Source organism: Choloepus didactylus, chromosome 19 (genome assembly GCF_015220235.1).
Source record: "Choloepus didactylus isolate mChoDid1 chromosome 19, mChoDid1.pri, whole genome shotgun sequence".
Lineage (NCBI taxonomy): Eukaryota > Metazoa > Chordata > Mammalia > Pilosa > Megalonychidae > Choloepus > Choloepus didactylus.
In genome coordinates, this window is record NC_051325.1 from 11,187,943 (window position 1) to 11,260,031 (window position 72,089).

Genomic DNA, 72,089 nt, shown 5'->3' on the forward strand with positions numbered 1-72,089 from the left:
TATCCTGGGCAAGGAGGGGCCATCTGTGTCAGCTTCCACACTAACAGCATGAGCTCAGCTCGCTGCTTGGCTGCCCAGGCCCAGCTCTGTGTTTGGGTGTGAGTGTGGTAGATGGGGTAGAGGGTGCTGCTCACCCTCCAGAGCTCCTGGTGGGGTCAGGCTAAAGCCGGCCTCCCACCAAGACCTTTGCTTGCTCAGCACCTTCCCTTGCCTGGCCATGCCACATCCTGGTTTAGCTTTCTATCCCTTCTCCATTCTCCTTTTATCTGCCTTTCTCATCCTGCAGCACTCCCTTAGCAAATCGCCCCAGCAAAAAACCCTGTTCCAGGCTCTGCTTCTAGGAATACAACCTCAAGTGCTGTCCCAACTGGAGCCAAGAGCAGGGCCTTCCCCAACCTGCCCATCCCCCTTGGGGTCCCCCCGAATTCCCCTCAGAGCCCTGCAATGCCACCCTGCTTCTGAAGATTCTTTAGTCCCTTCCTCTCTGACAGAGCCTGGTTATTTTCCTGGGCCTGACCCCTTCTCAGTTCCAGTGTTTTCTCTGCCTTCTCTATCCCCAGTGTAGCCCCTCTTCCAAAAGGGCACCGGCCAAGGCCCAGACTCCCTTTCCTTCTACCAGGAATCCCAGCTGGACTTCCCTGGGCAGTTCTTTCTCAGATTTTAGCCCTGGGGGTTCCTAACTTTTGGGAATGATGCTGAAAGGATTGCTTTCTCTGCCTGGAGCATATTACAATACACCGCCAGGATTTTGTTTTGCTCACTGTACCAGCCCAGTATCTGGCACATCAGTATCTGCTGTTCTGTGTATATTGTTGATGATTATATGAACGAAAGGAAAAAAAGAAAACAGTGCCTTCCTACAGGTGCGTGAGGGAGCCCAGAGCACAGAGCCTCAGGGTAAATGAGGAACAAATCACCCCCACCCCCCTCAACAGGGCAGCCAGATAAAATACAGGATACCCAGTTAAATCTGAATTTTCAGATAAACAGCAAATAATGTTTTAGGATAAGTTAGCCCCAAATACTGCATGGGGTATCCTCATACCAAAAAATTACTTGTTATTTATCTGAAATTTGAATTTAACTGGGCATCTTAGATTTTTATTTGCTAAATCTGACAACTCGGCCACTGAGATCCTTTCAGGTCAGTTTTGAATTGATGGAGAGCTTGAGAAAATGCTTGCAGAATCGAACTTCACCCTATTTATACTAATGGTTGTAGCAGTGGCAGCTACAGTAATGGTGGTAGAAGTCAATGCATATTTAGGGTTTATTGCATTCTGGAAGACACTCTGTGTGTGTTAATTGACTTATTTAATCAGAAAGGAGGGATGAGAAAACAGAGGTCCTGAGAGGTGAAATGACTTGTCCAAGGTAACAGGGCTTGTAAGTCGTGGGGCAGGCGGACTTCGAACTTGGACAATCCAGAGTCCGGGCATTTAACCACCACAACACTATGATAACTAGCAGACTCTTAGAAAATCACTGGATGGTACAAGATTTCCAGAAAAGTGGAATCATTTCCTGACCAAGGCCTAAGAAAACTTGTTTTTGGAACCAGTGGGCATAGATGGTGTAACTTGACCACTTTAAGCCTTTATTTCTTCTTCAATAAAATGGATATGGTTCTTCAAACATCACTCTCCTCCTGGGGCAGCTGCAAAGCCAAAAGGATAGGGTGTATTTGACATGATCAGCAAGGTTCCATGGAAGGCTCTGGAAGGGGCTTTCAGATTCTGGAAGGGAGTCCATATATGGAAGAAGTTACAGCTGCCCATTTTTGTTTCAGGCTTCTAGCCGAGGGCAGGTCTGCACCATTTTGGGTGCCTACAACTCCAATAGAAATTTCCCCAGCTTCCCGGCTTGAAGAGCCAGAGGTCAAAGTTCAGGGCAGCTGCAGCCACTGGAGTGAAAGGCAATCCTGAAAAGTACTCACGTTCTGGGTATAAACTCTGCCCACCGCTCTGACATTAGGATTAGCAGTCAAGGATTGTAAAGCATCCACTAAAATAACTATCCCCAACAATGTCAGGGAATACATGCTAATAAATGAAAAGACAGGCATCCTCTGAGACACTCAGAAATTCTAGAAAATGGAAATTTGGGAGCTGAACAAATACAATGTCTGAAATAAAGTGCTTCGCATAATGGCAGGCAGGCAATAAACAGGTAGATATTAAAGTGACTTCAAAGGAAAGAAGCTTCAATTTTATCAGAACTGAACTGTATAAGAATGTAGTACTCTTTTAAATGAAAATAAAAATTACTAAGATATCCTTGAATATAAAGGAGATGATCTTCTTTGTGGATTTTTGCATTCTTCCTGGATTATTTGTTGAAGGACATTCTTTTAGCGATTGGATCTTATTAAGCTGCTCTTGAAGCCTTCTGCCTTGCTAAACAGAGATTCCTGCTGGATGTAGTCAAAGTAGGGGGGTGAGGGTGGGGATGGGGTTATGATTTAGCTGAAAGTCCCTGGATTTTTGCGTTAGCATGGTAGAGGAAAAAGTCACTTCTTTACAGGGAGAGATGCTCGTTCCATTCTCAACTGTGCCTCTTACTAGCTCTGTAACTTGACCAGAACGTTTTGTACTTCCATGCCTGCATTTGTATCTGTCTCTATCATCTTTATCTATCTCTATCTCTGTCATCGTCTCTATCTCTATGTCCATCATCTCCAGCTCCATCATCATCTCTATCTCTATTTCTATCTTTATTTATATCTCTATCATAATCTCCAGCTCCATCTCTATCATCTCTATCTCTAATCTATCATCATCTATCTTTATCTTTATCATCTCTAGCATCTTTATCTCTATCTCTATATAAAATCTATATAAATTTATAGATTATAGATTTTATAGTTTTTGATAGATTATAAGTAGGTTATACATTTTATAATATCTGTAATTTAATAGATATTTTAAAAGCTGAGTGTATAGACTTGTTTTAAGGATTCAGTTGAACACATGACAGGTGCAAATCTGGCACATAATATTGCTCCACCAGTGTCTGTAAAATGGAATACAAGAGACTTTCCTGTCCCCCTCTGCTCCGCTGACACACTGAGGAGCTCATGGGATAGATGGGTTTTGGTCGCTATTTGCAAGAACTGCTTTGCTTGGGAAGCAGGACGGCCTGTCATGGGCAGTCTCAGCTTGAGGACCACACATCCGAGGCCTGGGGAGAGGGAGCCAAGAGGAGATTCTGTTGGCATGGGGGCTCCCTGTTTTGAGGGATGGACCCTGTCAGATGTAGGGGGAGGGCGAGCAGCACATCCTGCAGGCCTGGGTGCTAAAGCTTGCCCCTGAATGGGCCGTGGGCCTCCGCCAGCAGCCCAGGAGCCTCTGGCTCAGCACGTCTCCAGACGGCAGCGTCTGCCTGGCAGCTCCGGGTCTGCAGCCTCGGCAGCCGCTGCTGTGCTGAGGGCGCCCCATCAGCCATGGCTGCAGGGACGTGCTGCCCCCATGTGGCTGGTGGGGACAAGGACCTGCAAAGGGACCGCTCCACTTCTGTCTCCCTGCTGTTCTCCAGACACGGGGGTAATCTCAGCAAACTGGGGTTGCTGATGGATGCAAATCAAGCATTCTTTTAAAAATGATATTGACGAGAACTCTAGAAGAATCATAACTGAGGATTGAAAATGAAATATCCAGGGGGTAATATTTATACTTTAGCTCCATCCTACTCATTCTTCCATACTTTAAACTGAATTTTAAAAACAAAACAAAACAAAACAAAAACAGGTCTGGAAAGGCCACTTCTGTGCTCAGAGACCCCAGGATCTCCATGGCTTGGAGAAGCGCTTTATAACTCCTCATCTGGACCTGAAAGACCCTTGCTTGTCAGCCTCATCTCTTATCTCTGGAACCTTTGCTAGGTGTGTCAGCCTCACTGATACATTCCAGGTGCTTCCAAACAATCAAGCCCTTTCCCACCCCAGGGCCTTTGCATGTGCTGCTTCCTCCTCCTGCAGCTTCCTCCTCCTGGGGCATACCTGACCTCACTTCCAGGTGCCATCCCCAAGGCCCACCTTCCACCTGCCAATTCCTGCTGACTTGACGAGCATCTATAAGTCTTTCTTCCTCTGAGAAATTTTTCCTGACTTCCCATGTGAGGCAGCACTCATTTTTTGACCATTTTATCAGAATGGCTCAGCTCTACACAATTACCTATGTAACTGTGTTTACCCCTTGGCTCTGTGACAGCAAAAACCCCATCTACTCATTCACTGCCCTGTCACTGCGTGAGTAGAGAGTGGACAGTAAAATATGTGTTAAATGAGAGGACAAACACTAGCTTTTTCATATTCTATTTAAATCTATTCTAAGTTATTTTCTTAATTTCTCCCTCTTTCTTCAAAATCATTTCTAGTAAGAAGTTAATGATCCTAAATATATTAAATGCAGACAAAAGGAGTGTCGTTCAGCTAAATAATTTTGCAATTTGAACTAAACCTCCATTATATAAGTTTGCCAAATTTAGATTTTGTTTATATGTGGTTTTCTTATTTGGGGCCCACTTGTGCCCCAAGATCTGGAACTCTTGGCTAATTTGATATATACTTATGTAATTGTTGAAATATATTGCATTTCAAGAGCAGCATTGTGAAGTTAAAATAGGACCAACTGGAAATCAGCCATGCTGTGTGGCCTTGGCTGTGCCCCAGCTCTGCTTTGCTCCACCATTAAAGCACAGAGATAGCAGAACTTTTCCTGTGATGCTGAGATGGTATATATAGAAAACAGTGAGTAAACTTATAAGTGCAAGATACAAATGGACAAAATCTGAACTATTTAGCAATTTTCAGGATGTGGTTTATTCCCAGTTCTAGACATTCAAATCTAGTTATTCATAGGGTCTCCTGATACTCGCTGCTCCCTTTATGTCACCCAAATTTTTCTTCCCCAAATGTGATTTTTACTTATTTTCCTTCATCAAAAGTTCCAATTTGTCCATGGAAACCACTTCAGTGTACAGGCTGTGGCCCCTCTCCCCTGTCCACAAGTCAGGGAGCTACCTCCCACGCCTGCTCTCTGATTTCATCTCCTATGAGTTTGTCTCCCCAGAATAAGGTCTGACCTCCTCCTTCTCCTTCTCTGGTCTCCTTGCCTCTCCCAGGGCCAAGGAAGACATCTCCTCATTCCTGTTGGTTGACCAGCTCACCAGATGTTGTTCTTAATCTAGGAGAGCGTGTTTGTTGCTGTCTTCCAGCTACCGATGGCGTTGGTCCTCAAGTTCTCCCATGTCCAGTACATCAGCAGTGGGACCTGGGTTGGAACTTGTTTCGCTGTTTCTGCTGCTGACCCTGATTAAGTGTCCCCAAAGGGAGATGGAGAGAGGTGAATCCCCCACTGCACACCCACCAATGAAACAGCCCAGGCTAACAGCAGAACGTGGGCTATAAGTTCTGCTCTGTCCTCATTTATAGCATCATTATTCCACAGCTAAAGTGAAATACTCTAGGAATAGCTTCAAAGTAGCATGGTGACAAGCGATATATGAAGGTTTTCCATCAAATTTGTTTTTAACTTTAAAAAGTCTTAAACAAAGACTCTACTTATCTAACTTATGTACATGTAGGTGGTGGCTGTGAGAAAAAAATAAGCTTGGGCATTTATCTCAGTTATCCATTGCATGTAATAAACCATGCCAATATTGTGTGGCTTAAAGTAGTAAGGCTTTGTTATTTGTCGTGGCTCTGTGTGTTGACAGGGCTCAGCTGGATGGTTCTTCCAGTCCTCATGGCATGGTTTGGACTCACTCAGCTCTGTTCTCCTGGCTTCCAGGCTGGGCTGAGTTCCAGGAAGGCTTTGCACACAGGATTGGCATCTTGTGCCATGGAGATTCCTTGCAGGGTGGTGGCCTCCTGGTGAGTTTTCTTCCATGGTGACTGACTTTAAGAGCGAAGGTGGAAGTTGAAAGATCCTTTATAGCCTACTCCCAGGACTGGCACAGTGTCACTGCTGCCAATTCTTCTGGTCCAAGCAGTCACCCCTGCCCAGCCCCCCAGATTCAAGGGGACAGGCACAGACTCTACGCCTTGATGACAAAGCAGCATGTAAGGAGGGAGGGGATGTTTACCATCTTTGGAGACCATCTCCTACAGCCTCAGACAGATTTTAATTCCAACAATGGCCCAGCTCATGGGCATCTGCACAGCCAAGGGTCTGGTCTTCAACCTCTGCAAGCTGCCATTTTCTCATCCATCAAACAGGGAAAAAACTAACCACAAAGATTTGCTGAAGGAAGTATAAGGTAATATACTCAGGGTACGTGTAGGAGGCACTCAGCTACATTAGAAAAAAAGGCACTTGGTCCTTAGTAGATTCTTACTTCTTAGTAATAAGTGGGGTCTGTCCAGCCCACATTCCCTTGACCTTCTGCAGAGGTCATTTGCAGATACTGACCAGGGGAGTCAGGACAGGCCAGAAAGTCAAGGCAATCGATGAGGATGGGGCCCTCCTTCCTTACCCTCACTGGAACAACTCTGAGATAGGCCTGCACAACTGCTCAGAGATCATCTGGTTGTACTCCAGTCACTCCCAGCCTGTTCATGACCTCGCCTTAACCAGCTTTTGTCCTTTCCCTGCTCTGCTTCCCCAACACTCTGTGTGCTTCCTGGGGTCACCTCCCACATAAACCACTTGGACCCACATCCTTGACTTAGGGTCTGCTTTTGGGGAAACAAAAACCAAGACATGGATCTTCAAAAATCTCTAAATATATGTGATAAATTTTAATGGAATATGTCACCCCATATTTGTAAAAGACTTATACCACCTACTTCTTGGTTTCAATTTCAAATAGAAACCTGGGAGAGCCCATAGGTAGAATGGCAATGTTCCATTTTCATTTCTTGGGTGAGGCAGTCATATCAGTTCTTTCTTTGTTCTGAACATCCAAACTAATAACAACCAATAGCACCGTCCCCCTGAAGAGTTACAATTTAGCCCTCATCTCAGTCTGGCCTGAGAGTAGGAAGTGGGGGTAAGATTCATTAGTGGGGAGAGTAGTTGCTTGTAGGCTATTATTCTAAGAGCTCGAATCCATAGTTCCTCATGGGGAAGGGATTGCTTTTGTTTAGAAAAAATTTCCTTGATGGGCTGTTGGGGACAGAATGCAAGGGTCAAAGATTAGCCAGGGCCAAAGGATCAGTGATTAGCTTAATTGGCTCTGCATTAGGAAGAGGTATCCAGAGATACAGAGAAGGGCAAAGGGGAAGAGAGAAAGAGAGAGGAGGTGAGAAAAGATCTAAGCAGCATGGCCAGCAGAATGCTGGAGATGGCTGAGGACTTCGAAGGACAGTCATATCCCAATTTTGAATTTTAAGTTGCTTGCATTTCTGGATACCTATCTCCTAAACATTTATTAAAGTCTCCCCTCAACATAAATGTGTGTGTACGTGTGTGTGTATTGATGAAATTAAAGTACATGTTTGAATTCTACCTGAAGATCAAGGACATGGAAGATAGACATGAAGGAAGTGGGGGCTATGAAATAATCCCCCAAAGTAGAAGTTCAAGAGGACACTTATTCGTGGATACTTGCCAGAATCTCAAGGAGGACAGGGATTTCCCACAAATCAGAGAGGAGAAATTGGACTTAACTCTACCTGGATGTCAAGGGCCTTGAGAGGCCAGCTAACCTCTGGACCAGGAGTACATGTGAATTTACGGTAAGACATTTGAGTACAACTTGGTAGAGTAAGTTTAATAGGGCTTATGGGCACACACAGGGTCTTCTCCCAGTAACTAAAGCCCTTCCCACCAACCCTCAGAGCCTAGTACCTTCACCAACCTTCTCAGCTACACCTACATCTTCAGCTATTGTCTTGCTCCCGGCTTCTGTTGACCTTTTCCCTGGATTGGGATGGGTCACGGGAGGGCTTGGGGGAAGAGTTGTTATATATTCATTCCTCGAAATATTTATCTTGCGGTGATAAAGCATTTGGGTGAGACAAAACATTGTTTATGTGACATGACTGTGTAAAGAGGCAGATAGCTGGTGTGGGCAGAGACTTTGCCAGGCCCACTCACAGTTAGACTTAAGAAATTTAGAATTCTTTCCATGAAAGCTTCAGCATTTTCCATTTAAAAAATGAATTTGAGAAGATCCTTCAGAATTCAGGTGTGTTTCTTGGCCAGGCTTCAGTGAGTTCCTGTGAAAGATGAACCAGAAAAAACAAAAGAAAGTTAAGAGATTGAACAACCAGCAGGCCCCCAATGAGCACATTTCATTCTCTAAGCAGAGATATGTAGCATAAAGGCCCATGAGAGCAAAATCTATAGGTAAAAAGCCAGTATCAGGAACGTCAGGAGATGTGTTTTGGTGTTCTTTATTCCTGGAAGCATCTCTGGGAAGACTTCAGCTTTAGCTTGTCCACCAGCATGTGCTTCAGGCCATTCTGTGCATAGCTGTGATAGAACAGTCAGTATCCACAAGATCGCCTAATAGGAGGTGCTGGGAAGCCCATGGCCTTCTATCTCCAGGTCCATCTTCTATTCATAATCTTCAAAACCATTTCAATCTCCATCACCCTGGGAGGTACCTGCAGATGACACTGTGACTCCTGTTAGACATGAGAAGCCTGCAGTCCAGAGTGGGTAAATGCTTGGGTCATTCAGCCGAGTGATGACAAAGTCTGGTCTTGGAAGTTCTCCTGACTCCATCTGCTCAAAGTCACAGCCCCAAACGCCTTCAGGGCTCAGAGAATAACATCTAACAAGTGAAGTGGACTGACCTGGTGGGGTAATAGGGAGTGGAGGGGAGTATGGCCAACTGGGAAACTACTCGCCATCAAAAGGGCAGCTGCCCTTCGGCCTGTCTGATTGTGAGCATCTGGTGTTATGGATCCCGTTTTGCAAGATTTTCCAAGTTTGCCACGATTCATGTTTTACTAGAAATTATCTGGCAATTACTTTAAAAAAAAATCAACCCTGTGCAGGCAAAATAAAACATATTTGAGGTAGTATTTGGCTCATAGGATGTTATTATTTGTTCTCTGTCTGAGAACAAAGGGTCTTTGATCCCATGCATTGATAGAAAGGAGTGGGAGGAGGACCAGGGCAGTGGTCAGGGAAAGGGCCTTTGGTGCTGGCTTGAGTTCTGCATCCTCAGAAACAAGCCTGCCCTCTTCATTCTGCATGTACTTCTGCAAGAGCTGGGCTATGGAGTAGGGCAACAGCTCACGGTCCAGTATTCTTTGAAGGGAAAGTAAAAACTGGTGACGATTGGTACCATTACACTGGGAAGTACCAAGTTCCTTGTTTCCAAACCCATCCCTGCTCTGACCAGAGTCATGCATGTCTCTGGCATTCTCGTCTGCAAAGCCATTTTTGGAGTTTATGGCCAAGTTTCTGTTTTCTTTTCTGAGGATGCAGTTAATATCTAATCTCTGCTTTTCTCAGTCGGTCTGCTTCTTGTCACGTCATTTCTCTAAAGATGGAATGATGATGGGGGGCTGACTCCTCGGCTTTATCAGCTGCTGTCATCCTTCCAGTGGTTTGCTTGCATCTTGCCTGGTGTGTCTTGAGAACATCCCAGAGTTGAAGAGGGGAGCCTCCAGGATTATCCATCCTCTTTCATCGTGTGCAGAGAAAGAAAGTGGTCTGTTTATCTAGACTTGATCATCACTCAGAAATGCTGGGTTCCCCCTTCTTAGGAAGGACCCTGCCCAAGCTCCATGTATATATTCTCAGCTTTCTCAGGCTAGCTGGATTTATCTGCAAGGCCTATTGCTTCTTCCCTGAGAACTGACGTAGTCCCAGCAGATAAAAGGCCTTGGTGGGAAGCTGGGAACCAGAGCGCCAGCTCCTCCATCTTCCAGTCCCACAAAGCTTGCAGAGCTTGCCCTGTCCTGAGCCTGGGGTTAGTGGGGTGCAGAAGCTAAAGCAGGGACCTTGTCTTTCAGGCACTCACAGGCTGGCATTTAACCTTTCCCAATCCTACCTTAAAGCATCTCCTATTTTTAAAAATTAAAACAAAACAAAAGGTTATGGCAAGAGTAGAGGCAGCCCCTGTAGCAGTGATGCGGGCTAAAAATGGGGACTTGTCCCATTTATGCCTCTTCATTGTGAAAGCAAAAGGACTCCCATCCAAAATATCTCTATCTCTCTCTCTCTTTCTCTCTCTTTAACTAATTCTATTAAGTGAGCATAAGATAGTCATTTCGTATTGTGTTCTGGAACAGCTCTTGGGAAGTTGTTCCCCATGCTCAGGTATACAAGAAATAAATTTATCTCTATTTCCTCTCAACAATATAATTCTAACCCAAACCCCTATCCTCTGCCTGACCCCTGATTAAATTTGCATGAAATGAAATGCAATTTACATCATTACTGAAGGCCCCTATTCTTGGGGCCTCGTTCAACAGTTTATGGAGCCGGGTCACTCGGAGAGGGGTTCTCCCCTCTGCCATTCTGGAACTCAGGGATTTGGCTCCCCAGAGCCCTCCACACAGACCCCACTCTTGGGGGTCACACAGCTGAGAGTGTGAAGAGCCTTCTGACCAGGGCACCACCTCCACAGACCACCCCCCCCCCTTTTCCAGATCCCCACTGGGATCTCCAGTGGGCTTAGGCTCCTGGGAAACAAAGCAGACAACCAAAATCTCTTGCAGACAAATTCTTCTTTCCCTCCACCACAAACCTCTTCGAATGTAAGGAAGCCCTATCAGATTAAGTGGGGGAAAGTAAAAGGGAGGAAAGTAAGGGGAAACTCAAAAATTACCGTGACATATAGGGTAAGCAGAAGGGAAAAAGGGGACATACAGGAGTCTGCTTAGGTTAGAATCCTTAGATTCCATAGTTTAGAGTCCTTGGAAGGGTTATTCTGCCTAAAATATCCAGCCCTGAAATGCAAACAGTATTTCGTCACCAGGAAACATGTTTACATGGAGCTATTATCCGTCATCACCACCACCACTTGGCTCCTTAATGAAGGTGAACGAGCCTTTCTGTCACAGGGCAGAGCCTGGGGGGGCACGTGTGATGGCAGAGCTGGCCCTTGGAGAGGAGGTCTGGGTGGCACCGGGGAGTGCCCAGTGATGGGCACTGTCAAGACTCAGGATTCTGTTTTGAAGGACAAAGAATGTCCAGTCATAGTGGGGCCCCCAGTGTGGGCTGGTGGCCTGGGGGTGGGTGGGCATGGCTGCTGGTCCCACCCCCAGAGTGTCTCCACTGTTGCCTGAGACGCCCAGACACAGGCTGAGAATTCTGCGTGCAAATGTTGACTTCAGGTGGCTCTTCGTGAGTTCAGCCATTTCTTTCCTATCCTTTTCTTCATAGATCAAGAGGGTGGTTTTGAAATGTGGCATTCAGGACCACACGGGGTCCAAGTCACTTGGCTTTTTCCTTTCCCTGGTCATGAATTTCTACTCCTCTTTAAAAAATTACATACATACACACATACGTACTTAGACTTCCTCTAAGTCATACTAGTAGTGTTGTTTTATTTTTTACATGGGAAAATGCAATAAATGCACATCAAAAGATTCAAGTAGAACAAAAATTTATGTCCTCTCTGCCCATCCTGCGTCCTCTCTCTGCATCCCCTCCCCAGAGGTGGCCTCTGCTTCTGGGGCCTTCTCTTCCAAATGTGGTTGGGGATCTTGTGCTTTGGTCTGAATTTTGACCAGCTCACTACATAGAGAATCACCTCATTTGGAAGGACTGCATAGTATTACAGTGCATGGACATTTCATAATTTACTTAATTAAGTCCCTTTTGATCAATATGTAGATGCTCATCTTCAGTCTTAAGCATTTGCAAATAATGCTTCATTATTCATTTGAGATCTCTGTATACACATTTTTCTCTTTTTTATCTTTAAAAACGTTTTCCCTGTTCGTGATTCTTTATCTGTGTTTCCATTTCATCGTATTGTCTTTCTTAAAAATACTGTGTGTCTGTGTGTTTGTTGGAAGCCACCTTACTTTTTAGGTGGAGGAGAGGCCAAAACAAATAATATTCTCCATCCTTGTGTCATCCTCAATGGAGTGGGACAGAGTTGAATTTCTGTCATATGAGTCGCACTCTTGCTGCAGCTTTGTTGCTGAATACTTTATATCTGGTGTAACTTTACCATGAAAATTTATGGAACTTTCTGGCCAACTGATAATCCATCAGTCTTCTAACAAGATGGAAAGCAAGGAGATGGATTTGTTTGGTGCTCTTTATTATTTGCCTTGGAGCAGATCTATGGATTTTTGTAAAGTAATAGAAACACTTACCCAGGTAAGTAATCACCAGTCCTACACCTTGATGATCATGGGCCACTTACTCACCTTTGCTTCCTGGGCTTCTCAGTCATTGGGGAAGGTTGGAGCATTTTAATGTTCTCAGCCATGAATCACCATTGGAATCGCCCGGAGAACTTTTATAAAATAGACTGTCTGGCTTAGACAACTTACTCTAGTGTGCATTCAAGCCCATCAGCCAAAGTGACTGCATGGCCTTCAAAACTCTTTCTGCCTCTGAAATTCTGCAACTAAATGACAGTTGTCATGCCTACCTATAGAACTAGAAGGCTTATAAAACTTGACCAATTTGAATGGTGGTTTACTTCACCAGTTTCCTTCTTGATAATTTTGGGTGTTTTGAAGTATTCCTTGCCCTTTAATGTAAATATTCTCACCCATCAAGCTCAGTCATACCAGATGTGGTTCTAGATCTCTGAGGCTCCAATGGTATCCCAGGTTTAGAGCTCCCTCTTCTTGGGAACTCCGAGGGGCCTTGCTCAGGTATTGGTTGGGAGTGATTCTCTAACCTGTGGTATAATTCACTGTTCCTTGAGTATTTACACTCTGTTGTCCTTCCTTTAGGAGATGAATGCTTACTGCTTTCATGAGCATCTTCTCGTTAGTGGTAGAACTTCAGCTGATATTACTCAAGCCTGCATGTTATCTTGCCAGAACTTTGGGAACCTTCACTACACAGCCATATCATCTTTGTCTTGTTGGATGTGTTGGGGAATTTATGTCATATTTGGACCCTTGGTCATATGTGGGGATGACATTTTCATAGTATTTTTAGAAAACATTTTTTCCAAGTAAACAGGTAGAAAGTTTATTGAGTATGCATGCAGAAAAGGAGCATGTGGGCACTCTCGCAAGAAAAGAGGGGTGAGAGGCAAGAGGCCCTGGCACTGTGGTGCAATCTGCTTTTGTAGATTTTAGTTCCTTTTGTAATTTTTATTAACTATTTTACTTCCCTCCTTTGTGGATGCTTGACTGTAGATCGCTCACTTAGGCAGAGTTGGTTGGCTCCGCGGACTGTTTGTTGCCGTTCTTCTCAGGTATCTTTTTCCTTGAGGCCTGATTGCTTCTTGGAATTTGCAGCCACTCCCCTAATTCTAACCCTACCTCAACTCCCCCCCCCCCCACCCCCAGAGAATTCTAGCTCCCTTAATCCCCATAAGGGAATTTGGGCTGATGGTCTGTCTTCTGCAGCTGCTTCAAACTGTCATTGGGTCATGGGCTCTACTTGTGGTTGCATAGAAGTCTCTGGCTGTGCTATTGAGGGTGGCTGGTCAGGCATAGGCAACAGGAACGTAGACTCTGGAAAGGAGAAGTTTCTTGTGAAAGCCTTCTAATCTGAAGGAAACAATTGGGTGAGAAATTGTATCCATGATTTAAACAGAAGCAGGAGTAAGATGGAGCTCAGGGTATACCTTAGAGTTTTCAGGAACACTGTTGGTTAGGACTTGGCATACTGTGGCAGTTTGCAATATTTGGCTGAAATTTGCATAAGAGTAACTTCTAGAATGCCTTTTCAAGTCTATTAGAAATTTCTTAGCCAATGAGATTTTATTTCTCTTTTTTGATTAACTATGATGCAAGGGCTAGGCTCATCCCCAGGAGTCATGACCCACATAGCGGGGAGGGCAGTGAGTTTATTTGTAGAGTTTGGCAACAAAAGAGGTTCTCTGGGAGTGACTCTCAGGCATTAATTATAAGTAGGCTTAGCTTTGCTATTACAGAAATAAGTTTCGTTAAGCGCAACCCTCAAGACTGAGGGCTTGGCTTATTAAATAGGGTGTCCCTATTGCTTAAGAGAATAGCAAGAATTCCCCATGTGGGGAAGTTTAATAGTTCTACATTTTCTACATTTTTCTCTAGTCTCTTAAGGGACTTTGAAAATATTTTCATTTTCTGATTAAAATTTTATTCTTTATTCTAGGTTCCATGTCAAATAAAGCTGAATTAGGTTGTTTAAATAAACTGCTACATAATATTTTAAATTCTGAAAGCTTAAGAACAAAGTAGTGTAACTGACAAGTAAATTCAGTTGTTTTTATGACCTGTAATTTTTCTAAGAATAACTAAAACCATGACTAACAACATCTGACATCATGCAGCTTAGTAGCAGGATATAAAATGGACAGTGAGAACATTGTCAAGTTTTAGGAATTTTGAACAATCTTTAAATATATGAATAACATTTTACTTATATAAATTTAGCTTAACAGAAGGATAGAAATTTTTTTAATTATTATAATACTTCCCAAATACTTCCTATGTAATATGTCAAACTATTTTAGTACCTCACTTTTACAAGGTAAAAGAACAATTTTTTTTAAACAGTTTTCTTTTAAGAGAAGACTTGTCTTCTGAAATAAAGGATGAAAAGGTTAACATAAACATCAACAAGGATATTATTTTGATATGCTATAAAATCTTTGTCTTCTAGACAGAGTACCCAGATGATTAAGAAAAACTTTTTATAATTTTTCATTAAGAGTAGACTAACAATTTGCGTTATTCTAAACAGGCCTATTAAATTTTGATCAGCATTGACTGTGGCAGACAGAATTCACTTTCATAAAGCTATAAGTTTCCATATCCATTCAGGGCTTGTAGTCAGCAATGACTTCCAACAGAATTCACTTTCATATTAGGAATATGTTAGTTCACAAAATTAACATATTGCAAGACTATGTTCTGAGGAAGTTCGAGGTCAGTAAGTTCTGCTGCTAGGATGTTCTTAAAGATACAGGGACTATCTCAAAACCCTTGGGGCTGCACTGTCCAAGTGAGTAGGGCAGGGATCCTATTCTTAAGTCCCTGCCATTTAAAAGCAAATAGGTGTTGAGAGTCAGGGTGAAAAGGGATACAAAAAATGTGTCTTTAAGATCCAGGACTGAGAACCTGAATGCAGACAGGGCTACTTAGTGGGCTCGGACCGGGATGCCTTCATCCCATACAGGTGGGTTTATTTGCTCAAGGATCTCCTTTGAGATGCCACGAGGCCTCTATCTAGTAGGGACCTCGCGGCAAACGAGGAGGTAAACACTCAGATCTACTAGTGTTGAGGTGGCCACCAGAGAGGGAAGAAGATCCTTCCATAGAAGGGAGTGGGGCATTCAGGGATGATGAGAAATTGATGGGACTCCAGATGTCCTCAAGCTTATAAAGGAGAGGGGTAGTGAGGGTTCTAGTTTTGGCTTTACTGTCAACTCTCTTCACTAGGCAAGTGTGAGTGGAGGTAGGTCCAGAGTGGCAATTCAGGACAGAGTAAGTGGCTCCAGTATCAATTAAAAAATCAATAATCTTACCTGCCACAACGAGTGTCACCGGAGGGTCCTCTAGGTTAATGGTCAGGTGCGAAGTCAGCGGAGCCATAAGAGGTCTCAGGCACCCTCAGTCTTCTTCATTTGCTGCGAGCAGGGCTCGAGGGGCTGCCCTGCCCCCACTTTGGGAGACAGTGCAATCGCTGACTCAGTCCCCCGGTTGGTGACCCTTGAGATAGGGCCCCAGTGGGTCCCGAGGTTGAGGGTTGTCTCGAGGTTTCTGGCACTCTCTCTGTCAGTGGCCCTTTGACCCACAGTTGAAGCAAAGCTTGGAGCCATGATTTGGGTGAACTTGAGGGGACAGGGCACTGTTAACAGTGACTGTAATTAAGCTGAGCCTGTTCTCTAGTCTTCTGCTTACCTCTCTTTGCCTTCTCCTTCTCCTTGGCCTTGTTTTGATTGTTAAAGACAGAAAAGGCAGTTTCTAATACATCATTAGTGGGACTGTGCAGGCCCATTGACATCTTTTGTAGCTTTCTCCGAATGTCAGGGGCAGACTGGCTGACGAAATGAGTGCCCAGCAAAGTCTGACCTTGCTGGGAGTCCAGGCTTAAACTAATAAACTTTTATGAGCTTTCACTAACCTCCCCTGCAACAGAGCCAGATTTTCCTCTTTCTCCTGAGTGATCTCCTTCAGCTTATTATTATTAACTGGCTTGGTGGCACATTTTCTCATGCCTTTTAGCAAAAAAGCTTTAAAAGGGGCTCATCAAGATCTTCTCCTCTAATGGAAATTGAGACATGGGCACAACACAAGTGACAAGTGCCTCTCAGGTCCTTGTCTCGATAGAAAGCTATAAACATCTGCACGTAGGAATCTCTGAGCATTTTCCCTGTCTTTTACAGACTGGAGGATGGTACTGTAATTGAGAATCCCATTGGAGGGCTATGCTTTCCCATCTTTTAGCTTATATTGATGGCTGGCATTTCCCGTTATCTCTGGAAAAGGAAATAGAGGAGCTTACAGCCTCTCCACTAGCCCAATCTCTTGGGAACATGGAGACTAAAGTCATTGGGTGATCCTGGGACACCTCTCCTGAGAGATGTCTGGACCTATGCTTCCGGGGGTTTCCTGGGCCTTTCTGGAGGAATTCCAGGACAACTTTCTCAAGGAGTCCTTCCTCTCTGCTTGCCCAATCTCTTGGGATCGCAGGGAGTAAAGTCACCAGGTGCCCCACAACGTTCCTAGACCTGTGCTCCCAAGGAGGGGGCCTGCCTCACCTGAGAGAAGTCTAAGACAACACTCTGGGAATACCTTTGTCCTCTAGTCTTTCCTGTTTCCTGAAGACTATAAAGCAAGCATGCTCTAGAAGGGAAGCTTTGTATTTGGCCACAATGGGTCTCAATAGAGACTAAACGATCAAGTCCTGGAGGGGAGACACTCCCATTGGAAAGTACTCAATTCCCATAGACCAGAGGTGACTCCCTAGAATGTCAAAGCAATGCCTTGTTTAGTACAAGAATTCTTAGCCCAGAACCCTGTATTACAAAAGATGGAAGGTCTCGGAAAGCATTGAAAGCCAGACAGAGGAGAGGAAGAGAGTCTAATGGAGGAGGGGAATGGACCTCTGCTGAAAAGGTGAAATAGAGGAACAGAATCAGCAGAAGGAAGGTCTGGGTCCCTATAATGGAGGAAAGGAGAGTGTGGGGAAGTCCCAGAGAGCCGAGGAGAGAGGAGGAGGAGGAAGAAGAGGAGGAGGAGGAGGGTGGGGGGAGAGACTTGGGTGGGGGGCTTGACTGGGCTTCCATTGGCCTCCTGCACAACACAGGGAAAAGTCCCCAGTCAGGTCTCAAGGACAGCATCACTCACCGCTCTAAGTCTTCTTGGATCTGCATGGCATCAAGATGGGCTCCTGCCACTTCTGAGAAGGGAGCCAGAGAACTCAGAATAGACCAAGATTATGTCCTAGGGGAACTGGATCAGAGTTCCCAGATTCCTAGAGATAGTGTTGCTTGAGGACACAGGAGAGGATACAATGAGCCAAGTGAGAAGAAAAGTGAAAGCACGCAGCCAAGCCTCCTAGCCATGACTTACCAGTGCAGGTGGTTGGAGAGAAGGGTCTCCTGGCTGGCTCACCAAAATATGTTGCCAGATTAGGTTTCTAGGTTCTTGGCCATGCCATGAGAAAGAATTCAAGGGCACAGCAAAGATAGTGTAAGCAGGTAGAAAGTTTATGCATGCAGAAAAGGAACATGTGGGCACTCTCACAAGAAGAGGAATGAGAGGTGAGAGACAAGAAAACATCATTTTTAACATGGAAGGAGAACTGTAGGTACTAAAAAATATATGGGCAGACAGAAGCATGGATGAAAAGAAGGATGTTTGGGTATATGGATGGATAGGATGGATGGAAGAAAAGGAAGGAAAGGAAAGAAGGAAGAAAGGAAGGGGAAAGGAAGGAAGATGGATGGATGGATGGATGGATGGATGGATGGGTGAATAGACAGAAGCATAGAAAAAAAGATGGGTTGTTGGATGCACTGATTATGCACTCAATCTCAGGAGCTACATGGGGCCTGAGAGCTTGGGTTTGCCTCCTGACTCTGCTGTTTACTGTCTGAGCTTGGGTAAGTTATTTAACCTCTCTAAGTACAGACCTCTATCCATCTTGTGAAATGGATATTAGCAATACCCATTACCTAGGGATTTTATGAGGATTAAATTAGAAAATAGTGGGTAAAGCATTTAGCACAGTGCCAAAAACACAGCAAGAACTCAATAAATACCAGCTATTCTTTATTTTACTCCCTCTTATTCCAAAGAGGTTTGGAGCCAGCTTTGAAAATATGCATGATATATGTATTGCAAATTTTGTAGGCACATCTACATATTGCATTTTTACTTCCTTGATGATGTATATTGAGGAGAAGTTCTTATTTTTTAAAGTAGTTTAATTTATCCATCTTTTACTTTGAGGTTGGTACTTTTTGTATGTTGTTTTTAAAAATTGCTTACCCCGGGGTCATAAAAATATTCTTCTGTTTCCTTCTAAAAGTTATATCATTTTACCTTTCACATTTCAGTCTATGATCTACCTGGAATTGATTTCTAGGTAGGATATAAATTACAGGTCAAGATTCACTTTTTGCCACATAGAGGACCCCTTGCCCAAGTACTTTACTGAAAACACAACCCCTTCTCCACTGCCTTTCAGTGGTCACTTTGTCATAAGTCAGGTCACCACATATATGTGTGTCTGGTTCTCTAATCTCTTTCATTGTTCTTTTAGTCTGTCTTTGTACCACCACCACAATGTTTTAAGGAATGTATCCAGAATATATAAGGAACTCTTACAGAGAAAGACAGACAGCAAAATAAAAATGTTTCTTCCAATTCTTTGCTTATAACCACTGATTTAATTCAAGTTTATTGAGGGCCTGTAAGGCACCAGTGTGAGAGGGCAAAACTTGTTGCTGATGGAGTTAAAGTCTTTACCTCTGCATTTTTCACTTTCCTCCTTAATAGTATGTGACCAGTCAGAGAGGTGGACGTCCAGTGATTTTAGAAGTTCAGGGGCTGAATAGTGCCAGAAACAGGCAGAAGCTGGGGCGAAGGCAATGGGAACGCATGGAGACCAGAAGATGGATTGGCATGGGAAAGGGGTGGGGCCAACCAAGATGGCAGGAATTGTTTGTATAATGAATGGGAAAAGTCCAGCTGTCATGCTCACTGGTTCTTATATGCAGGAACCAACTGTTAAAGACATTTCAAAAAACTGCAGATCTCATCTTCTGGAAAGAAAAGGAGACCACAAGCCAAAGCAAACTAGGAAAATGAATGAAAGTCGAAGTGGCAAATGGCTCACAGTTGACTCTTGATCCTGAAAAAGCACCAGGAATTATGTATGGTTCAAGTGTAGCATTCATTTCCACTGAAAACATTCTGGGCATACAAGAGATGTTCTCCATTTCAGTATTGTGATGGTGATAGTTGCAATCTATTGTCAAAAGACTTCAATGCCAGAGAGATCGTGTGATTGCTTTTAAGCTTAGGTTGGCAAGTGTCTGATTAATCATGTAGCCAGAAGATGAAAGCCGTAAGTACTGGGTGAATGGGAAGAGAGGAATTGGAAGTTCTTGTGTTTATTGCTCTCAGTGTTAAAAAGAGCAATTGATATTATGCTTCAGAGCATCCCAGTTCAGAGCTAAAATGTGCCTGTAATTGTGATGTGAACTTTTTAGTCAGTTTAACAAGAAAACTTGACTTTGATCACAAGGCTGAAGCTTATATAAACCAAACTTCCCTGAAATCTGGCAAGATCTTCAAATAGAATCTTATGACCTTTTAGAAATGGATTTTCTCTCTTCATGAGCAGAGTCTCCTCTTTCTTCCTTTTCAGGTTTGAATATGAACCCCGATGGCCTCGGGCAGCACTGAATTTTCCAAGATGTGGAGAACCAAGACAACGTCAATGCTCAAGTGTCTCTTGAGCCAAGGTGGATGCGGTGGAGTGGCCTCTGAGGATATTGAGTTCTGTAGCTTTTATTCAGACTACTCTGCTAGAACTGTTCTGATTTGTGACCTAAACACAAGTCACTCTTCTTTCATTTGTGTCTTCCTTGACACAGATATCATGTAGGCTGCCGGCATGATAAAAACATCGGCTGGATTCCATCCTTACCTGTGTGAGCTGGGGAGAGCCCCTCCTTGCTTGGAGTCTGTCTCATTGTCCTCATCCTTATGCAATGGGGAGGGATAGTATTCCAACTTAGGCGAGCAAAGCATGTGAAAATGCCTTGCAAACCATAAAGTATAGTAACTCATGAAATTTCCATTTTGTGATTAAAAAAATTGAATATTGGCTATTTTGTAAGGTTCTCTTAAATAAGATGGTGTTATGAGTATACTAGACCCACTGGCTCTACCTGTCTACATTTAAATATCTCTATTTGTCCATTCACAAGTGCATTTATTAAATGCCAGCTGCATAGGGAGCACTGCATTAAGAAGTCAGGGTCCAAAGAAGGGCATGGCCTGCTTAATAATCAATAAGGCCATGAATTTGCAAGTGATCTTTTAATATAAATAGCTCCCAAATTAATGAAGTTAACACATATACTAAAATTCATTTGGTTGCATGTAACGGAAACAACTTGAGTGGAATTTATCTCTCCTTACCTGGAAAGGTAGTTATCATGTGGTTCAGGAGAATGAAATGCAAGGATGGGAACACTGCCACACATCACAAGTAGACAGGAGACAGAAGACGGAAAATTGCCGGGACCCCAATAGCAGTATCTCCATCTCTTGGGCCTCCTTCTTTCTGTTTCTGTTTCCTTTTTATTTGCATGTCATGTTTTCCTGCCACACAAGGACACCCAATTACGATTCCCAAGGGGATGACTCTGCTGGGGTCAGATGTTCCCCTCCCAGCCCCATTTGGTGGATTTACCCTCTTAATCCTCACACTCACCTGCACCCACACACAACACTCTTGGTGGTTTCTGTGTTGACTGATTGATTGGTTCGGCGTTTTCACACCAAATTCGAATATCACACCAAATGCATTATTCTATGCTTGCCTTTCGACTTAACAATTAATCTTAGCTCCTTCTATTGCAGTGCATTAGGAGTTTGCTTCATTTTTTTTTTTAGTAGCTGCATAGTAGTCTATAGGGTGTGTTCCATAATCTCTTTAACTCTTCCCAAGTTGATGACTATGTTGCTTCCAATTTTTCATATTATAAGCATAGCCACATTCACCCTCTTTGTAAATCTTTGTTTAAATATGCAAGTATTTCTAGAGTATAAAAATCTCAAGGTGGAAATGCTGCATCAAAGGAAGTGCATTTTAAATTTTAATAGATATACCAAATTGATCCCCTAAATGCTTTTAGCCACTAACACTTCCAACAATAGGGTGTGAAAGAGAGTGATTGTTTCTTATTCTCATGCTAATCCTCTATATTAGTAATTCAGCTAATTTCCCTCAATCTGATGGAATAATATGTATGTATTGTTTTTATTTGCATATCTGATTATTGTTTTCTGCTAAAACCAGGAGGTTGAACAAATTTATTTATCATATATACTTTTTTCCCCTCTATTTGGATTTATCCAATAAATTATCCGTTTTTATTTTTTAAGTGACTATTTGTCTTTTTCTTATCAAATTGATGATTTTTATATGTTAAAGGACATGACCCTTAATCAAAAATATCTCTTCCTTTTTATTTTGTTTTAGTGTTTAGCAAAATAAAGTCAAAGATTTTTCTACCCTGGAGTAGTTTATTATGTGATTCTTCTTATTTCTATTTTTTGGATTCTCTGTGTATTGCTCAGTTTTTGTTTATTTTTAAAAGGAAAATCATAGCCCCTGAACTCTGCTTTCCTGTCAATGTTCTGATTCACCCTATTGCTTTGGAGACTGATCTGTGTCTGTTATTGTCGGTTTTGGTTTATTCCATGACCTCTTCTCTTGGAGCGAGCTGAGGGTCGGACATCTCTACCTGGGGCCCAAGCAGTGCGGACTGAGCTTGTTGATTCCTTGGATTTCCTTTGAATCAAATTGTTACCAAGGAGTGTGGGGCTTCTCTCATCACTTGCAGAGTAGAGAGAGCACACTGTCTGGGACATCGTCCATCACTCTGTAGCTTTACCCTGGTGATCCCAGCTCTCAGTTTGCCGCCTGCTTCCCCCGAGTCCTGGACGCACAGTTGGAATTCCTGCCCCTCAAGGTGGTCATATTTCTGAGCTGTAGGCCCTTGTGGGGATTTTCAGTAAAGTGTTATTCCCTGCAAGACAGTGAAAACTTTTCATTTATTAAAGATTTTTATACAAGCAGAACTAGGAAACAGCCAGTTTAAATGCTTCTAACCTAAAGACAATCCATTAGAGTAAAATTTAAAGATTTAGAATAGGAAGTTACAGGTAAGTATGTTTTCATTTACAATTAAATAGAAGCTCTACTCTATGATTTATAATCCTTTCACAGAACTTAAAAGTGAAGTCATCCATCATGCATCTCCCTGCCTCCTCCTGAACCTGAAGGAGGACGTGTCCCAGCCATGTCTGCCGTGGTGGGTGCTCATGGACTCCACAGTAGGAGTTGATCTGGGGACTGCTGCCTCCCTGTTTTATAAGATTCTTTTTATTTTGTTGACATGACATTGGGGAAGAGAGATGAGAGGTATCCCTGGGAGGTAAGGAAGGAAAGAGATTATTTTCTGTTTCCTTTCCTTCCTTAGCTCAGCTATTAAATATAGATTCTGGAAGAAGTCAAGTCATCTGATCTGGAGGTCTGAATGTCACTGAGCTGTTTGTTTCCATTACAGACTGGAAACAGTGCTGAAGGCTGCATGGTATTTGAAGACCAGAAGCAGCTATGATTGGCAGCTCTAACCCCCTCTGCTCACTTTAGAAAGACATTTTGATTCAAGATAAAAACCTGCTTACTTTGCTGGCGAGCATGCTGATTTTTCCTGTTTCTTGGAATTGTAGAGAATATTCCTGATTACTCCTAAGAATGTTGCATAATATAAAAGTATTTAATGGAGCATGTGTTTGAAAGGTCAAGCTGGAAAGTGATGGAAAGGACATGGAATCAGGTCTTCTAATGGTTTCCAGTTCAGACACTAGCTCCCCAACCACAGACCCGTTCTCTAACCACTAGAATTGTTTCTTTCTCTGCAAAATGGGGATGTCTTCTATTGTGCAGGACTGGTAAGGATTCAGTTAAAGGATACAACATACATCAAAGTATTTGATCCCACATCTGGCACAAACGTGTGCTCAAATGTCAGTAGAGAAGAATGAAATTTAGAAGGTCCTAATGTATGCTCATAAATAATTCATTTATGAATTTGCCAAACTTCAAGGTAGTAGCTTGCCCACAGGACCCTGGAGAACTTGCCTGGGTCTGTATAGACCACAGGGCACAGTGTGACTTGAAGCTGATCTGAGTCTGGGTGGGATGCCCTGTGTGGTCCCCCGGAACCCAAGAGGATGGGAGGCTTGGAGGACATTGCGACTGCCTCCCACTCACCTCCCTGTCCCCCTGGGAGGCTGTCATGAGAGTTTCCCACACCTCCTGGGCTCTGATGAGCTGTGCAAGCTTTCTGCCTCCCCCCTCAATGTATAGCTGCAGCACCTGAGCACACTGCACCCCAGCAGCAGGGTGTTGTGCATCTCCCATAGCAGTCACTTGGCCCCTTTTGGCTTAGGGTCATCCTTCTTGGTGCATGGAACAAGAACTTGGAGGGGACCTGGCACCTTTGGCTCCTCTTCCTTTCCCTGTCTAGGTAAGTGAAAAACTATTGGAATCTGAAAGCAACTCATTGTATCTTTGTCTCCCTAATGTCATATGTAGTGGTTTGGAGTTATATATACCCCAGAAACACATGTTCTTAAACTTAATCCTTTCCTGTGGGTGTGAACCCATTGTAAAAAGGACCTTTTGATGAGATAACTTCAGATAAGGTGTGAACCACCTCAATGAGGATGAATCTCAGTCCTATTACTGGAGTCCTTTATAAGTAGAATGAAATTCAGACAAAGAAAGCCACAGAGGGAGAAGCCAAAAGCTGAAGATCAATGGAACCCAGAAGAAAAAGGAGAGATCAGGAGATGCCACCACGTGCCTTGCCTTGTGACAAGCTGAGGACCAAGGGTCGCCAGCAGCCAGCCTCAGAATGCCACAGTCTTTGGGAAGAAAGAATCACCTTGATGACACCTTAATTTGGATGTTCTTTTAGCCTCAAAATCATGATCGAATAAATCCCCATTGTTTGAATGGACCCATTTCATGGTATTTGCTAGGGCAGCCTGGGAAACCAAAACATCATACAAACAGAATAAGAAACGTCCTTATAAAACTGGGAGGCAGCAATCTCATACTTAGCCCCTCCCACAGAGTCCAGGAGGGCTCCCACCACGGCTGAGATGTCTTGACTGCTGATGCAAACATATCTGAGCACCTCTCAGTGTGTGGCCTGTGTATTCCATTGACGGGCAAGGTGGCCAGGAACTCAGGTATGCTGTGATGGCGGTGAGGGCTGGCTTCATTAGGATGGCATTTGGGACATGCCTCTCCGGAGGAAAGTCATGCTGTGGATTTAAATGTCTCCCTTAGCGTGGAGACCCCTCAAGGCCAAATCACCCACACTGCCATTTGGCCCACCATGTGCCTAGAGGCCAGATTCCAGGATTAAACATCAGTTTTGGGGGAAAGCTTTGGAGCCCATTTTCGGATGGAAAGCATGGCTAACTGCCTTGATTATCGAAAAGGACCCATTGTCTACAGAATCTCTGGATCCAGACTTTGCTCAAGTCTTCTCTGCCCCAGGCTCAGGGCAGAGTCATGGACAATAAGGCCCCTAATAAGAGAATTTTCTACCGAGGGTCCTGGGAGAGAAAATGGTGTCAGCTATTGCTTCACTTCTTTTCTTAAGATTTTGTTTCTATCTCTTTGAAGGGAATCTCCCAAGAAAGACCCCTGAAGCATCAGGTCCTGTCTTGGTGTGGGTTCCTCAAAAAGCAGGCTCTGGAACAAGGATTTGAGGGGAAGTCATTCAGAGCGAGTAGTAGTTCTGAAAGTGGTTCCAGGGAGAACCCTTAGGGGAATGGAGGAGTGAGATGGGGCTGGGAAAAAGCTGATAAAGAGATGCTCATGAATAGTTCACTGCTGCAGGCAACTGGGGCTCTCTATCCCTTTGGAGAACTCTTGCAGATCAAGTAGAACATACAACAGAATTACCTGCCCGCTCCTTCCAGAGCTGAGGAGGCCAGAGTGATTATTTATTTATCTACTGCATCTTATCCATCATTACTGAAGGTCAGCTTTTGGGGAATTAGCCCCTTGGCACTTCTACCCTTCCCCTGTGGGCTGAAAGAAAGCCCTCTGGTGGAGGCAGCAGGTCCTTGAAGCAGCAATGGCAACAGTGGGGGGCATGGAGACATGGTGGGCAGGGCATCATTCCCATCCCAATGTTTCCCCACCTTCCAACTCCTAGAAGTGTTTGTCTTTCTCTCTTGGAGCCAGCTTGAAGCAAACCCAGGTAGGCAGGAGACCTCGGAAAACCAGACAACCAGGATGGTTTGCAATCTGGATGAGATACTGGCTTAGGATGTCCTACATTGTTTCTCAGAATTACGACTTGTCAAGAACAACTCTAAATATAGTCTCTCATTTCCAAGTGTGTCCAGTTTCCCATGAGTGGTTTATTGGAACAATATGCATGGGGAGAGAACCTTTTGAGAGTAGCACAGAATCTTCAAGCCTGTCCACAAAAAGATGCCTTCTCCATCTCAGAGAGCTATTTTTATGGAGTGTCACAGCTGTTATCTTCAGAGCGTTTGTAAATCTGCCTGCAATTTTGAAGCACCTCTAGGCAGCACTTAAAATAAACCTGCCCGGATTTGATTTGTGGAAGGGACCGAGTGAGATGCCCGCCCAATTAATCATTTTGTAACTGGTGCTTTTATATGCCTCGTTGAGGCAGTTCAGCGGTTATCTTGGATCTGAGGTCCTAGAAAGGAAACATAAAATACTCACAATGTCCTGTGCGGCTCCGTAGACTCTTGGAGTTCCATCTGCCTTTATGGAAAAGACCAGTAATTCCTTCCATGTGTATGCGATTTATGGTTAGCTGAGTGCTTTTAAGCACCACTTCCATTTGATCCTCACTTTAGGCAAAGGATGTAAAGTACTTTATTTCTATTTTCCATAGGAGACCACAAGGCTCAGGGTGGAGATCTGACTTGCTTGCTTGACCAGGGAGAAGAAACTGAGCCAAAACCATTCCTTGCTCATCAGCAACCAGATACTGCTTGGTATGTAATCAGAGACAAGTAAGTATCTGGACAGCTACTGGACTGAATTATTGTTCAGTCTAGGCATTTTCACCACAGGAAGATCATGGTTGGAGTTAGCAGATACAACGTGACAAGCAGCAGAAGGTTCCAATTGAAAGCTCATCTGGTACCCTGGAGGGATTTTGTCCTCATTGTTTAGGACAACTTAGGAAAAATTTCTAGCAAACATCAGGCAGAAATAGATCAAAATGTTCTAAATAACAAGCCCAATATGTGTGACATTTGAATGTCCATAAGCACTTTTCCCACTCACAAATTTCACTTGTTTGTTGAAGGAGCAGGGTTATGTTCAAATGATCAGTTCTTAGATGAACAAACTGGTCCCCGTATTAGTTTTCCAGGCTGCTATGACAAATACTAGTAATGGGTCGGCTTAAACAACAAGCATTTATTGGCTCATGTTTTAAGGTTGGAGAAGTCCAAAATCAAGGTGTTCTAAAAGCAATACCTTTGCCCCAAATTCTATAACACTCTGGTGCTGGCTGTCTGTGAATCTTGGGGTTCCTTGGCTCACATCCTTGACTTGTGTCACCTGGCAATGTCCTCTTCTTTCTCCTCCAGGTTCTGTTGACTTCTGGCTTCCAGCTCTTCCCCATGGCTTTCTCTGACTATGTCTTAATTTCTTCCGCTTATAAAGGACTCCAGTAATCTGAACTAATACCCAATCTCTTTCAGTTGGGCCACGCCTTAACTAAAAATAGCATCTTCAAGAAGTCTTACTTACAATGGGTTCTCACCCACAGGAATGAAGATCAAGATGAAGAACATGTCAAAATAGGGATACATAATTCAGTCTACCACAGGGCCTTATTCCAGGACCATACAACAGGTGTGAGGTAGAGAGCCAGGATTTAAATCTGGTTACCCAATTTAGATCTAAGGCCATTCCTTTGCTTCAACATTTTGTGTAAATCCCTGTCTGTCTGGGAATGGCCAGCAGCCCCCTGAACTTTGTGGAATTCAGGGCACAGTTCCACCAGGCTCAGGATGGCACTCACACTGGCTCTCCCTTCTGCTTAGCCGGACTTGGCTTTTGGCATCCTTGGTCTCTATGTTATGTGCATCCTTAGTTCATATCTCTTCCTGCAGGTATGTGAGTGGAGCTTGACTGATTACCACCAGGCTGGGTGAGATAGCTCATTTTCCCAGTCCATATAACCCTAAAGAGCCCGAGGAATGTTGCAATACTCTTAAAGAGAGCTTTCACCCTCATGGTCCAGGGACAAGCTGAATTAAGTGTTGAGAAATCACTTCCCTTGCCACCAGCACTTTCCTTTGAGCAGCTCCATCTCTGTCACCACCTCTCCTAAACTAGACTTGCTCCATGATGGTGCAAGTGGGAAAAGAAGCCAAAAATCTGGGCATCAATGTCTCCAGGAGGGCATGAATCACCTCCTCGCTTGCATAAATCTGCCATATAGCTTGTTTTCCATGAAGTGCAGTCATTAAGCATGTGATTCACTCTCGGCAACTTACTATTTCCCTGGATGTCATGTCAATTTATAATCAAATGGGTTAAGTATCTACTCATTGTGTTAACAGACAACTTTTTTAAACATATATTTTGGAATCATTTTATATTTACCAGAAAGTTACACAAAATATAGCCCAAAGCATTCCCATATACATGTCATCCAGATTCATCAAATTTTAATAGCTTACCACGTTTGCTTTATCCTCCTCTCTCTCAGATATGCATAAACTTAACACAAACATAACATTAATATAGACTCATTTTTTGCAATTAATGAAATGTAGCTTTTTGGTGGGGAGAAAGCATCAAGAATGAATTAAACTGGTGGTTCTCAAACTCGGGTGTGCTCCAGAATCCCCTGGAGGGCTTGTAAATATTAGATTGCTGGTCCCCACCGGGTGTAGGTCTGTGCAGCTGCAGGACCTGCCTTTCTAGCAAGTTCCCACGTGATGCCAATGCAGCTGTAGCTGCACCAACTTTGAGAACTACTGGAGCTAATCCACATCCCATGAATGTCTCAAAGCCTCAGTTTTCCTACAAGGCCATCCTTCTGGACTGTGCGACATCTTCTCGACACCAACGGACTTGTTAGAGAGAAGCCAGTTCTCACAGCTTCTCAGATAGAATACGAATCTACGAAGAATTTGAATATCTTATATAGGTTAAAGACTGGAATTAATTTAAAACGTTATGCATCCACAGGCACGGCAGCAAAACAACTTCTCAAAATAGTGTAGGATCAACTAAAGTAAGATATGAATTCCCTCTTGTTTGTTCATCCTTTCCCCCAAAAATAGACAAACGGAAGAAAGGAAAGGTGGGACACAGGAAGAAAGGAAGGTGAATGGTGGAATTTTCTTTAATTCTGAATTTTGTGTTTCTAGAAACATCTGATCAAATAACATCTTTCATAACCAAAATGGAAAGTAAAGAAATTGACCTCTCTCATGTATCACGCTACTCATGCCAAGCCACAGTGAGATGGATTTTAGCTTTCCAATTTTGCAAACTGCCAGAAATGCTATTTGGATTAATCTTTATTTGAGAGTTGGCTAAGACTGACCACATTCTCTCATACCTCAGGATAAACATCATAGAATTGTCATATAACTCTATATTCCCCAAATTAGGTTAAACTGGCCTTTTTGGGGAGGCGGGATTTTTTTTTTCTTTTTTGCAGATCACTCCCTGAATATGTTCACACACAAGCAGTTCAACCTCTCTCTCTTCCATATTCAATGCCAATTAAACTAAATTTCTACATTTTGGTATCATATTAACATTCTTCAGTTACATATAAAATTCAATTAAGCATTTCTTTATGGAACTTTTCATATCATATGTAGGTTAAAGAAAAAAATATTTAAAATGACATTTGAATACTACTTAAGAAACAACAGAAAATCAAGCTTTCAAAACACAACCCAGTACTTCAATTAGAGTGCATCTGTAATCTTCTCCCCTAACAAAATATGTTCCAAAACCAATATAAGTAAACCTTATTCTCTACAATAGATTGACCCTCAAAAGTTGTGCATGTAATGTCTGTAAAATTAGTTACCACATAGTTTAAATAAAAGGTTAGCGCTAAATCAAAATCTGGAGTAAGTCACTCCAACTGCTCAATACTGAGTCCATCTGACCTGGTGTATTGGTTTCCTAGGACTGCTATAACTCAGTACCACAGATTGGATGGCTTAAAACAAAGGAAATTTATTGTCTCACAGATCTGGAGGCTGGAAGTCCAAAATCTGCAAGGAGAATCCTTCCTGGCCTCCTCTTAGCTTCTGGTGGTTTGTGGGCAATCCCGGGGGTTTAATCTCTGGCTCAGTTGCCACATGGCTTTCTGCTCTACTCTGTCTGTCTAGATGGAATTCTTCTCCCCTTCTTAGAAGAACACAAGTCCTATTGGATCATGACTCACCCTAATGCAGTTTGCCATCTTAACTAATCACATCTTCTAAGACCCTGTTTCCAAATAAGATCGTGTTCACAGGCCTGGGAGTTATGGCTTGAATACATCTTTTGTGGGACACAATTCAACACACCACATCCTGATACTATTTTGAGTTGAAATGTGTTTTAAATTCTTAGTCAATTAGTTCAAGCCAGAACTGAAGTCAAGTGTTTTCAGACACTATTAACCAGAATTGTGCAACTAGGGTAGCTTCCTGAAGTCTGATTTTGTTCAGGGACCTGCTCCTTTCCTCTGTGACTCCATCACCAACTCAAGGAGAATGTGGTTGGTCCCGGCAGTTGATGACAATCTATTCCCCTTCCACGGTGGGTTCAGGGGTGGGTGCATGCCGTGCCGTGAACGTCCAATGTGCCGTGAAGAGACAGCAACTGCTGGGGCTTCTGGAAAGGCTGTCCTCCTTCTTAAGAAGGAGCTATTTGAAAGGGTGCTCCATTTCTGTACCTGGGTGCTGGAGCTAAATGCCTGGATTTGATACCTAGAACTCTTGGAACCATTTGCAACTACATTGGCAGGCAGTTTGGGGCAAATTCAGTGCACAGAAGATGGCATAGGGGAGAGACGGGAAGATCTTGGGTCCTTGATGACATCATCTGTTGCTGAATCAACCAGCCTGAACCCTTGCCATATCCTGAACTTCCTCTTATTATGTAGGACAAATTACCTTATTGTTTGTCCCAGTTGAGAAGAGTTTTCTTTTGCCTGTAGTGAAGGCATCTTAATTAACACAAGCAAAATTTGCAAATCAGGGATTTTATGAAGTCAATATTTCATTTGCTTCCTATTCACTTGCATTGCTCATCTTTTAAATAAGCCCTGTGTTCAATCATTTGTTAAAGGAAGAAGTTCTGCTGTATTATTAAAAATTGTCCCCAGTTTGAAAGATATTTATATATAAGGTTTTGCTAAAATATATAAAATATGTATTTGCTTGATTAGCTCTTCCACATGGGCCACATTTCTTTGCAATTTATCTTACTTTTCTCTTAATGTTCTTTAAAGTGACAAGCGAAAAAAATGTAAGTCTTGCTATTTATTCCTGCGTATAACTGGATTTTCTGGGGCAATTGAGGTCTAGTATGCTACAAATTTTGTTAAAACTTGGGACATATTTATGCTATCATGCTGCCTGAAAAATTTCCTGAACTTGAATCCAAAGATTGAATGATTCTTAAACTGGAAACGTGTGCCTATATGATTCCATTGGGTCTACTCTTTTGCTATTTACATGGTACATTAAAACTGGATTTCTTTTACCTCCAGATGTTTCCCCACCTTTCCCATCATATCAGCCCTTATTTTCAATGACCACAGGGGATCGTCCTGCAGTAATATATGGGAAAAGACAAGCTGAGGGTCTGGATTTTTTATGATTGTCACAATTTTCAAGTCTTTTGTCTCAATGTCAGGCTACATGCTCCAAATTTTGTTTAGCTTGGGATTTTGCTTAGAAGGTATGTCAAAGTAGTGTCAGGGGAGGATACTTCCCTTATTTCATATTCAACCTGGATCATGTGAACAATTTATATATGGCAATGGGTGATAGCCAGTTAGGATAGGGCTGTCTGCAGTTCCCTTTCCTAAAGGTGGAAGACTGGGATCGGCAAGGTTCTGACCATTCTTTGTCTCCTCTTACCTTTCCTCCTCTCCAAAAGTAATGTGAATGCAACACAGCCAAAGGGAGGGGAAATAAGAATTTGAATTGAATTTGCAATTGAGATGTGACCTATAGCTCTTCTTACCTGCTCTTACACATATGATAAATAAGTCAGCATGAAATACAAATGTGATATTTTGACTTACCCTGGTGGGATGTACCCTGTGTGATGACTTTGGAAACTTGAAGACATCTTTCACAGCAGTGTATTTTTTCTTGTAAGTGGTAGGTAAAACTCATTGTCAATGAAATGGGGAAAGTTGTTTGTCATTGAGAAAAGACTGGCAGAATATAATAAAGCTAATATGCACACACGTGTATTCCTATGCACATGCATTTGCAAGTTTATTTTCAGGTGAAAACATGCTTTGAGAAGTCTTCTAAGTTAGTCTGCATCATTTCAAAGTCTCAGTTTATTTGCAGAGACTGCTAGATTCTGGGATGGCTTTGAACATGTGAAAGTTCCTCTCATGTAGACCAGGAAACAGCTCTAAATGTTACTGATTCTCAGTTTTGTTTTGTTGGGTTTCAAAATTTTTTAAAAGAGCATGGTGAATGCAGAAGTCAGAGTTGTGGAAAGCTGGGTTAAATATTCCTACTCTAAAGTCCATTTGGACTCTCTCCTTATGAAATAACACAAAATCTTCACTCTTTAAAAGCAACAGCATGTAAACTAGAATGAAAGAAGGAAGTTATGTATGCATGCATAATATTCTTTGTGAATGTCTTTCATTTAACTAAAATTATATTAGAAACCAGATTGGTAAATAAAAAACTCAAAATAGTTTCAATTATCCTAAAAAAATTGTAATTTGAGCCCTTTCCCCACACCCAGGGCTTCAGTGGCTACTATCAAAGAAATTGTCAGTGGGGAAGGTCATGGTCTTAATATCAATGCTTACTTGAATATCTATGTACAACACTAAATGATAACTTATAAGTCACTATCAGGCAGGACAAGAATGAAACAGAGAGTCTGGGTGGGTGGGCTGAATTAAAAATAACAATGGCAACCTTCAAGGGCTTAGTGCATGCCAGGCTCTGTATTAAATGTTGGTCTGAGCCAATTGGGGTAATCGGCCCACCCCCTTTGCCAAGTGATTGAGTTAGTTCATCCCTGTCAATCGGCACATCCCTCAGGGCAGCTCAATAATGGGCATGGACCCCACTTGGAGTCAGCAAGACCCAAAGGGAAGTTTGCCAGAGCCTTCCCTGAAGTTGCAGTGGGTAAGTGGAGAAGCCAAGATCTGTCCTAGTCAATCTGACTCTAGGCCCACATTACTCACTGCTGGGATGCAGATAAAGGAAGGGAGAGATATGGGAAGAGAAAGAGGTATGAGCTGGCTTGGTAGGACTGGCCAAGTACATAAACAGTTTTACTAGATCCATCCTTGGCTTTACTACACAATTATTTCATGCCACAAATTAGCCCCTAAATTATGTGGTTTGGAGAAACTGATCGTCTTTGTGGTTTATGTGTGACAACCATAGATCCTGGATTTTTTCAGAGAGACCCTCATCCATTCTCCAATACAGTCAGAATCCTTATTGTTGCTGTGAAAATACTACCTCCGTGGATAACAGAAAATCCCAAGCAAACCAGTTTGAACACAGAAAGGCAGGTATTGGTTCCCACATCCAGAAGGTCCAGAGAGCAGGAAGCACTTCCATGTTGGTTTGATTTAGTGAGTGGCTCGATGACATTTATTGTGAAGAGTTCCTGCCGCTACAAGTTAGAGGGAAGAGCCCACACAACACCGTCCTCACTGCTGACACCACCTGCAGGTTCAGAGGGCTCCCAAATCCACCCTCAGATTTGATAATTTCCTACAAGGACTCACAGAACTCATAGGAAGCTGTTATATTCATGGTTATGGTTTATTTCAGGGAACAGATACAGATTAAGATCAGTCAAAGGAAGGGATGCATAAGACAGAGTCTAGGGAAGTGCCAAACTGTGAGTTTCCTTTGTCCTCTCCCCACGAAATCAGGGCAGGGCAACTTCCTCAGCATCCTTGTGTGACAACATGCATGGAGTATTGCTAAGCAGGGAAGCCCAGCCGAGCTTTGGTGATAGGGGTTACATTACGTAGGCATGGTTGATTGATGGATTGATAGCCCATATGATTGATCCTAGTCTCCGGGCTGACTTATATGGCCTGACCTAAAGCCCCCATACTAAATCATATTGTTCACCAAACTCTACACTAAGATGTGATCTTACCCCAGCCTAAACCATATTGTTAGACTACAGAGCATAACCCAAGGGCCATAGCAAAGAAAGAAAAACTCCTATCAGGTAGAGTGTTCCAAGAGCCCAGAGATTATCTTCCAGAAGCTGAAGGAAAAGGCCAGACCTCCTCCTTGGGCAAGGCCAAATTCTTTACAACAGCTACCCTGCCTTCTTGCTGCCTTCTGTCCTGCCAGCTGCATTCCAGGCCCACCGGCTTGCTTCATGGTGTGGCACAGCAGTTTCAAGTTTCCCACCAACACCACACCATCCAAAGGGACAGTGATTCTGCCAAAGCCCAGCCTTCATGCCGCACTGGCTCACGCAGGGTTACATGACCGCTCTTGAACCAGGTCTTCAAGGGGCAATCATCCTGGTAAGAGAGGGTGGGATGGTGGTCCTGAATGACTTACACCAGTCAGGCCACACTGCCCAAACTGCCCCCAACAGAAGAAGGGTGGGATGGAAGCTGAGGGAGAAGCAGAAAGTAACTTCTCCAGTGGACATATCCAGATCTGTGCCGTACCGGGCCATCCCTTGCAGCATATAAAACATTATATATTTTCTTTGTAATTTTTAAGATAACACTCACATTGAAATCATCCATTCAGAGAGGCCAGTCATATTTATTCATCTGCATGAACCCTCATTTGAGCGCACACACAGAGAGAGCCCTGGTCCTTTGCTCCATCCCTTGACTCTTCCTTGGCTCAGAGATCCCATGGGATTACAGAGGGCAAATACACAAATCTACACGTGTGCTTCTCATGCATCAGTGCATGAGGACAATACAGAAATGAGAGAAGACACAGAAGGCAACAAGCTAAACTCGTATTAAACCATAAAAACAGAGGGAGCTGTAAAGGCAACAGGTGGGAGAGTCCATGTGAAATAAACACTCGATCCAAATAATTCCAAGGTGCTGCTCTGACTTCTAGGTCCTTCCCCGGGGCCTGTGGGTAGGCATGAGGCTGGGCGTGTGCCTGGGGTGCCAGCCTGCATTTAGCTATCATGGTCACCTTTGCTAGAGCTCTCTGCCTTGACCTGACTCTGCCCCGTTGCTATGAAGACAGTGTCTCCTTGCTGCTTGGTGGGTCCAGGGTGATCCATTCAGTGTCCTTTTCAGGGTCAGCAGTACAGCCTGTCCTGGTATCAGTTTCTTCACAAGAACTTGCCTGAACTCACAGCCACATGTGGTTTCAGGAACCACAGGCATCTATCCGAACCACCACTGTCAAAAGGCAATATACATTTTTTCCATGTTTTGCTTCAAAAGTAAGTTTTATTTCCAATTTTGAAAGTAATATATATTCATGGTATACGCCTGGAAAATACAGAAATGGGAATTAGAAACCCATCACTAAAGAGAAAAAATTTCTACCAAATTTGGATACATTTTCTTTCATTTATATTTTGTCAATTTGATAATGGTTAATGCTTGCTTTTTTCTTTTCCTATTAGTCTTTTTATGCACATTACATGCAGAGATGAATCCTTCTGTAAGTGCATTTTTGTCTCCTGGTTTACACTTTTTCCTTGGTCTGTACAGTATAAAACTTCTATAAATATTGATTTCCTGATCACGTATTATTTTATCATGTGAATGGACAGTAACTGACTTAGGGCATACTATATTATACAGCCTTCAGGTATATTCAGTTTCCTATTCCATAAGCATTACTCTTTACATAATGTGGCTACCTGCATTGCAGATGACTTTCTTAGGGTGATTTTCTCAGGTATGGAATAAATGAACTGAAAGGTATGCACTTTCTGAACAATTATCCATATACACAGTGAGAAAGGAAGGGCTGTTTCAGCAATCTTGGGCCTGGGGAAAAACTCTTAGAGAAAATGACCACATTTGAAATTCACTAATCCCTACCCCCACCCCCCACCCCTAGAGTTCTGGGATATATTCTTCTGCTGATGTTTTTGATTGAAGTCATAAAAGTTCTTGAAAGGTATACTTCCAACTTTTGTAAAACCCTTTAGGAATTGTTGCTGAAACTTGTAACCTATAGTTGGTGCCATTTCCTTCTGGAGGGTAGGATGGGGTAAAGAATGTCACCTGGTGACATTTCTGAGTAGTTGTGGCCCCTGCGTTCGCGTCCCTCATGCCCGCCTTCTCCCTGCCATCTGGTTCATACATGCTTCACGAGCACGCGCACACACGCACACACAAATGTTCACACATTTATGCATACGGTCTTTGCACACATGCTGACGTAACTCACACACACACTCACATTCACCAGCATTGCCTGATAGTGTACAGGTACAGGATACCCAGTAAAAAGTATTCGTTAGATGTGAAATTCACATTTAACTGAGTGTTCTGTATTTTTATTTGCTAAACCTGGCACCCCTAATATTCCTACACTCATACACACTCACACATGCTTACATACACACACCTCTTTTTCTTTGCCTTTGACATTCAGTTTAACTGCTCATTGAAATATAAGAAACAAACTATATGGCAGCAGCTTAATATATACTTTACAAATAAATGCTTTCATGAAATTACAAATGAATCCCATGTCTTACAGGGATCATTTTAAAGTTTTAGAAATCTGATCTCATTGTATCTGGGCTTCTGGAATTCTGGAAGCGTTACAGTTTTCTGAACAGGGGAAAGCACATTGCCTTCAATGCAGATAGCTCAGTCCATCGTGCTCCCTCTTGGCTATGGTGTCCCCAGACCCTGCCCAGGAGCTTCCAGATTTCCCTGTAAACATTTTCCTTTGCGCTTCCTAAGCCCTGGGCATGTTTATATTACAGAAAGGGGTCTCAGCCCATCTGGGATTTGTTTGGAAGGGATTGTCTCTTTTCTTTCTTTGTAAAAATAACCCGGTGTCTTTATGTAACTGGTGCAGACTGTTTAACTTGGCAGGCGCCTCACCTTTTCCTGGGTGTGTCCCTGCAAGCATGAAGCGCACTGGGTTAACTATTCACACTCAGTGGGCCCTTGCTTGGCATCTTTTAAAATGCAGACTGCATTTCTCTCCTTTATCCCCAGGGCCCTCGAGGGTGCCTGGCAAGTTTCAGCGTTTGGTTATCTTTGATGAATGTATGAATGAATGAAAGAAAGAATGAATGAATGAATGAATGAGCAGAAGGCTGGATTCCAGCTTCCTTTGACCCATTTATAGCTTATAATACTCACCATGAAGCAGCAGCTCTCTTGGGATTTATGATCATTTCATACCAAGCATCTCCTCAAAAAACCATGTCACCATGAGCAGGATGTTTGAAAATTCTGAAATCTATCTAATTCTGATAATAACTTAAGAAATACTCTATTTACCTGTCCTCGATAAGAAATGTGTTTGTGGTTTAGAAGTGAACCAGGCCAAGCATCAAAAAGACCCAATCCCTCACTTTATTTGCATTCAACAACTCACTTTACTTGCATTCAACAGCTCACTTCAACGAAAGGAGCACTGAATTATATATTTGAACGTGGCTAAATGGGGAAATTTTAGGTTGTATATATGTTGCTAGAATAAAAATTTTACATAACCCAGAGGTTATGTAAAACATAAACATAAACAATGAATTCTAATGTAAACCAAGGAGTACAGTTAATAGTACAACTACAATAGCATTCTTTGATGAATTGTAGCAAATGTACCACACTAATGCAATGTGTTGATAATAGGGGAGTATAAGGGAACTTTGTATTTTCTGCATGATTTTTCTGGAATCCTACAACTTCTCTAATAAAAAAGAAAAGTTCAGAGTGGGGAGGGGAGGGAAGAAAAAAGAAGAAAGGAACCAGAGCCAAATACAGTCAGAGGTGATTACCCAGCCAGTGACTTCTAGGGTTGCTGAACGGGGATGGGTTTAAGTATAGTGTTAGGGTTTTCTAAATACTTTTTACACCCACACTAGTAGTGCCTCAGGAAACATTAACTCCTTACCGAGATCTCCCTGCTTCACTCCAGTTGAACTGAACATCTGAAGATTAGCAGACTGGCTCTGTGTCAAGCTGCTGACATCACATGGGTGACACTCTCTCAGGACAGAGCTTTTTCTTTCCACCAAGGAGCACTCAGAACTTTCTAGACACTTATTTCATTGGCCCCCAGAAGAGCTGGTGAGATCATGAAGTGCCAAGGAAGGCTCTCCACATCCCCACAATGGAAAATCTACACCTGCCCAGGTGGAATCATCCACGGTTCAGGACACTGTGTGCAGAAAACTGTGGCTCGCAGGAGGAAGCTGGGTTTTCACCCCATGTGCACTGCCACAAGCCTTAAAATCACCCTCCTTAGGCCTTTTCATGCCCAGATATAGAGTTTAGTTCAAATAAACATGCCCAAACATCCAATAACTTTCTGAAATCCACACCCAAGTGTAAATTTGACACTTTTGGCCCCCTAGGAGACCTAACATGTGTCTCTTTAATTGTAGGAAAAAAATTGCCATGATATCATAGACTTTGTTTCTGAGAAAAGACAATTGTTTTATCTTAGGAGGAAGGATGTTGGGAGTAGGGTGGGCTAATTGGCTTTTGTCTTTATCGATGTTATGTTTCCAAATACGTGCAAAGCAATTGCTACTCTTTTGTGGGTAGACTTCAGCAGACTCTAGCCATCAAAATCTTTTGTGAATTTGCAGAAATAAGAAATAAAAAGAGGGGTGCTCTCCAGGTGGTAGAGTTTAACTCCCCACCCCTTGGGCATGGACCACATGTAGTGACTTGCTTCCAAAGAGTAGATATGGGAAAGCAGGGGTGGGACATGGCTTTGGAGTGGAGTTAGCTGGCAGAGCCTTTCCTGGCAGAGTGGCCAAGGTGAGTGTCACCAGTGATGCCACGTTATACTATTATGTACCCTCGATATGATGTGATGCAAAGGGCACCTCATGTCTGCACTCTCCCTCCCCCAAACCCATGACTCCAGTCTAACCATGAGAAAAACATCAGGCAAACCCAATTTGAGGACTTTCCATAAAATAGCTAACCAGTAATCCTCAAGATTGTTAAGGCCATAAAAAAAAACAAGGAGAACCTGAGGCCCTGTCACACAGCAAAAGCAGCTAAGGAGTCAGGGTGACTAAATGTACATTGGAATCCTGCATGGGGCTGTGGGACAGAAAAACAGCATTAGGGAAAACTAGCAAAATCCAAATAAAAGGTGAATTTAGTTAATATTCTGATGTTGGCTCCTTAGTGGTGACAAATGTACACATAATGTAAGAAGAGAGGAACTGGAGAAACAGAATGAGGAGTGTATAGAAGTTTTCTATACTTTTTCTGCAACTTTTCCATAAATCTCAAACTACTCTAAAATTTAGAAAGTTATTTAAATCAGAAATTATAATAGCAGAAGAGTTGTCTCATGACCTGTGAGCCTGATGCTTGAGAAGCACATTCAGGTGTATTTCTTTTTAAAAGAATTTGGTATAAAATTAAAACTCTTGAGTTTTTACTAGGTTATAGTAGTCAAAAAGATTTTGACGGAAGTTGGAGATAAAATGATGAGATGTCTGTTCTAGCTTGCTAATGCTGACGGAATGCAAAACAGCAGAGATGGATTGGCTTTTATGAAAGAGGGGTTATTTGGTTACACAGTTACAGTCTTAAGGCCATAAAGTGTCCAAGGTAACACATCAGCAATCACGTACCTTCAGTGGAGGATGGCCAATGGCGTCCGGAAAACCTCTGTTAGCTGGGAAGGCATGTGGCTGGCATCTGCTCCAAAGTTCTGGTTTCAAAATGGCTTTCTCCCAGGACGTTCCTCTCTAGGCTGCAGTTCCTCAAAAATGTCACTCTTAGTTGCTCTTGGGGTACTTGTCTTCTCTCAGCTTCTCCGGAGCAAGAGTCTGCTTTCAATGGCCGTTTTCAAACTGTTTCTCATCTGCAGCTCCTGTGCTTTCTTCAAAGTGTCCCTCTTGGCTGTAGCAAGCTCGCACCTTCTGTCTGATCTTATATAGTGTGCCAGTAATTTAATTCAGACCCACCCAGTGGGGGGGCCAACACCTCCATGGAATTTATCCAATCAAAGTCATCACCCACAGTTGGGTAGGGCGCATCTCCATGGAATCACTCAAAGAATTTCAATCTAATTAACGCTGATCGGTCTACCCACACAAGATTACATCAAAGATAATGGTGTTTGGGGGACATAATACATTCAAACTGACACAATGCCTTAGGGCAAAAGAGTCAGCCATCTTGTCCTGACAAATAAAAACAGAAATACTTAGTACAAAAAGAATCTGAAATTCAGCCCGCTGGTTATAATTTGTTTTATAGGCTTAGATCTACTGTCTTAGTTTGCCAGGCCACTATAACAAACACTACAGACTGGTTGGTTTAAACAAGAGGAATTTATTATCTCACAGTTTCAGGGGCTAGAAGTCCAAAAATCAAAGTGTCACCAAAATTATGTTTTCTGTGCAATCTGTTGTGCTCTGGCGATGGCCTATCAGCAGTCCATAACTCAGGATCTGCCTCTGTCACTTGGCTGCCTGCCTCCTTCTATCTCCTACCAAATTCTATTGCTTCTAGGGTCTCCAGTCATATTGGATTAAGACCTACCCTAGTCTTAATAGGATCATTGGAGATCCTTTTTACAAATGAGGTCACATATACAGGTCCAGGGGTTAGGACTTGAACATGTCCTGGTCAGGGACACAACTCAATCTATAGCAGTCACTTTTACTATTTGGAGGAAGGTTTATTGGATACTGCAGAGTTCACTCCAAAGATTCAATATGAACCACTGATTAAACAACATGGTGGAAGGCCCTCAAGCCTTGTCTTCACTCTTTCTCCAAATTACCATAATAATGGTAAAGGGGGAAAAAAAATTATAACCTGTAAGGACAAAGAAAATGTAGAAGGTGCCTCCATGGCATGATGTTTTAGAATAGCCAACATTGATAGAACAGGTACCAGTCTGGGTTCTTTCCATAGGATAATTCATGGATGGACTGGTGGCAACACACTCAGAAGAATGGGAAAAAAACAAACAAACAAAACAAACATTAAACCAACTGCCAATGGAAAAGAATAGCAGCAAAAAGGAGCCCGTGCATTCTGAAGAGCGTAGGATGGCCAAGGTGTCAGAGGCCTCCATTAGCTCAAGGGCAGGGGTGAAGAATGAGGCAGAGAGGAGAGGACGGTGGGTGCCTCTCCAATCCCAGGTTGAGTAGAGCTAATGTCCTTTCCCAGCCCCCCAAACCCCCAAGAAGGAGAAGAGTTTATTCTTTGGAGAGATTCAACCAGGGTGGTTCAGGATGCTGGACTCACAATGGAGCACAAGGCTGAGTTCTAAGGCTGGCTACAGAGGAGTCACTGAAAACATTCATAGTAAACAGTGGGACTATCTCCCAGGCCCTTTCCCCAGACCTGCACCCAAATGCTTATAGCCAGGTATGAGCTCCTCTAATCAGGAATTAAAGGATTCTTCTGAGAAACCCAGAGATCTGAAGAGGCAGGTGGACAGTGGTTATCAGAATCCAAGAAAAGCTGCAGTTGTCCGAGAGGGACCCGCAGCAGGAGATGTCACCTTTGGTGCAGGAATGCAGCCACTGCCAGGTCACAGCCACGAGGGATGATGTGGGGATCAATCCCTCAAACACTCTGTCCTCTCAGTATCTGATCTCACTGGCCAGATCCCACCAGAACTCAGAGTGCAAAGGAGCCCTGGCGATGTAACTCACGTAGGTCGGCTTTCAGGGCTCAGTGCAGGGAGGAAGAGAATGGAATCCGGGGAGGCAAGTAAACCAAACATCTCAATTTCCAGTTAGCTCTGCAGTTCCTCTCAGTTAAATATGAAGAGGCTGCCAAAGATCACCAGTAGGTAAAACTCTTCAATGAAATGAGAGACCAAGAACAGATAAATACATAAATTTAAATACACAAATACATGAGCAACAAAAGGAAACCAGAGGAAGCAAGCAATGGAGTGCACAGAAAAAAAAAAAAATTTAAAATAGGAACTTGGGAGGAGGGTGGTAATTGAACAGTAGAAAACTGAAAAAAAAATAATTTTCAAGAGTCTTAGTACAAATTATTCCCTCCTCAAAAATATGATGCTATGAAAAATAGAAAAAGCAGGTAACGTGAAGGAAGCCCTGGAAATTAAAAATAGATAGCCAAGAATATTAAATGGAATGGTCAGACTATTGAAGAATAAGAGAGAAAGGATAAGAGACTCTGAGATACAATTCAGAAACCATGTCTGACTATTGAGAGTTCCAGAAATAGTGAAAAGAAAACTATAAAGGAGAAGAATGTATCATTTAAGTTGTAGAGGAATAATTCCCCATCCTGTAGGCCAGGAGTCTACATTGAAAGGGCCTTAGGAAATACCTCCAAAAAAGGGATGCAGAGCATAAATATCAAGGCACATCTTCATGAGGTTTTAGAATTCTAGAGAGAAAGAAATATCCCAAACGTTGAAAGGAGGGAGCAGGCAGGGAGTGAGAGATGAGATGCCATTCAAAGGAAATAAAATCAGAAGGCAATATTGGGAGAGTAAAAGTTAGTGCAGTAAAATCTTTAAGTTCTGAAGTGCAACCAAGAATTCTATATCCAACCAAATGACAAAAGTATGAGGTAGCATAAAAATATTTCAAAAAATATACCAGGACTTCTGCTTCTAGGAAGATGGAATAGATGTTCTTTTCCCTGCTTCTCCCACTAAGTACAACTAATAATCCCACACATTCTATGTAAAACAAACATAAGAAGAGTCTGAAAGTTAGAAAGGAGATGGCTGGCTGTTTAGGGAACTCGGACATAAGTAATGACATGAGGGTGAGTTCTCTGTGTTTTCTTTTTGCCTAATCTGCACCAAAGTTGGGGCAGAAGAACCAGCCACCTAGAGGTGCCAACAGGCACATACAAAAAAAGGCCCAACAAAAGCCTATTCTCAGTACTGAAAGGGCCAGAAAAGGGGTAGCCTGGCAAGACAGAAAACTTTAGACAATGACCATTTTACTCTAGCCAAAAACCACAGAAAGAAAATGTGACCCATTCTCATCCCCACTTAGACTTCCCCACTATTCAGGCTGTAAGAAGGGGTCCCAATACCTCTCCAGGAGGAGTGGGGAGCTGAGACTTTCATCTTTGCCCACAGTGTCCGGGGAGACAATTTAGGGGTCCTGGATTTCCACCCCTGCCCAGCAGTAAAGAGCCCCCTTACCCACTCTGCTGGAGAGTCAGAGGAGACGAGGTGGGAACCAGGATTCCACCACTGCCCAGCGGTAACGGGCCCTCTGACCCCACCTTGTGTCAATGGATGTCATGTCAGGAGCCAGAACTCTCACTCCCACCAGCAATAATTAGAAGTGCCCCCACCATCACCAAAGTTAACTAAGGCCAAGTGGGAAACCTGGGCTTCTACCTAGAATTGGAAGTAGTGAACTGGCACTTCCCTCCCTTTTCCCTTGACTAAGTGGTATGAGAGGAAGAAAGATAAAACAGAAGCTATAAACAAGATCCAAAGTCTCATAACATAATACCAAAGTGTCAAGTTTTCAATTGAAAATCACTTCAAGGAAGACCTCAACTTGAATAAAAAAAAAAGACAATCAATAGATGCTATTCTAGTTTGCTAGAGCTGCCATTATGCAAAATACTAGAAATGGATTGGCTTTTGTTAAGGGAATTTATTAGGTTACAAATTTACAGTTCTAAGGCCATAAAAGTGTCCAAAATAAGGCATCAAGAAGAGGATACCTTCACTGAAGAACAGCCGATGGTATCTGGAACACCCCTGTCAGCTGGGAAGGCACGTGGCTGGTGTCTGCTGGTCCTTTGCTCCTGGGTTCTGGTTTCAAAATGGCTTTCTCCAAAGTGTCTCTGGGCTTCTGTCTCTCTTAGCTTCTCTCTCTCTCAGCTCCTGTGTATCCCTGCTTGTTGTCTCAGGGTCTTTCCCTCTAAGCTTCTGGGGGTCCTCTCTTAGCTTCTCCAGGGAAAACTCTGGGCTTCATCTCTTAGCTTAGCATCTACACATGTGTTTCTGTCTGCGTCTCCAAGTGTATAAGTCTGGGTTGGCCTCTGAGCTCTCTTAAGGGCTCTAGTAAACTAATCAAGATCCACCTTGCATGGGCACGGTCATACCACCCGGGAAATAATCTAATCAAAAGGTCTCACCTAGTTGGGTGGGTCACATCTCCATGGAAACAACCCAATCAAAAGATCCCACCCATAATAAGTCTGCATCCACCAGAGAGGGTCGAAAAACATAGTCTTTCCTGGGGTACACAACAGTCTCAAACTGGAACAGATGCCAACACTGAGATGACAGAGCATTAGAATTATCTGAGAAAGATTTTAAAGCAGCTTTCATAAAAATTCTGCAGAAAGCAATTAAGGAAATGCTTGAAACAAATGAAAAAAAATAGAAAGTTTCGGCAAAAATATGTAGATATAAAAAGAACCAAGTGGAGATTTTAGAATTGTAAAATACAACAGAAATTTAAAAATGCAATGGATGGAATCAGTAGCAGAATGGAGGAGACAGAGGAAAAGATCTGTGAAATGGAAGAGAGAACAACAGAAATTATCCCCTCAGAACATTACCAAAGAGAAAATATATTGAATTAAAAATGCATAGAGTCTTTGGGACCTGTGGGACTATGACAAACATTTTAACATTTGTGTCACTGAAGTCCCAGAAGGAGGGGAGAATAAGGGTGGGACTAGAAAAGTATTTGAAGAAATAATATCTGAAAATTTTCCAAATTTGGCAAAAGACATGAACTTGCAGCTGGAGGTTCAGTCTGCTCCTTGAAGAGATGTGACCTAGTTGGGTGGGTCACATCTCCATGGAAACAATCCAATCAAAAGATCCCACCCATAATAAGTCTGGAGCAGACTGAAACTCAAATAGGATAAACCAGAGAAACCACACTAAGACACATCATTGTCCAAGCAAAGACAAAGGAGAAAATCTTGAAAACAGCAAGGGAGAAACAACACATTACCAAAAGGGGAAATGTTCAAATGACAGTGGATTTCTTATCAGAAGTCATTAAAGGCCAGTAGGAAATGGTACATTTTTCAAGCATTGAAAGAAAATAATTGCCAACCCAGAATCAAGGTCATTTCCTGGTTGTGATCTTGCACTGAAGTTCTGCAAGATGTTCCCATTGCAGGAAAATACACAGAAGGCACGTGGAATCACTCTATTATTTCTTAAAACTGCATGTGTGACACCCAGGGGAGTGAATCTCCCTGGCAACGTGGAATATGACTCCCGGGGAGGAATGTAGACCTGGCATCGTGGGACGGAGAACATCTTCTTGACCAAAAGGGGGATGTGAAAGGAAATGAAATAAGCTTCAGTGGCAGAGAGAATCCAAAAGGAGCCGAGAGGTCACTCTGGTGGGCACTCTTACGCACACTTTAGACAACCCTTTTTAGGTTCTAAAGAATTGGGGTAGCTGGTGGTGGATACCCAAAACTATCAAACTACGACCCAGAACCCATGAATCTCGAAGACAGTTGTATAAAAATGTAGCTTATGAGGGGTGACAAGGGGATTGGGAAAGCCATAAGGACCACACTCCACTTCGTCTAGTTTATGGATGGATGAGTAGAAAAATAGGGGAAGGAAACAAACAGACAAAGGTACCCAGTGTTCTTTTTTACTTCAATTGCTCTTTTTCACTCTAATTATTATTCTTGTTATTCTTGTGTGTGTGCTAATGAAGGTGTCAGGGATTGATTTGGGTGATGAATGTACAACTATGTAATGGTACTGTGAACAATCGAAAGTACGATTTGTTTTGTATGACTGCGTGGTATATGAATATATCTCAAGAAAATGAAGATAAAAAAAAAAACTGCATGTGAATCTGCAATTATCTCAAAATAACAAGTTTAATTTTTTAAAATATCAGGGCTTACAGCACTCTACTCTCTGTATATCTTTCCTTTGGAGGAGGGATTTAGGAAGGTACTGGAGGACGTACTCCTACAAGATGAGTAAGTAAAGCAAGACAGAGGAAGGCTCAGGTCCAAGAAAGAGAGGGATACCTCATAGGAGGAAGGCAAGAGGGATCATGGGACCAAAAGTTAAAAAATAATAATAATAAAAAGAAAAAACTGGAATAGTAGGAGGAAGAGATACATACTTTAAAACATTAGAGAAAAAAATTGCTTTTTTATAAGACTATGGAGCATTTTGGGGGAAATAGTGATAGATAACACTAATTAGTGGATTTTTAGAAATCATAAGGAATGGGAAATGGCAATTATTAACTGCGGGAAAAACAAAATAAATATTTTGAAAAAAGAAGATATTATCATACATGTCTCTACAGTGAACACTATCTACTCAATCTTCATAACATAACCACAGACAACCAATTCAGTAAAAAATGATGATATAAACTATATGGGGAGTGAAATTAAGAGGGAGAATGGCACAGGGAAGTAGAGCTGCATTTCTTAAACTTTGTAGTAAATAGATCATATGTAAAACTGACAATAAGACAGCAGTATAAGCATATCATTTACTATATAGTCTTTAACATCAGAAGAAATGGCTACATGCATTTGAAAGAGCCTCCTTCTAGAACTGGCTCTAAAAAGTGAAGAGCAGCTGGGGATGGGTTCGCCATTTTTCATTTTAAGCCTTTACTGCTCTTTCATTTGCCCTCAATTTTGTTGATAAAAATAAAATTAAAACAAGAAAATAGGAGTGTCGGTAAGTATTTGAACAGCACAGCCCATAACAGCTCGAGGTGGGATACGCTGGGTGAGGCCAGAGGCCTAGCCCTCCAACCCATGGAAGACTGACCCTGCTAGTTACTGGCATCCATTCTGAGGAACTACATGTCCCCATGCAGCCATCGACCTATCATCAGCAGACTTTCCAGGGAGTCTGCACCTGCAGTGCTTTCTTAGGAATTTCTGTGTTTCTCACTTGTGAACTCCAAGATGTAAATGATGTACAAAGGTGCTTCTTTTAAACAGATTAAGGATTAGTTAAGGGATTACATGGCCTGGGAACATCTGGTCTCCAATGCCTTCTATTTCAGTTATTCTTTTCTGCATAACAAGCCACCTCCAATCTTTGTGGCTTAAAATATCAGCAGTCATCTACTTGGCTCCTTGACCTGCAATTTGGGCAGGGCTCAGTGGGAAAGCTCATCTGTGCTCCACCCAGTATCTGAGGGGTTGGAGAAATGAGGACTGAAGGATCCACTTGCAAGATGGCTCAGTTAAATAGCTGGTATTGGTTCTTCTCCTTGTAGGCATTTGTAAGGGTATGTTGGGCTTCCTCATAGCATGGTGTCCGGGATCCAAGACCAGGAGTCCCAAGATGCTGGAAATGGAAGCTGCCAGTTTCTTAAGGCCTAGATCTATATATTTGCATGGCACCTTGTATCTAAGACATTAAGTATTAACAAATAATATATATAATGATTACTGAATCATTATATACATGCTCTTCTTGCTTTCTAGTGTATTAGAATAACCAGAAGGAAATACCTGAAAATATTGAACTGTAGCCCAGCTGCCTCAATCTTTGACAATGAATGTATAACTACATAGTCTTTACCTTTTGATTATAAAAATCTTGTGATGGGCCTCACTCGTACCCCTAATCCTGTTTTTCATCTTTAGAGTCTTATGATCACAAAAGACAGTTCCTAATGTTTATTAATGAAAGAACCTGAGTCAGCCCAGAACTAACCCACCCCAATTCCTAAACTAACTTGCTAGACAAAGCTAGATCTAACCAAACTTGCCCAACCTGACATGTACAGTATCTTAAACTTTAACTACAAATGATCTATGCCTCATAATAATACTAGAAATTATGCCATTCATCATATTAAGGCTGCCATGTTCTTACATACATTCTGTGGCTAAGCATGTAATCAACCTGCACATGTTCGATAATTAAATCACCTCTAATTATGTCATCTAGAATCATTGTAGTCATTATCCGAAAACCTGCCCATTTTTTGATACTTTAAAACCGTCAGTGTTACTGCAATTCAGAGAGACAGCCCTCTGATCTCCCACTTTGTGCTAAGCAAAAATCTCTTTCTCCCTTTGAAACCCTGGTGTCTAGGGAATTGGTCATTTGAGTGCATCAGGCAGAGAACCCAATCTCTTCTGCCATATTATTTTAGCCAAATAGTCATGGAGCACAGATTCAAAGGAAGGGAACATAGAATCACCTCTCAATGGGATGAGTGCAAAGAATTTTGGGGCCATGCTTTAAAATCATGACACCTCCTTAGGAAGGTATTAGACATCTGAGTTTCAACTCAAAACACCCATTATTTTAGGGAAAAAAAAATTAATGGTGAAATAATACTGTGCGTTGAGAACATCATTGGTTAGTCTTTTTTTTTTTGCAGAAGTAGTGGAAGTGATCATGTCTTTGTACCTTATCTCCATTGTTTCGATGGGAAATGTGTTCTGAGTTCCTAAATACAACTTGCAAATTTATGTAACCCAACCCTTTCTTTCTTTGCTGTGTGGTATTCTTAATTCTGCAATTTAACAAGCTGTGGAAGAAGACTGTCAGGACTCCATGGGGCCTGAAAGGGAAAATTGGGTAAGAAAATAATGGTGATTATTGCACAGTGTATTAAAAAATGCCTGAACTATGTTCTTATAGCCAAGGGTGAGCTTTGCCTTCATCTTTGCTGGACCAGGTTGCCCAAGTCCTGTGGGAGCAAGCAGAATTCTTCTTAGGGGAGAACTGCTCTTTGATCTGGAAAATAGGTCTTTGGTTATGCAAAGGAGACCCCTGGGCTGTGCCTGAGAGCACCAGGAGAGCTTTGATCTCTGCACAATAAATTTTGAGGGTTTCCTTATTGCCCCTGGAAGACTGGATTAAAAATTTTCTGGGTACTTGGGCCAAAGAGAAAGGGAGGCAAATAGAACCCATTATGAGAGGGATTAGGAGATGGGGCAGGGCCTAAGACTTCTCTAGGAACTTGGGTTTGACCCAGGCCCAGGGGGAGCAATGGTGTCTTCTCAAATTTAAACTGTTTCCATTTTGACCATCTCTTCCTAAACTCTATATAAAGGTCCCTTGTTAGGTGTCGAGGAATGATGGAGAGGGGCCTGTGCCAGTGTTTGGAGGACATGAAAGCTGGAGAAGCCAACAAGAACCAAAAGGAGATACCTCTCTCCTCACACATACACATACACATGTTTTTCTTTTAAAAGCCCACGTGGAAGGTCAAAGCATGACATGACGTGCAATCATAAAGAGACTGAACAACCAGCCCCAGCTGGCTGTGGAGGTGCTGGTCTTGGCAGAGGTCTCCTCTCAGCTGCATGGGATGAGCTGCCTGGGACGGATGATTCTGGAAAGATAAACTTTCTGACATTTTTAACTTTCATTCTCTGAACTAACTCTTACTTGGTATCCTAAACAAAGCAGATGAAGTAGAATGGCTCTCATCGAGTTAAGATGGAGGTTCTGGAATGCCTTCATCTGCCTGCCCCTGTGAGGAAACATAGGCCCATTGGGAACACAGGTAGAGAACCTTAAAACTATATATACTACCTCTTCAAGTCTCCAAGGAAAGGATCCATGATAATGACAAGGTGGTGAGGTTAATGTTCAGCACATTCTGAAATCCAGGACTGGTGCTGCTGCCCAGTGCCTAAATGAGGATCCACTCACACCAGCCCTTGTTTTCTTCTTACCTTGTTCCTCTCTCTTGGAGATATCTATGATGCATCCCCAAGTGTGTTCCTGATGAGCCTCACTACCAGAGCTCCCCTGGGTGCCTGATTACCAGCTCCACAACCTTAAGAGCCAACGTTTTTTTGAGGTAGGAGAAGAATATAATAATAAGCTATTATTGCAGTTTGAAGAAGATAAAGGAAACTGTTCTAAAGAAATCTCACAAGTTCCTGAAACTGTACAGCAAGAGAAACAGGGAGAGCTGGTCAAATGTGAGCAACAGAATGACAAAGTACAGATACTAGAAGAGCACTTGTTTGTTACCGAAAAGTAAGCAGTTCTGTGGAGAAGTCTGGAGGTAATGACAAGGTGATAGTTCAGCTCTTAGAGCCAGATCCTGTGAACTGTGTGAACATCTGTGAGAAAACAGAAAGTGTGGACACCCCAAAACAAGAATTGTAGGATATAAGTCATGAATGTTACTCAGCTTTGGTTGACAAAGAAGCAAGCAAAGTGTGGGCAAAGAGACAGGAAATGGAGATGCTGGATCTGAAAGAAACCCTTCAACGGGGAAAACGCTCAGAAAAGAGAGCTCTGCAAAGACCTGCCCCATGCCTGGAAGCAGCAGAAAATGCTCCTGCTGCCTCAGAAGAGCAAACTCCAGCACCAGCTAAGGTAAAGGAAGAGGACATGGAACACAAGAAGAGAGGCAAGTAGAGCATATGATGGATTCTGCTGCAGAATATCCCCAAAGTCCTAAAACACCTCCTTCTTTCAAACTCATTTGGAAAAACTCCAGGAAACACAGGAATAAGAGATGGAAGATGGAAGAGCCCCTAAGATTTCTTAGCAATGTCTTATAACAAAGCTCACTGAAGGGGGAGGTCCAAAATACTGCAATCCTCTGAACAATGGAGTAGTTGTTTCAAATGGAGTGTCTAGCCTGGAAGCTCAGCAGTCAAGGAAGAAAAACTGGATCTTCCAGTTGAGGATATTAAAAGACAAAAGGTCAACAGAGATGGGTAATATCTTAGTTTGCAAGGGCTCTTATGACAAATACCACACAATGGGTTTGCTTAGACAATAAGATTTTATCATTTCATGGTTTCTGAGGCTGGAAGCTCAAAATCAAGGCATCAGCAAAGACATAATTTCTCCTAAAAATCATTGTGTTCTGATCGTGGCTTGGCTGCAACATTGGGGTTCCTCGGCTTGCTTCTCTGCCTCTGTCACATGGCATCTCTCTCTCTCCATGAGTCTGCTCTCCCAGATTCTGTTGGATTCTGTATCTGAATTTCTGCTTATAAAGGCCTCCAGTCATAAGGATTGAGGCCAACCCTGATTCAGTTGGGCCACACTTAATTAAATAGGATTTTAGAAGATCCTATTCACAAATGAGTCCACACATTAACTAATAATGACATCTTCATAGGGTCATATTTACAAATGGGTTCACACCACAGGAATAAAGATTAAGATTAAGAACATGTCTTTTTTTTAAATTCAGTTTTATTGAAATATATTCACATACCATATAATCATCCATGGTGTACAATCAACTGTTCACAGTACCATCTTATAGTTGCGCATTCCTCACCCCAATCTATTTTTGAACATTTTCCTTACACCAGAAGGACTCAGAATCAGAACAAAAAATAAAAAGAAAAAAAGAACCCCCAAATCACCCCTCCCTTATCCCACCCTATTTTTCATTTAGGTTTTGTCCCCATTTTTCTATTCATCCATCCGTATACTGGATAAAGGGAGTGCAATCCACAGGGTTTTCACAATCACACTGTTACCCCTTGTAAGCTACATTGTTACACAATCATCTTCAAGAGTCTAGGCTACTCTAGGGTTGGAGTTCAGTAGTTCCAGGTATTTACTTCTAGCTATTCCAATATATTAAAACCTAAAAAGTGTTATCTATATAGTGCATAAGAATGCCCACCAGAGTGACCTCTCAACTCCGTTTGACATTTCTCAGCCATTGAAGCTTTATTTCATTTCATTTCTCATCCCCCTTTTGGTCAAGAAGATGAAGAACATGTCTTTTATTGGGGTACATGATTCACTCTACCACGGCATCATCCAGACAGTCAGCAGCGGAAGAATGAACAAGAAGTTGCATCAAAGGAAGACATGCTAAAAGTAGAAGAGGTGAAGAAGTGGTGCGGAGGAAGGCAGACCTTTGGAACAAAGAGTGGGGCTGACTGAGGAAGTAGAGAGAGCCAGAACCTTAGAGTCTAAAGCATTACAGAAAAAGGAACAACTGAATTCAATATCCAAGAAATGCATGATGAAAGAGAGACAACATCCCAGGAGCTGGAACTGTTAAGAAAGCAGGAGGAGCATTTTGTTGAGGAGAATGGGGGGGCAGGAGACCAGAACCTACCTCAGGTGATTTAGCATGAAGTGAGGCTGAAGAAGGAAAAGAGCAGACTTGTTGAGGAGGCAGAAAGATTGTGTGCTGAGAACATATTCTCAAAAGAAAAGACTAGAAGTGAATCATAAAGATCCCAGTTAACTAGCAGGGTGTCTACCTTGTTTGGAGATTTTTCTGTTATAAAAGTTTACCTGGTAGAGATAAACTCAAGTACCTTAATTATAAGTGTATGCATGCAGGTAGCTGGCCCTCAGGTTTATAATGGACATTCAGCATCCAGGTGCATTGGTAGTGGATTGAATTGTGCCCCCTCCCCCCAACACACACATACAAAACATATGTTGAAGTCCCACTCAAAAATATGACCTTATTTGATAATAGGATCTTTGCAGGGGTAATCAAATTAAGATGAGGTTATACTGGTGTCCTGGTTTGAATCTTTTATGTATCCTATAAAAGACTAAGTTCTTTTAATCCACTCTTGTGGGGGCAGACCTATTGTGGGTGGGACCTTTTGATTAGGTTGTTTCCAAGGAGATGTGACCCCTCCCTTTCAAGGTAGGTGTTAGTTTACTGAAGTCTTTAAGAGAGCTCAGAGCTTTCATAGACCCAGATGCCTGGAGATGCAGACACAGAGACATTTTGGAGACAGCTTTGAAACCAGAACCAGGAGAGAAGCTAAGAGATGAAATCCAGAGTTTGCCCTGGAGAAGCTAAGAGAGGACTCGCAGATGCTTAGAGAGAAGTGCCCTGGAGAAACAAGCAAGGCCTCACAGGAGCTGAGAGAGGGAAGCTAATACAAAAGCCCAGAGACATTTTGGAGAAAGCAACGTTTGAAGAAGCTAATCCTGGGTGAGGCCCGGCAAACTCCAGCCATGCGCTTTCCCATGTGACAGAGGAACCCCAGATGCCATCAGCCTTTCTTCAGAGAAGGTATCATCTTATTGAAGCCTTAATTGGAACAATTTCATGGCCATAGAACTCTAAATTTATGAACTAATAAACCACCATCGTAAAAGCCAATCCATTTCTGATATTTTGTATTCCGGCCACTTTAGCAAACCGGAACAACTGGCTTAGGGTGGATCCTAAGTCCAATATCCTTAGAAGATGGCACAGAGGAGATGCACAGGGAAGAGGGCCATGCTGAGATGGAGGCAGGAATGGGAGGGATGTGGCCACCAGCCAAGGAGTGCTAAGCTTGCTGGCAACCCCCAGAAGCTAAGAAGAGGCAAGGAAGGATTCTTTCCCAGAGCTTTCAGAGGGAGCAGAGCCCTGCAGGCACCTTGACTTCCCGCTTCCAGAGCAGTGAGAGAATACATTTCTGTTGTTTTAAGTCTCCCAATTTATGAAAATTTGTTACAGCAGCCCCAAGAAATTAATACAGCATCCCATGGCACTCTGCAGTGAACAGGTTACTATCCCCATTTCCAGGGGATATCAATTGTACAGGCTGGGAAAACTTTTGCCTTTTTAAAATAAAAGCCTGTAGCTAAGGTTAACAACTGATGTCACTGGGACACAGCAGGCATTTTCTCTTCTATACTGCTGCTTATTCCTTTAGATCTTACTTTAGGGCCTCTGCCAATAATACGTGGTGGGATGGAAACTGGCTGTGAGGTTGATGACCCACGTCACAGCCTGAATGCAAAGCAGACTTGCTAATATAGATTATTTTTTTGGTTTCTCATGTGCATTTACTGCTACTGTAATTATGTTCCTTATTCGAAATGTAATCAAATCTTTAAAATAAACTGAGCGGTTTAAGAAAGAATTTTACATTGAAACACTAAACGAAGGTATTAGTCCATGAAGATGTCTTTTGGTCAAGAATTATGACTGCAATATAATATTCTTTATGATTAGTAATTCAAGAAAGATTTCCAACCAAAAAATACAAAGTTAAGCCATACACACGCACAGCAGCTGTGTTCGCCAAGATACACATTCGCAGAGCGTGGAGGGAGTTTGGGTTGAGAAATTCTGGATGGTTTCCAAAAGGTATCAGTAATGGAGTCCTATCTACCCAGGTCCCCTGAGGTGAGAGCATACAAAGAGCCCTTCATCCAGAGTTTCTGCAACCATCGCATTTAATCCCCACAGCTAGACTGCAAAATGAGTTTATGTATTGTTTCCATTTTACCTATGGGAAAAGGGGGGCTCTTCTGTGTCCTGGGGTGGTTGGTGGCAGCCGCGGGACTTGGAGGCGCATCTTCTCGCGTCCCCACATCCCTCACGCCACATGGTTCTCTTCTCCACAAAGAGCAGTTTCTTCTTTTTGTTTTTCCTCTGGGGGACGGGTATTGCAGGGCAGGGGACATCTAGAAGAGAAAGGTCCAGATTAGCATAGTGGTGTTATTATAAAGGGATCATTTTTAAGCATGCACAATCGATTCCTTCTGCACTTCCTGAAGTTGCGATCTTGGGTTCAGGCCGTGGCTGCCAGAGCTCAGGGAGGGTCCCATTTGGGTTGGTTGGTCCTTGGGCAGGAATTCATGAAGAAAATGTCGTGCTCTGCTTGGGCACCTAAAGTGGGATTGTGCGTGCTCAGTGGCATGAGTCTTAAAATCTAAGCTTATTATTCTTATTCTTCTTATTATTATCATTATAACTAAAGGTTTCTGAGGCAGACGCCAGGACTCAGAGCTTAAGTTTTAGAAACAGCTGCAGTGAGTTAAAGGAAGTTTCCAGCTGACAGGAGAGGGAAGGAAGAGACACACCTAATTTCCAGAGGAGTGTCCCAAGAGAGGGAGACAGTGGGAGTGGGGAGGAGGGGAGGGAGGGGAGGGAAAGGAGAGAGGGGAAGAAAAGGAGAATGCAGAGGGAGAGGAGTGGGGGAGAGATTGGAGGTGGGAGGGAGAAAGAGAGGTGAGAGTTAGGTCAGGAGCTTCCTGCTGCGCCTGGATGCCACCTGAAGAAGGAGGAAGAGAAGGAGAGGTGTTTTGAGAGGAGGAGCAAAAGCCCCGGAGGGAGCTCACACTGAACGGACTCTGTAACCAGCTGTCCTCAGAGTCTGCTCCCAGACCACCTGGATGCTGATTCTCAGGCCGTGCTCAGACCCACCAACTCAGAAATTCAGGGTCACTGTGCTTTAACCAGCCCTGCAGTTCATTCTGGTGCTCAGTAAGATGGAAAACCTCTGGTTTAACCAAAAGGAGGCTGAATTAACCCAGGAGACACTGTTATGAATTTGAAGAAACTGTTACCTAGAATACCTCATTTTAAGCCTGTCCTGTAGCCATTAGTGATGACGTGTGTTGTGTGCCTACTCTCCTAGGATCTTGTTTTTGAGCTGCGGGGGAATATCTCTGTGCCCCCCAGAGTGAGAAGAAGGGTGTAAGATTAGGTGGCTGATTTTACTGCCTGAGACAGAGGGCTGGAGTGGTCCCACTGACACAGCTGTCAGCTATAGGATTGCAGCATGGTTAGGCAGATCTGTGAGCCAAGCAACCCAGATGAGAGATGAGAAAATGCCTCCAGAGTGCAAGGGGGAAGGAAGTAGCAGGCCATGCAAGCTTCGGGCAGACATTTGGGATCTCTTGCCCTCTTAATATCACCATCCTCCTACAGGGTTTATGAGAATCTTTTAAGGCTCATAGAAATCACACACTTGAGGAATAACAAGTATTTAATATTTCCCAAATTGCAGTCCCATTTCAGAGACAGAAAGAGCTCAAGAAACAATGACTTCATTTGTGTGTGTGTGTGTTGATCTTCCCAATATCTCAGCAAACCCCAAGAGTAACTACAACAAGCATCTCTTGGGCACTTGTCACGGTGCTCTCTGCCACCTCCGCCCCCATCACCACTGTGAGGCTGACCCCTTTCACAACAACCCAAGCCAAACCAACAAACCAATAAAGTTCAGATGTTCATTAACAAGTGTGGCAATTCCTGGGGGCCTTTGTGGTTTTAACAGGTGACTTTTAAATTGCTACATCCTTAAATTCAAAGGTTAGTCAAAACTATGGAATGGAAGATGCTGGGGTTGATATTTTAATGCAAAGTTTAAACAGCCTTCAACTCTGACTTTTCATAAACTGTGACGGGAGGCAGCGAACCATAACGGTGTACTTACAGTATGTTTCAGGACTTGGATGCAAGCTTTACCCTGTTCTCAGAAGCCTGCCTTTCCATGCACAGCGTCCATTGCTTGGAGCTGCCTTCAGCTACAGTGGGTGGATGTCTTAGTTTCCCTGGCTGCTATGACAAATACCATGCAAGGGGTTGGCTTAAACAGCAAGCATTCATTGGCTCACAGTTTCGGAGGATAGACGTCCAAATTAAGGAGTTGGCAAGGCCATGCTTTCTCTCCAAAGTCTGTCGTGTTCTGCTGCTGTCTGGCTGCAATCTTTGGGGCTCCTTGTCTTGCACCTCTAACTCTGTCACATGACCATCTCCCTCTCCTGTGTCTGCTTTTTCATTTTCCAGTGACTTCTGTTTCTAACTGTGGCTTTCTCTGACTTCTGGTTTCTTCTTTTTATAAGACTTCCATTAATATGGACTCAGGCCCACCCTGATTCAGTTGGGCCACATCTTAACTAAAAATAACATCTTCAAAAGGTCTTATTTACAATGAGTTCACACCCACAGGAATATGGATTAAGAATAAGAACAGGCTTTTTGTTGGTGGTACGTGAGTCATCCTACAGGACAGGTTAGTGCCTGAGTTGCACTATGTGATTGCCACTCCATAACCCCAACCCATGCCCCCAGTGAAAATGCCCATGCTCTGCCCAGATTCCCTGGGGGTCCCTTTACCACTTCTTAATGGCTTCATAGGGCTTTCCACTATCCCTGTTACTGTTCTCCTGTGCTCAGCCCTGAGCTATTGGAGCCACCTGACCTCCCTCCCCTAGCAGAGACCCACGAGGACCTGGAGTTTAGTTCTCCCCCAGGGTGGCCCTTGACAATGACTGTGGGTATGAGAGTGTGAAAGTCTCAGGTTGGGGCACACTCCCACAGCCTGCCCTGTGAGTTCCCTGGCAGGACTGGGTGAAGCCACCCTTTGCAGACTTTGCTTGACATCCACCCTTGCTTGGCTCTCCCACCTCTCTGTCCCCATCCTGCATCCCCTGCTCCTTACTGGGCACCACACACCCACAAACCTTCCTTTCAGCTCTGCTTCTGGGGCAGCCAGTGAAAAGCACACCCCACTGCCACCCGACAGAGCTGATCAACACCAGTCAGTCTAATGAAGTTCATCTCCTGGGATTTTGCAGGCAGGACACCAAGAGATTGAATGAGTTAGCCCAGCTGTATGGCCTCCTAGACCACTTTGTGACTTTGCTGGAGAGGGTGGAGAAAGCTGGAAGAAGAAAGGAGATGGCACAGAAGACAAAGAGACAGAGATTCTGTGTGCCTGAGGGTGAGAGAGGCAGCTTAGGTCTCAAAAGGTGGCCTTCCTGATCCTCATTCCATGCCTCTGAGGCCTGGCTGGACATCCTTCACTGCTCACCATCCCATGAAATCTCGACCCTGCAATAAACCCCCTTTTCTGAGCTACCTGAGTGCCTTGGTTCCTTGCAACCCCATGAGGCCCTGAAATAATTCTGCTTGAGTTTTGAGTCCCTTTGTGGGCCCCTGGCGTCTAGATGCTCTGATCCTCCACCCACCTTTGTGCTCACCTGCCTTTGAGGGTCTGTCTCTTTCTGTTCCTTGACCTGAGGGCTTCCTCTGGTACCTGTGAACAGAACACCTGGAAGGGGAGGGCCAGTGCCCATAGGAGCAGCCCTTGGCCCATGTGGAATGGAAGTCAATGGCAAATGTCCCCATCTCCCCTTTCTTACTGGAGAAAACTACATGCACCTAAGACTTTGCTTTGGAGCCTGCTTTTGGGAGAGACAATAGAGCCCTCCCTTTTCAAAAAGAGTGGAAAGTTCTCTGAAGCTCCAGGGTTAATTATTGACTCTGCTGCTTCCCAGGAAATGTGCAGAGTTTTGTTCGTCACAAATGCCTCTGCATAGACTGCCCCTCTTCAATATCTTCTGGCGATTCCCTACACATACTGTTAGTTCCAAGCAACCCAGATCCTATGTCCATCTCCTCTAGAGGAAAGAGGTCAATAGAAGGCAAAAGGGGGCTGGGACTCAGCAGTTCCAGAGCTGGGAGGACTGGGCCAGGCTGGGCTGGGCTGGTTTGTGTCTGTGTTCCCGTCTCCGCACACCCTGCTCCATATCCACCCACTCTTTTTGCTCCTTTGATTCAGGAGCAGCTCTATCCCAGCCATCAGCTGTTGTGTTTGCATGGAGGCTGTGTTGCATCCTTGACCTTACTGCAGTTTATCCCTAGCAGCTATGTCTATGACAGAGGCTGTGTCTGTGACAGTGACCTTTGGTGATCGCCCCAGGTTCGCGTGTTCTGAGCAGCTGTTTCATCAGGGTCTGGCCAGACCCTGGGCTCCGATGGTTGATTTAGGACACCAGTGACTCACTTTACTGTGAGGCCTTTGGGTTGTTGGGGATGGGCAGGGGGTCGTGGAGGGAGAGGTTTGTCAAGAGAGTTCAAAGAGCTTTGAAAGTGGAAGTACCTGGATTGGCATCCCGGCTGCCCATTACCTGTGGGATTTGGGGTGTCCGTTCACCTCCCTAAACTTTGGTAAAGTGGGGGTAATATCCTCTGCTTCAGGAGACCGTGGCAAGGGTTGATTGAGCTAATGCAAGTCAAGTGTTCAACACTGCCTGGTGCACGGTAGATGCTTAATAAATAGTCGCCACTATGCCTGCTGCTTTTTAGCCTCATAATCATATTTATAATGATAATTACTACTCAGGTTAAAATGGTCCATTTGTCTACTGGTGTTTAGATGGAAAGGGGTGAGGCTTCCAAGGTCTCTAAGAATCAAGGACACTCCCCAAGGTGAGTATTTGACTCACAGTGGGATTAACTCAAGTTTCATGTCGACCATACATCCCTGATCCTTTAACTTGAACTTGTGTAGGTCATTACCTTGGATGTGCACTTAGCTTTGGTTCTGGGTTCTGTAATTGGACCATTGAGTGAGGAATTCACTCCAAATTTTACTTCATTTTTTCAGGAATATTTTGTGCTAGAAAATGAATGGGTTTCAAAAAACAGTCCGGTTCATTTATGGTTTAGAGATGCCATGAAAAGCTTCTAAAACAAGTTCCAGGGACAAATTTGCAGGAAGCCTCTAACTGATGAAATGTTAGTCTCTCCATTATAATTTTTAGTAATAGCAGTTACCTTTTCAGTGCTTACTTATGTATCAAGGCTTTGCCCCTGATAACCCATTTAACCCTTGCAAAGAGCCTATGACTTAGGATTATCCCCATCTCTAGGGAGATGACCAAAGTGAGGCATAGAGAGGTCAAGCAACTTGCCCAACATTGCACAGCAAGCCAGTGCAGAACCAGGATTTGAACCCAAGGAGCCTATTCTCTGAGCCACCTTGTCACACTGCCCAGGCTTCTAGGACATGTGTCCCCATAACAACTCAGGCAGGTTTTGTTCTCCTTGAATACTTCCAGTTGTCCCCACCATGCAGAAAGCCAAGTACAGCCACCTCCTCAGCCGGCACCCCTAGGTTTGCCAGGGAGGCCCATCCGTCTTGTCCAACTTGCTGTCCAGTGACTCTCCTTTCCCACCCTTGACTCTAATCAGTGAAACTGCACACATTCTCCTGAAGATGCCCCTTTTCCTGCCCTCCATGCCTGTCCTATCCAAATGCCCTCTGTCTCCATAAGTTGGGTCATAAACTGGCAGTCTGCTGGGGGCATTTTGTGGTCTGCCTGGTGTTTTGTAGGTTTTTAAACATTAGTTACCAACACTTCAATGTTAGGAGACTTGACAGATATACATGGATCTCTAGCTACTCTTGGGGGAAAACAAAATGCATGAATTCTAACATGTCATCCTCCAAGCTCCCTTTAGTAAAGGACACATGCTGCGGTTTGCAGCTGCCACCACCATCTTTCTTGTGTGACAGCAGCACATGATAAGCATTTACCTGCCAGGCCCATTGGCATTTGATATCGGGTCCCCTCATCTTAACCCAGCTCCAGTGGTACCTCTGCAAAAAGACTTTCAAAAGGAGGCAATGGGAAGTGACCTCTTTACCCCTAAAATTTCTTACACTTTCTGCTCACTCTGTTCTACCTCCTGCCATTTGTCCTCTGTTAGAACTATTTATGCACTTGCCCTAATGTTCCTTCAAGCATGAAAACCTCTGGTGAGCAGGACCTAAGTCTAATTCACCTTCTAGTTATCCTCATATATAGCAAAGGGAAGGTCTGTGGCACTGTTTTCTCCATTAACATTAGGGTAGGTTTTAACATTTAATGGAATGTTAATTCCATCAACATTTTCCATTAACACTCTGCTCTAATGTCTCTGTGATGCTCAGAGATCCCTGAGTCCCGAAGGGTCTGACCTTCCCTCAACCTCTACCTGCTTCAGCTCAGGACCCCAGGGAGGCTGGAACTATAACTGATCATTGGCCCCCTTCCCTGGGAGGACTTCTGGGCTAAACCGCCCCAGCCTGCTGGTCTTCAACAGAATGTCACCCAGCACCCAGACCCCTGATCCCTGCTGTGCCAACTGCCCCAAATGACTTGATATTCCACCTCTCCTGTCCCCCAAGCCTCCTCTTATGCCCCTGGGACTCATGATATGGCCCCTGTAAAATTCCCCTCTGGCTTCCACAGCTCTGGACATCGCCTCCTTCCATTTGGGCTCTGATCCAGGCTTGAGTATCACTACTCCAAATCTGTGGACTCCAGCTTCAGCTGCATCAGAATCTCCCCGGTGGCTTTTGATTCCAGGGCCCCACCCCTAGAGTATTTGGCTCAGTAGGTCTGGGTTGGGGCCTGAGAATTTGCATTTCTGACATGATGCTGACGCCGCTGGTCCAGGGCTTTAAATTAAAAGCTACCCTGACCCTTTCCTCCTCTTTCCTTGCTGTTTCTATCATATTCCCAATCTACCACCAGGACTGCAGGGGAGATAGGTGATTTCCTTGTTCCTAATTGCTGCTTCTAGACCATTTCTTCCCCTTTCTCCTGCAAAATCTCAGCTCATTTGAAGACCATAACATGGAGTTATACCACTTGCTCTCATTTATAGAGAATTTTAGCACTTGACTCCCCTTTTTTCATCAATATAAATTTTCACCCTTGAATGCTTTCAAAATTCCAAGGAGATGAGCCATTCATCCTTCAGTTTCTCCATTCCTTGACTTCCTCATTTCCAGTTCTCTTTCTCCACTCTTTGGCAATCCCTTTCCATGATCACCTCATAAATACAACCTTTTTGAAAATCTCAATTTTGAATATCCTCACTCTTACACCTTCATCTCTTTTTCTTTCCATAGCTCTCACTTTTCTAGTCCTACTGTAGAAAAAAATGGGACTCAATTGATTAACCCCTCCATTCTCTCACCATTCCTCACTCCTGTTATTCTCACTTCCCTGCTTACCCACTCAGGGTTCCAGGCTCTGCCCCTTGTCTTTGCTCCCAGGCAAACATCCTCACCTCCCTTCATTGCTCATCTAGAAAACCCAACCCTGGTTCAACTCACACCTGAAGACCAACAGCTGGAAAAAAGCCCACATGCATGTGGACCGGTTGCATTTTTATTTATTAAACTTCTTTTGAATGTTGAGATGCTTGCAGAGTCAATGTCATTATAAGAAATAATATGGAGAGATCTGTGTGCCCTTTACCCAGTTTTGAACTATAAAACATCAAAATCAGAATATTGACATTGATGGAGTCAATACAGAACCATTTCCATCACCACAGGCATCCCTCGTGTTGCCCTTTTATAATCACACCCACTTCCCTCCAAGCCCATTCCCTCCTTTACCTCCAGCAACCACTCATCAGTTCTCCATTTCTATGCCTTTGCCATTTCAAGAATTTTATAAGAATGGAATCCTACTGCATGTGATCTTTTGAGACTGGCTTTTTCGACTCTAGAGATTCCTCCGGGTTGTTTTGTGTATCAGTATTTTATTCCTTTTTTATTGGCCAATTAGAATTCCATGGTATGGGGGTACCACAGTTTAGCCATCCACTTTTTGAAGGAAATCTGAGATTCTAGTAGTTTTGGGTAATTACAAATAAAGCTGCTATAAGCCTACATGTGCAGATTTTTATGTGGGCATAAGTCTTCATTCCTCTGGATAAATGTCAGGAGTGCAATACTGGGTCATATGGGAGTTGCAAGTTTCATTTTTAAAGAAACTGCCAAACCGTTTCCCAGAGAGACTATCATTTTACATCCCCATCAGCAATGTAAGAGTGATCCAGTTTCTCACCAGCATTTGGTGTTGTCATCATGTTTTATTTTAGCCATTCTGATAGGGGTATAGTTGTGTCTTGTGTTTTTAATTTGTTATTTCCCTAATGGCTAATGATGTTGAATATCTTTTCATGTACTTATTAGCCATCAGTAAGCTTCTCTGGTAAAATGTCATTTCATGTTTTTATTTCCATGTATCTAATTGGATTATTTGATTTTATCCTGTTGAGTTTTGAAAGTTCTTCATGCATTCTAGATGCTAGTCCTTTGTTGGATATGTGGTTTTCAAATATTTTCTCCCACCCTGTAGTTTGTCTTTTCATCCTCCTAATAGGATCTCTCACAGAGCAAAAGATTTTAACTTTGAACAAGTCCTGTTAAGATTGTGCTTTTGGTGTAAAGTCTAAGAACCCTTTGCCTAGTCCTAGGTCCTGAAGATTTTCTTCTATGCTTTTTCCTAATGGTTTTATAGTTTTCTGTTTTACATTTAAGTCTGTGATCCATTTTGAGTTAATTTTTGTATAAGGTGTGAAACTTAGGTTGAGGTTTCATTTTTCATCTGGATGTCCAGTTGCTCCAGCAGTTTTTTGAAAAACCTATCTTTCCTCCATTGAATTGCTTTCATACCTTTGTCAAAATCAGTGCAACATGTGTAGGAGGGTTTATTTCTATACCATTGATCTATGTGTCTGTCCCTCTACAATAAGACTAGCCCTGTTTTAAAATAATTTTCATAAATCCCAGCTGGACTTCACCACTGAACGTCTATTGTATCACATCTCCAACTCTGTTTTCTGTCTCACAGGGATGAGCACTTAACTTCCTCTTTGTGGTTAAACCCGAGTAAACCCTGCACCACATCACCCTCAGTCTATTTTCTCACTTCTTATTTTTCTGAGGAAGTAGATGATATCAGAAGGGAAATACCTTGCCTTCTCCACACCATGTGAACTGGCTGCCCACATCGTAACCCATATGCCCTGCCTTCTCTCCTGGTGCACATGAAGCTAAGACATTCTTCTATCTAAGGTCAGCCCTGCAACGTCTTTACCAGATATCATGTCCTTCTCCTTTATTCCAGGAGTTTGTTCTTGCAATTCTCCCCTTTCTCTCCTGAATCATCACATTTCCATTCCATCACAATTTCCATCAGCATAGAAACATGTCATAATCTCTCTTCATAAATGACAACAACAAAAATTTCTGTAGGGTCATTGTGAAGGACTTTGAAAAGGACTAAATGATTACCAAGTATCTTTGGTGAAAAACAAGGCATGTCTAAACATATCCCTCCTGGTTATTTGATTCTCTGGGGACTCTGCACCTTCCTGATCGGTGAGCTACTTTACAGCTATTTTTCAGCCTTCTGATGTCAGTGAATATGATACTTACCCATATGGTATGCAATTGAGTCTTCTGGAAGGACAAGTGTTTTTATTCCTCCCCAGTGGAAAAAGACAGTTTTACATCCATGTGCAAAATTCATTTCAGCATTCCTGATTCATTGAGGTAGGTTAAATTCTCCTTGGAACCATGTGTAATATTTTACTAGTTCCTTCATTAATTAATGAGTTAATTAAAATCTTTTACATGTGTTCATTTTATATTTATGTGAGTCACAGTTTTAACTTTTAAAAACATTACTCTTTAGAGATGTTTATTTGGTGCAGGATCTATATTTTCTACAGCACACTAAATAATTTAACTTGCATGGTCAGTTTATTCAAACACCATAATTACATGGAACTTTGAATAGGAAGTGAGATCTGGTAGGTTTGTACAGGTTACTGTGAAATTCCTATACATCCAAAAGTAATTTTGGCAGAGAATAAAAATATTGTTGCACCCCACCCCTCCCTCCTGCCAAAGAACTGGTAGAAAATGCAGAAATGTTGGACTTCCCAACAAGGGTTATTACTGATATTCTGACAAACTTGGAGGTCTAAAAATTTAGTAGGCCGAGCCCTCAATCTTGGGACCCTTCTGAAGTTTGTTACTGCAAAGGAGAGTCTAAGCCTACTTATAATTGTGCCTAAGAGTCTCCCCCAGAGAACCTCTTTGTTGCTCAGATGTGGCCCCTCTCTCTCTCTAAGCCCACTAGGCAGGTGAACTCACTGCCCTCCCCCTCCATGTGGGACATGACTCCCAGGGATGAGCCTGGACTTGGCATCATGGGGTTGAGAAGTCTTCTTGAGAAAAAGGGGGAAGCAAAATGAAACTAAATAAAGTTTCAATGGCTGAGACATTTCAAATGGAGTTGAGAGATCACTCTGGAGGGCATTCCTATGTGCTGTACAAATATCTCTCTACTTTTTAGTGTATTGTAATAGCTAGAAAGAAATACCTGGAACTGTCAAACTGCAACCCAGTAGCCTTGATTCTTGAAGGTGATTGCATAACTATGTAGCTTACATGGTGTGACTGTGTGATTTGTGAAAACCTGGTAGCTCACACTCCCTCTATCTAGTGTACGGACAGATAAGTAGAAAAATGCAAACAAAAACTAAATGAAAATAGGGTGGGATGGAGGGGGGATGGAATGTTTTAGGTGTTCTTTTTTACTTTCATTTTTATTTCTTTTGGAATAAGGAAAATGTTCAAAAATAGATTCTGGTGATGAATGCACAACTATATGATGACCCTGTGAATAACTGATTACCCTGTGGATGATTGTAGGGTATGTGAAGTTACCTCAATAAAACCATATTAAAAAAAAAAACACTATAAGGGATGGAAAAAAAAATTACCCTTTAACACTTTTCAAACCCATATCCCCTGTAGCTAGAGGTACATTTCACTGCTTCCCTTTACTGAAAACTATCTCGAAAGAGTTGTCTGTACCTCTCCCCATGTCTATATTGAGTTGATATAAAGAAGAGAATCAAGTATGATTTCTTGCATGCCTGAGTTCTGGACTGAGAGTCAAACTGGCCCCATGTGCATATATCCCTCACGAGGATGGCATGACTTTCTATAATCAATTACAGCATAGCATCCTCTGTTTCAGGTCTCTTTGGACCCCTTTGGATAGTAGAAGGGGATGCAGGAGATGATGGGAGAATGTGAAGTTTCCTTAAAGCCATTTATGTCCTTGTCAGAGTACAAATACTTTTTGTATTTCACATGGCAAAGCATGCCATCATAGTTTTATTCACCGATATCACTCTAGAGCAGGGTACTATTGACATTTTGGTCTGGATTGTTCTTTGTTGTTGGACACTGTCCTGTGCATTGTAGGATGTTTAGCAGCATCCCTGTCCTCTACCCACCAGATGCCAGTAGCACCTGTCAGTCATAATAACCAAGAATGTCTCCAGACTTTGCTAAATATCCCCTGGAGGACAAAATCACCCCAGATGAGGACCACTATTCTAGAGTTTCTGGACCTGACTGGCTATTTTGGTAGATGTGTGACAATTGAGGTCTGCAGAGAGCCAAAACGGTCCACACAGAATGGTTAACCCCTCCCAGGCCTCCTGCCAGGAGGTGTCCACCCAACGTTCCTGCAGCGGATACCAGGGAATGGGGACAAGATATTGATCAACCTCAGGTCTTGGCAGTGGATTCCAGCAGCTCTAGGGCCTCTGCAGTTAGAAATCCTTCCTTTTATCTAAGTGAATCTCTTCTTTGACTAACAATTTAAGTTATCTCTCTGTATTCACAACCCAAGGTGGTAAAGGACAGGTGTGAGCCATTTGAATTCAAAATCAGGACAGAAAACCTGTAGGCCCAGGTGGACCTCTGACAATTAATTTGACTGAGTGAATGATTATTATTTGGGCTTTTATTTCCTTATTTTTAAAATGAGAGAAATTGATGAAAAGAAATTGGGAGCCCTCTCTGTTATGTGCAACCAGGACTGCTTTCTTTCCTCCTCCTCTTGACGTTAGCATAGTACATGAGCTCTAATATGATGCCCCAGCCCTTGTCTTCACAGCCTCTCAGTGCTGTCTCCACCATTTTCTCAAGCCTTTCAAAAGCATCAGCTTTCCCAAGTCTGACTTCTCTGACTGCCACTTTAATTAGATAAACTATGTGCTTTTCTTTATGGAAGAAGAGGTCTAGATTCCTCTGTACTGTCCAATACAGCAGCCACTAGCCACAAGTGATGATTCAAATTTTAAATTTTAATGTTAAATAAAATTAAATTTTTTATTTGCAGTACTCATCTAGTGTCTACCATACTGAACAATGCAGATATGGAACATTTCCACCATCAAAGAAAGTTTTATTGGACAACTCTGAAAGCGAAGTATTTCAAACACCATATCCTCATAGACTTGGGTATATTTGGCTATTTTATTCAGCTGAGTATTTTCATGCACCTGTTATTTTTTACTCCTCTTCCTCCCACCCATACATCACTCAATAGTGGTTTATTCTTGGATTTTGACTTGAATTTTTCAGCATTATGTCATAATTCCTAAATTTAATCCAATAAACATGGGCAGGGAGGTAATGGACTAAATTCCCTCTTGTTTTTCAGTTGAGATGGTGTGGGCTTTCCTTCCTACAGATCAGGAGGACACTGAGGGGTGAGTTTCTTCTCAATCCCTTCCCCTCTTGGCAGAGCTCCCTGTGTGGGTCCCCTGTGGAGCCCCACAAAGTGGTATTTGTGTGTGTATGGATGGGGGAATGCTCTCTCTAAGAACTTCTATCACTGCTTGGGGCCTTCTTGATGGCAAAAATTAACCAAATACTGCTCTTACCCAGTTCCAGACAGTATTGGAAGGTTTATTCAGCATCAGTCTCGGATGTGAGAAAGTGCACCTAGGACCCCAGACCATCCTCAGAGGTCAGATCTATGCCTCCCCAGTCTGAAACTAAAACATAAGTATTATTCAGATCTCAGCGCAAATCACTTTTGTCCCAAGAACTTTGCTTCTCTGCTAAAGGGGGGGAGTAATACCAACTCACAAGATAGCTATGGGAAACAATTAACTGAGAATCTTCATAAAGTTTCCAGCACAGAGGCCAGCTCTGAATTGATGCTCAGAGCTTTGTTTTCCCAGAAGTCTTTTCTTATGCATCTCTGCATCAGGTGCAACTGCTGACTCGGAGGGTACCGATTGATGTTCATGCATGCGTGGTGGTGGTTTTTTCAGTTGATGACTTTTCTTCTTCCTTAGTTGTAAGCTCCTTGAGAAAGAGGAGGACACTGTGTTTTCATGAGCTCCATGTATTTAGAACATTGTCTGTAAGCACATATTTACTGACAGAAGGTGGACAGATGACTGTGTAGCTGATTTTTGGCATGAAACGTGTCTTTATTCAGTAAAGACACTGGCTAACAGTGTTAGGACCATCGGAAGACAATTTATATTAATTGCATGACTATATGGGCACTGTGGCAGAGAGAGAGAACATGGCTTCATGCCTGCCCATGGCAAGAATAAACTTTTGGAATACAAACACTCTTTAGTATTCATTTCTCAAGAATGAAACACGCCTTGATTTCATAGGATCCTTTTGTGGGATGAAGAACTCAGAGAAGCTTTGGGCCAGCACTGGGGTGTCTGGAGCCTGTTCACAGACTGTGGTTTGGACGGGCTTTATCTGTGGGGTTTGCTGTGATTATGCCATGGTTAGCCTTGGGTCTAAGTTGCAATTGATAACAAAAGCAGTTATGATTGCCTTTGTTTTGTTTATAGAATAGAGTAGTGGGAAAAATGCTAGCCTGGGAGTCAGGATGGCTGTGTTCCAATCCAGGTCTACCATTTACATGTCAAAACTCAGCCAATCTTTCGATCTCCTGGGCTGCCATTTCTTCATTTAAGAAGTGGAAATATCAACCCTCCCCATTCTTTTCTAGAAGGAGAATAATTTGAGAAAATGGATATGCTGGGGTCTTGAAAATGATCTGGTACTACATAATGAGTATGCATAGTTTTCCTTTGGGCAAGAACATAACTTCTTTCCATTACCATATACAAAATGATAATGATGATATTTAGTCCTCTCTAAATGCCCACTTTTAGAATGTAAGTAATATTTCTAGCAGAAAACGAAGGAAAAACAACATGAAGAGAATTAATCTGAGGTAGGGTCAGTTTTCACACACAGCTGGGACCGACGCTAAAGTTCCAAGCTCTACAAATAGAAAGAAGTGCAGGCACTTGTCATTATCTGTCTTTTGCAGGCAGAATAACCGAGAATCAAAATGGAACAAGAGGGCTGGTTTTTAATAAAGACAATGTTGAATGTGCAAAGGGATAATGTTATTCCCAACACGAAATCATTTGACATCTTGGGAAATTTTAAGGTTTTATTTCATAGCTTATTTTTCAAGATTCTACAGTTGATAACCATCTAGAGCTCATGAAGCACCTTCCTCTAAAGGCTAAATTTGTGTGCTTTTTAAAAAATTGTCTGGCGAGCCAATAGATCTGCAGAAAGATGTTGATCTTTGCATCAAATAGATGTCAATCAAAACAGTAAGGTGTTTGGATTATCTGACTTGTAATGCCATAAAGATTAATAAAGGTGATGAATGTACAACTATGTAATGGTACTGTAAACAATCGAAAGTACAATTTGTTTTGTATGACTGCGTGGTATGTGAATATATCTCAATAAAATGATGATACAAAAAAAAAAAAAAAGATTAATAAAACCCACAGCTGGGCTACGCATGGAGAAGTCAGCACACTTTTTTTCAGGGTTAGTGGGAGTGAGAAGGATGACAGCCTCTCCAGACAGCACAGTGGGAAAAGGATAAGTTTTCCATTTCCAGACACTTCTCATAAGAGCATCAGGGTTTATGCCAGTGAAAAATTGAGAACAACTTTAAGCACCTCTCAATGGAAAGGAGGGGGTTGTTTAAAAAATTATTTTATGGTTACACCATCTCTATTGGTTAAACAGGAATGATTTTGAGTTGAAAAAAAATATATAAAACACGGTAAAGGTCTTGTTCAAGATAGACCTTTTGTGTAAAATTTTGTCCAAAGACACATACAGATATAAACATGCATAGAGATGTCTAGAAAGATGTTTGTTCACTGAATGATGATATCTCTGGGTTGAGGGATTTCATGTGACTTTTACTTTCTCCTTTATGAGTTTTTTATTATCTTCAAAAATAATTTTAAAACAAATACTTATTAATGTTATCCAAAAAAAGGAATTAAGATTTCTTCATTTAGAAAAAATGTGAATACATTTGGTAGTTTGCAGCATAAAGTAGACAGAAGGACAACTTTCTTACAAAGATTGTTTCACAGCAAAATGTGTATATCTTAGTTTGCCAGGTCTGCTGTGGATAACACCACACACAGGTTAGCTTACACAATAGGAATTTATTGTCTTGTTGTTTTGAAGGCTACAGAGTCCAACACCAAGATGTTGGCAGGGCTTGTTTCTCCTGGGGTTGCAGCATTCTGGTGCTGGCTGGCCGCGATCCTTGGGGTTCCTTGGCTTGCATTTCTGTATCCATCCCATGGCAATGCCCTTGATCTGCTCCTGGGGCTTTCTCTGACCTCTGATTTCTACTGACTGTCTGAATCCAAATTTCCTCCGTGTATAAAGCCTCCAGTCTGATTAAGGCCCACCCTGATTCAATTTGGCTTCTTCTAAACAAGATCTTGGAGGATCTTGTTCACAAATGAGCCCACACCTTAACTAATAATAATAGCTTCAAAGGTTCTATTTACAAATGGGAACCCAGACTAAGACTTGGACATGTCTTTATGGGGGACATGAATAAACCCCCAACAGTGCATCAATGAAGGCAATGAAGGATATGGACTTAGTGGATATTCTTTGCGGAGCTTCAAAAATACACAGCCTAGGCTTCCTTTTGCACACCCAAAGCTGCTTGGATGACAGAGGTACCGATTTCTTTGGAGGCCAGGCTGGGACAGAGCTGACAGAAAAGTCTTGTGGATTCATCTACCATCTCTGCAGTCACAGATACTGCTTTTACCCTTAGCAGGAGGTGAGGGTTCAAAAACCTTTTAAAGGAGAAAGATGAGTTCATTTCCCAGTCTGACCCTAACTCATAAATTGCTGTTGCTTCATCCTCGACTCATTGTTGAGCAAACCTGCGTTATAAAGTAATAAAATAATTGGATGCTTCATTCCAGATAAGAAAAATGTCACAAGGACCCAGCTGGGCTGCGTAGCTTACCACAAAGCTTAAGTGGTTCCTCTATCTAGGGAAAATTACGAGACAACAGAAAAGCTCATTTTTTATTTTCATAGTAAGTGCACCAGGGACATGCAAGCTGGAATTGGAAACTATGACTTCTTTGCAGGATGTGATTTCTTCTTGCCATACATATGTATGTGAATTCAAGACTCTCAAAGGATTTTTTTTTGGATGCTGTTCAATATGATCTGAATGTGGTTCTGAAATTTCTACCCTCTGGTTACACCAACAAAAATACCCTCCCTATCATGAATTTGACAGCCGCTCCACTCTCCAGGGCGAGCTGGAAAAAGTGCAAATCGGCATGTTGAGCTCACCCTTCCCTCTTGGGGAGGAGGCAGGTATCATGTTCAGAAAGCAAACTGTGAAAAAAAGATGTATGAGCATTCACTGACACAGCCTTCTTCCCTGCTTGTGCCCCTTATCTTTTTAAGAATTTTACATAGAAAAGTTCCCTTACAAATCTAGTCTACACCGTTCCTTCCCCTCTGCCAGGATCTTTGTTGCTGTAGAAGCTTGCTATCTAGGGCAGAGTTTTCATTTCAGGGTCCATGAAAATGGGTGGAGAGAAAAACTCACATCTCTTCTTTCACTGATCTGAGAACTCAGCATGTGTTTTCACTATGAATGTAGGCAAGAGACCCTGGTAGTACTAGCAAAACCTGTGCTTTTTGTCACCATAAAATTACAGCTATTCTAATATCACAGTATTGTCATTACAGACTGTGATGGTTTGAAGCCTTATGGACCTCAGGAAAGTATGTCCTTAAAGCTAATCCATTCCTGTGGATGTGCACCATTGTAAGTAGGAACTTTTGGTGAGTAAGATCTCAAGATGTGACCCACCTCATTCAGGGTAGGTCTTAATCCTCTTACTGCAGACCTTTATAAGAGAATGAAATTCAGACAGAGAGAGAAAGCCATGGAAGCAAGAAGCTGGAAGCAATGAAATCCAGACAAGAAAAGAGAGACCAGCTGATGCCTCCGTGTCCCTTGCCATGTGACAGAGGAGTCTAGGATCGCCGGCAGTCAGTCTTTGGGAAGAAAGCATCGTCTTGATGATGCCTAGATTTGGACATTGTCATGGCCTCAGAACTGTAAGCCTATAAGCTAATAAATCCCCATTGTTAAAGCCAACCCATTTTATGGTATCTGCATTTCGGCAGCTCTAGCAAACTAAAACATAGACACTTCGATTTATCATTGACACTCATCAATACTTTGAAATCACGGTCATTATTAGATCCAAAGCTAGAGCTTTGTTTTTCTAAATGTGTTAAAGAACATTTTTATTACATCACAAGTGTTTTGGAAAATATTTTGATAAGACTGTTTTGATACAATTGGCTTTCTTTGTAAATCCATGGTTTTATACATTTAAAAGCATTAATCTGAAAAGGGGTCTGCAGGTTTCACTACCCTGGCAATGCATCACTGGTACAAAGAAAGTTAGGATTACAGACCCAGAGCCCAGCTAGAGATGAGCACAGGCTCTTGAGGGTTCTGCAGCCCTGGAAGTTGAGGACTCCCGAAGGAAAGGGGTGCAAGCACATAGTAGGCCTACACCAAATACTTGCTGATGCTGGACAGGCCCATGTCCACCGCTTTCCTTAATGTCCCTTGGGGTCGATTGGGTTATGTGCCCCAGTTTAGATGTGTTCTTAATCTTAGCATGCGTTTCTGTGGGTGTGGATCCATTGTAAACAGGACCTCTGGAAGACATTATTTTTACTTCAGGTGTGGCCCAACTGAATGTGGGTAGGCCTTAATCAGGTTATTGGAGACCTTATAAAGAGAAATAAATAGACAGGAGCCAGAAGCGGGAGGTCAGCAGAACCTGGAAGAGCAGAACCAAGAAGGAAGAGGACTTCACCACGGGACGTGAGGCAGAGATGAAAGCCACGGAACTCCAAGGAGCACCTGCAGCCAGGATGTTACC

General features: G+C 42.7%; 1 pseudogene; it reads left to right on the forward strand.

Annotated features, from left to right (window-relative positions):
• The first annotated feature begins 5,220 nt into the window (after positions 1 to 5,220).
• LOC119516070 lies at positions 5,221 to 58,101 on the forward strand (annotated as a pseudogene).
• The last annotated feature ends 13,988 nt before the right edge of the window (positions 58,102 to 72,089 follow it).